This window comes from Pristiophorus japonicus, unplaced genomic scaffold (genome assembly GCF_044704955.1).
Source record: "Pristiophorus japonicus isolate sPriJap1 unplaced genomic scaffold, sPriJap1.hap1 HAP1_SCAFFOLD_62, whole genome shotgun sequence".
NCBI classification, from domain to species: domain Eukaryota; kingdom Metazoa; phylum Chordata; class Chondrichthyes; family Pristiophoridae; genus Pristiophorus; species Pristiophorus japonicus.
Window position 1 is genome coordinate 2582436 of NW_027254531.1, and position 72089 is coordinate 2654524.

At 48.1% G+C, this 72089-nt stretch overlaps 1 non-coding gene across 1 annotated transcript; it reads left to right on the plus strand.

Moving 5' to 3' along the window:
- Positions 1 to 43965: 43965 nt before the first annotated feature.
- On the plus strand, positions 43966 to 44038 carry trnaf-gaa (transfer RNA phenylalanine (anticodon GAA)). Its single transcript has one exon. It is a non-coding gene; the product is annotated as a tRNA-Phe (tRNA).
- Positions 44039 to 72089: the final 28051 nt, after the last annotated feature.

Sequence of the window (72089 nt, forward strand, 5' to 3'; positions counted from 1 at the left end):
ACACAGTATTCCAGGTGTGGCCTCACAATACCCGATATAACTGTAGCAAGACTTCACTGCTGTTATACTCCATCTCCTTTGCAATAAACGCCATGATTCCACTGGCCTTCCTGATCATTTGCTGTACCTGCAGACTAACCTTTTGTGTTTCATGCACAAGTACCCACAATTCCCGCTGTACTGCAACACGTTGGAATTTTTCTCCATTTAAATAATAGCTTGCTCTTTGCTGTCAAAGTTTTTTCTGTCAAAGTGCATGACCTCACACTTTCCAAAATTATACTCACACATTGGTGTTCATCCCACCTTTATATCGTCAGCAAACTTCGTTACGTTACACTCGGTCCTTTCTTCCCAGTCGTTAATGTAGATTTAAAACTGAGATGAGGAGAAACTTATTTTCTCAATCGTTGAAAATCGATGGAATTCTCTTCCTCAGAGAGCTGTATAGGCTGGGTCAATGAATAAATTTAAGTCGGAGATAGACATATTTTTCAGTGATAAGGGAGTAAAGGCTTATGGGGAGGCAGCAGGGAAGTGGAGCTGCGTCCTTGATTAGATCTTCCATGATTTATTCAATGGCGGAACAGGGTCAAGGGGACAAATACTCCCACCCAGAATTCTTATGTTCTTATGTACTTAAGAAAGTTCTGATCGCATCTGTAGCAACCAACTGTTCAGGCAATTCATTCAAAACCTTAATTAATTTGTGAATAAGTCAGTAATCTCCTCATCTCAACTCCGGTTCATTTGTCAGCTAAATTGGTAATTTAAATCTGAGATTGATAGATTTTTGCTAGATAATGGTAGGAATTGATTTGGTGTCAAAGCAGATGGATGAAGTTAAGATATTGGTCAAACATTATCTCACTAAATGGTGGAACCGGCTCGAGGGTTCGACAACCCCTGCTCTTATTTTCCGTCAATCAGCAGAGCATCTGTTGTAAATGTAGGTACGCTTCCTGGAATTGTAAAATATAAATACAAAACCTTCCTTTCCAATGATTATAACATTTTACCAAGTTATCATAACAGACAACATCTGCTAGTGCTGAAGCTCAAACCCAAGCCAACATTCGCACAGTTGATTTTCAGTCCAAAACCTTAATCACTCAGCCATCCTGACGATTGAAGCAAAAAGTGCAATTTTCGACAATTGAACAAATTCATTCCACACCAAATACCAATCCATTGATAATGCCAGTGATTTGAAAGCTGCTGTAAAAAAAAATAACATCAATTACTTTTCAGATTCCTGGCCCTCATTCTCCCTATCACGATGGTCGTCCAATACCTCTGATCATCCATTCTCCAACAGGACGGCTTGAGGCTCCTCCACTTCTTCATTGAACGGATGTTCAACCAGTTCCCATCTACCGTCAATTCATCCGCCTGGCGGAACTTGATTTAAACTGGCATTGGACAACTTCTCCTTTGACTCCACACGCTTACTGCAAATTAAATGTGTTGCTAGGGTATCCCGCAAGTGGCCTAGATATGCCTGTATTTCAATGGTATATGAGGAACATTGTTTGTTCTAGTCCTACTCATGTCCGATCCATCACCCCGTTTTCTGGTACATTGATGAGTTTATCTGTGCCATTTTCAGCTTTCGCAGCAAACTCGAAATTAAGTCAACTTTGCTTTAAATTTCCACCCTTCCCTGTCCTAAACATGGCCCATCTCCGACTCTTCCCTTCCTTTCCTCGATTTCGCTACCTCCATTGCTGAGAATAGTCGGCCGACCAATACCTACTATAACCCCACTGATTCCCACATCGACCTTAATTACACTTTTCCCCACTCGCTTTCTATAAGGACTTCATTCCATTCTCCCAGTTTCTCCATCTCCATCGTATCTGTCCTGACGATGGCAAAGTCAATACCAGTGCTACCGATATATAGCTAAATTCTTCTCCAGCAAGAAAAACCCACGACCCGAGTACACAAGACCCTCGACCTTCTCCTGCCCATTTCCCGCACTTCTGCTCTCATCCATTCTCCTTCCTTGCAGAACCATGATAGAGTTCCACTTGTGCTTAACATTCAACCCACTAACCGCCACATTCAACGGATCATCCTGCCCCATTTCTGACACATCCAACGTGGTCCCACCATCAAATACATCTTACCCTCCCCTCTCTCTTCAGCAGTGCAAAGGGACCAGTCTATCCGGCACGCCGTAGTCCACTATCCAATCACCACCAACAACGCTTTCCTTCCCACAGAGCCTTCCAGTGCAAGCGCAGGAGAAGCAACACGTGGCCATTTTCTCCTCCCGTCCCACAGTCCAGGCCAGTATAGGTGAAACAACCACTTACTTGCACTTCTTTCAACATAGTATTCTGTATCGACTGCAATCTCCTCTACATTGGGGGGACCAGGCACATATTATGTGAGCAATTTACCAAGCAGCTCATTTCAGTCCGCAACAAGAACCCCAAGCTTTCGGTCGTCTGTCTCGTCCTCCTACACTGTTCCCATGAAGCTCAACGTAAGTTCGAGGAACAGCAGCTCATCTTTCCATTAGGCACTTTACAGCCTTCCGGGCTCAAAGTTGAATTCAACATTTTCATAATTCTAACCACTGCTCCCATTTTCTCGGACAGTAGCTGTTGGTAATGATTTTGCTATTCTCTCTTACCCTTTCTCTAGACGCATATTATTTTTCTTGAAGTGTCACTTTATCATGCCCTTTCGGTTTTGTCATGAAATCATTTCTGCTTTCCACCATATGACAGGATTTCCTTTTCGCTCTTTCCTGCCCTCCACCTCTCCCTGCTTAAGTACCTGCTTAAAATCTGTTACACCTCCAAATTCTGACAGTTTTGATGAAATATCATCGATGTGAAACATTATCTCTGTTTCTCACTTCACTAATGCTGCGTGTCTTGTTGTATATGTTCAGCAATTTCTGTTTGCATTTCCTATTCCCAGCATCCCCAGTATGTTGCTTCAGAAAAAGTAACATCAGTGCTATGGATGAGAGGTTTTGTTATCAAGTGGTGATGAGGCGATCCTGTCAAACCGGAAAGAGCGGGTTCAACCTCTGTCTGCGCTTTCAAAGAAGTCCCCGTCGATCTCCTGTTGTGACGAGCAGTCCATAATTATCTCAAATAGTAATAGATCAACAGGTTCACTGACCCGGGAGTTTGAAAAACCATTGAATGTTTCTGAGTCCGTTAATGTTCCCAATCTTTTGGTAAATGTATTTATCTGAAGTCACGTGCAGAACATTATTATCCGTTTCCCACAGGACTAAAAGAACCACACCGAGGTAGAGGATGATTATCCGAGAATGAGAGAGTACTGAAGGAGACTTTTCGGCCCATCATGATTGAGCCGGCTTTGTGAAAATGCTATCCAATCGGACCCACTTTCCACATAGCCCTGCAATTGGTTCCCAGCAAAAGTTACCCAATTCACGTTTGATGGCAAGCATTTCAAGAAAATGTCATAATTCGCTACAATGTACATTAATTGAAGGAATAACAACACCAAACAAAAAATGTTCAAACCGTGGTTAACAAAAGAAATGAAAGATATAATTAGATTCAAGGAAAAGATTTATAATATTGCCAAAAATAGTAGTAAGCCTGAGCATAAGGGAGTTTTGAGAATTTAAAAAGCTGTGTGCTGTCAATCCCGGATCACGCTGTGTCTGTTTAAAAACGATCTATTGTCAGCCCTGAACCTTTCTTTGACTGTGATATGGGACGTGCTATCAGTCCTGGATCATTCTGCGTGTGTGTAAAAGGGACGTGCTCTCAGTCCGGGATCATTCTGTGCCTGTGTAAAAGGGATATTCTCTTAGTCCAGGATCATTCTGTGTGTGTGTAACAGGGATATATTCTTTGGACTGGGTCATGCTGTGTGTGTGTAAAAGGGATATTCTCTCAGTCCAGGTTCATTCTGTGTCTGTGTAAAAGGGACGTGCTCTCAGTCCTGGTTCATTCTGTGTTTGTGTAAAAGGGATGTGCACTTAGTCCCGGATCAATCTGTGTGTGTGTAAAAGGAATGTGCTATCTGACCTGGATCATTATGTGTTTTTGTCTGTTTCAAAGGAGCGTGATTCCAGTTCTGATTACCGAATAGTTAAGATTATGTGATCGAAAGCGCATTTGGATTACCTGCGTGTGTGCGGACCCACTTTGCAATTCTTCTGTTCTGTAATTCAATATATGTTTATCTTTACGTGAAAAACTTTTTGTCATAATAGTGGCCCTGAAAAAGTTCACAATTCTCTTCACACAAATGCATATAATTACGTCATTGCATTTCATAGTATGGAAGGAGGCCATTCCGGCCCATCGTGTCCACGTTTGCCGAACAGGAGCTATCCAGCCTCATCCCAATTTCCAGCTCTTGTTCCGTACTCTTGAAGGTAACGGCACTTTAAGTGCAAATCCAGGTACTTTTTGAAACCTGGGCAGGGTATCTGCCTCGACCATCCTTTCAGCGGTGTGTTACAGATCCCTCTGGGTGAAAGATTTTCTTAACAAATCACCTCTAAACCTCCGACCAATTACAATAAATCTTTGCCTCATATTTGTTGACCGCACTGCTAATGGAAATAGGTCCGACCTAACACCTCTGTCTAGGCCCCTAGTAATTATATTTCCATGATTACCGTCTCCTCTCAGCCTCCTCTGTTCCAAAGAAAACTAACTCACCCTGTCTAATCTTTCCTCATAGCTCAAATTCTCAGGTCCAGGCCACATTCTCGTAAATCTCCTCTGTATCCTCTCCAATGCAATTACATAATTCCTGTAATGTGCTGACACAGTACTCTACCTCTGGCCTAACTAGTGTTGTATAGAGATGAAGCATAAACCCCCTGCTCTTAAATAATGTGCAATGGCTGATAAAAGCAAGTATTCCATATGTCTTATCAACCACATTATCAACCTGGCCTGCAACGTTCCGTTACACTTCTTAGTGTCCTACAATTTATTTTGTATTCTCTTGCCATATTTTCTCTTTAAGTATATATTAATAATTTGAGACATGTCATGAGCTGAGTGTAGCAAGCTAGGTAAAAAAATGTGTATTAGAAATGAATTTTCAGGTGATTGACAAAGAGCCACATACATCAAATATTTAACAAAATACCGAAGGGGATGGGACTGGACCCACGCGTGCAGAACACAATGGATTCATTGTCCCTCGCGTTATCAAGTCGGCCGCCGAATGCCGCAACACGATCAGCCATCTCGTTTACTGATTTTTACATCCGAACAGAACTCCCTTGCGAAAACAAGCCTTCGCCGCTTGTCCTGCCCGTGCACCCAAATCGACAATATTCAAAAAATCTACAATCAGCTTCTGTAAGCAAAGGGCCTTCCGTTACGTCAGGTGAGGGAATGTCAGAAATGGTCGGTTTTGAGACAGATTCAGAACGGAGAAAGACATGTTTCGCCCGGTGAGTTAAATGACCATGACAGGACTTCGTTACTATTGAAGTAAATCACCTTATTCATTCTGCCTCGCGCCAGTGCCATCACCAGAAAAACTGTTGCGGGGAGAATTATGAGCAAAATAAAGGAGGGTTATTGATTATGGAAGGCAGAAAAGGTGGGAGAAGAGGTTGGTTTGAAGGAGTAAATAAGTTCAACTGCTATAAACGTAATATCTGTTTCATTTAGTAAGGATAAATGTTTCGCTGTGTTCTATCAGCAGGTGTAGGAGTGAACAAAAGATATAAAGCGAGATGTGTCGTGAATCGGATTCAAACCGAGGTTGCTGCGGCCACAACACAGCATACTAATCACTTTTCGATCACGGCGCCACACACCAGCTGCCACAGCTTTCTTCTGACTGCAGCAAAGTTACACACGGCGGTGGTCAGGAAATATGTAGTTTATGTGATTAAGCAAATTCAACCCCGCCAGAAATTATAGCAGCGTTGATATGCGACCAAGGCCCCGCACCATCTCGGGCCTTACTCCAGAATGGGAACTAGTGCAACCCCAGTTACGTTTAAAATGATTGCAGCTATATCACATGGCAAGAAACTCACCCTTTGTGAACCATGAAGACAGTAATTGCCAGCCCCGCTGTGAGGCAAACCGAGAATCTTTGTTTACTCGACAGGCGCTTTGACTAGTTAAGCCACGGAGTGAAACCACCCCTTTGAACTATCGCCTCCACTCACTCATATCTATCAGCTACCTGTCACTTCCATTTGGAGTTTGAGTCTCTTTTTTATTTAAGCTTCTGCCTTATCTATTCATGTGTGCCAATGCTGCCTGTATCTCTCGCTGCATTTATCTCGATGACAATCTGTGCATTGATTCTGAATGGATACCTATGTTTGCCTCTAACATGAAATAAATGAAGGACTCAGACAATTCCTCCTCTGATACTAGGGACCTAAAAAGCCAAAATTTATAACAAGATACTGTTTATTGTGATCCAGAAAATACAATATTCCATCTGGAACGATTTAGATTAAATTCTGTGCGAACGAGATTATGACACACCATTATAGCAACCATTTTAAACAAACAGAGAATGGACCCGGACAGACGGCTCATCCCCTTAAGAGGGGAAACAGAATGAATAAAACACAGATCATTACGTAAAACTCAGCAGATTGTGCAGATTCTGTGGATGAAAAACTCGGTTTCACGTTCTGTCGGATAACCATTCCGATATTTTAGGAAAAAGTTACAGATTACAGATTTACTCAACAAAATTAGCGCCTGTAAAAAACACGCAGCGAGAAAGGACAAAAGTGAACGTCTTTGATACAGTGGAATGCAGGATCGATTAAATAATGAATGGCATAATGGGGAATTGGCAAAGTGTGTGGGAATCGGCTAATAAGGTAACAAACGATGGTCTAGAGGAGGTGCTAGTGGGAACACCAGAACCATTACCAGACTATGATTATGATACAATATGTTGAACCTAATGTTAAGGCCAGAAGACTATAACATGCCAAAAATATTGGGTGTCAACGTCTTTTAATCAGATAACGCAACATGGTCAGCCCGGATTGATTTTCTGTCCGGTTTGTATTCAGCAATCAAGAGACTAATTCAAAAGACAGCTTCTCACATTTTTTCAGCTCGAGAGAAAGAGGATGCACTCATATTCAGAGCAGAGGTGGACATTGACGCTTAATGTATGCTTATTCCAATTGAGGTGAGTTCATGCGTCCAGACAGGAAGATATACTGATCAAGTATTGGCCGGAACCAAACACGGGTTTAGGTTATCCAACGAGACAAAGAGTCGAGTACCTTTGAGGTACTTTAACTTTACTCAGTTGGGTGAGTTTCACTTTGCTCTGGGATATGGACGCTTTGGGAATATGGGCGCAAAATCACACGTTTTAATATGAAATATTTCTGTTTTCTCACGTCGACCGGCTGTGAGAAGCGGAATATTGAGTTGAAAATGGCGGGGCTGGTCCGGGATTTGGCCCCAGGTCCTCTCACATTTCAAATGTGGCCAATCCAAAGCGAGAATCATAATCCTATACCAACGAGCCGCCGACAGAAAAAGGGGATCTCTCAGATTCTCACAGTAGTGAGAAATGTCATTCGGCCCATCGTGCTTGCGCTGTCGCTCAGAGACCTATCTAATTAGTCCCTCTCGCCACAGTTCGACAAGTATTATCCCTTTGACGAATATATTTTTAATTTGAGACATGACATGACATGAGCAAAGTGCAGCATTGTCAGTGAAAGGGGAATTTGGCAATGAGGTTAAATGTGATTGACAAAACGACCACGGTGGGCAAAGCTGTAACACAATAACGACGAGGCTGGGATTCGAACCCATGCGTGCAGAGCACAATGGATCAGCAGTCTATCAACTTAACGTCTCGGCTACATCGTCTCTTTTTCAGAGCACTGTCAATCATTCAATCTCCTGCGTTTTGTATGCAAAGAGAAATAATGTGCAAGAAAGTCCACTTTGCAGCTTGCTCTGCCCGTGCAACTAGATCGACAATGATGAAAACGTGCCATTAGATTCTTAAAGCAAACAGCCTTCCTTTACTTCAGGTGAGTGACTGGAAGAGATGGTTGGTTTTTCGGCAGAATCACAACAAAGAATATAATGTTTCGCGCAGCGAACGAATTGACCGCAGTAGGACTTGAACCTACAATCATTCTGATAACGTCGAGCTTGTAATCGAAGTCAGACGCCTCATCCATTAGAGCACACGGCCTCCACCATCAGCGCAAAATTTGGTATTGTGTAAATTTGGAGTGTTAAGTCCTGACTCATATGTACTGACTTCCACGAGACACATGCTGAAGTCAAGTTCACTCAGGACCTGCACCTTTAATTCACAGCTATCCAGTGCCGCACTTGCCTGAGACCTCCCTTTATGTACCTCAGTGGGACAGGTATGGAGATTCTCCTGCAAGTGCACCCCTGGTGGTAAGGTATGCTTATTGTTACAGGTCATATCCAGTTACAATCATGTTTCGCATGGTAAGATACAGTTATATACAGCAATGTGAGATACTTGACATCAACCGCCCCCAAGTTCTTATTGTCTTTATAGATTCAGTCTCGGAGGTTGTCTATGCTCTCGCATGGAGTGTCTCAGTTGTGGTTCCGTTGTTTGCTTGGTGCCTGTGTTTTATTCGATGTGATTGCTGTTATCTGGCCTAGGCTGTCTGTCTCGTTCGGTGTAATTGCTGGTATCTAGCCTGGGCTGTCTGTCTCGTTCGGTGTGATTGCTGGTATCTCACCTGGGCTGTCTGTTGAGACTGCCCTTTCCTCAGATTGTTCCACCTATCTGTCCACCAGGTGTGGTGTGAATTCCACATTGTAGTCTGCCTCTGGTATTTCAGTGAAATGAGTGAATCTACTTTTTACTTAGTCTACATGCCTCAGGTAGGTTTGGCCATTGTCCATTTGTAGAACGAGTAGCCTGTTTCCCTCTTTGTCTGTCACTGTCCCTGCAAGCCATTTGGGAACCCGGCCATAGTTTAGCACGAACACTTTGTCCCCTATCTAATTCCACCCCCCTCTCGAATTTCGGTCATGGTACTCAGTTAGCTGTCGAAGCTTAGCCTCAACACTTTCATGCATGACTGGGACGATTAACGAGAGCCTGGTCTTTAAGGTTCGTTTCATCAATAGTTGCGCGGGGGGAACCCCAGTCAACGAATGTGGACGAGATCTGCATGCCAGCAGCAGTTGCGACAGGCGCGTCTGCAGCATGGGACCTTGGATTCTGAGCATGCCTTCTTTAATGATTTGCATTGCTCGCTCCACCTGGCCTTTGGAGGCCGGCTTGAACGGTGTCGTCTTAACGTGATTTATACCGTGGTCAACTATAAATCGTGAAAATCAGCACTGGTGAAGCACGGACCATTATCACTGACCAATATGTAGGAATGCCGTGCATTGCAAACATGGTTCTAATGCTCTCCACAGTGGTGGAGGTGCTGCTCGTTTTTAAAATGGTGCATTCGATCCATATTGAAAATGCATCAACGACTACGAGGAACATTTTGCCCATGAGTGGGTCCGCATAGTCTACATGCATCCAGGACCACGGTTTGGTTGGCTAGGGACAGGGGCTTAGGGGGGGAATCCCTGGGGGCATTACTGAGTTGGGCACAAATGGTGCACCGATGGACGCAGAGCTCCAAGTCCGCGTCAATGTCAGGCCACCAGTCATGAGATCTGGCTGTGCTTTCATAAGGACAATCTCCGAGTGCTTGCAATGGAGCTCCTGGTAAAATGCCTCCCTACCTCGTAAGGGCATAACTAGTTGTCCGGCCCACATCAGGCAGTCTGGCTGTAGTGAGAGTTCATGCATGCACCTATGGAAGTGTTTGACCTCCTTGGGGCAGCCATCGCGAGCCTCTGCCCAGTCACCGGTTAAAATGCATCTTTTAATTAGAGATACCGTGGGGTCGCTCCTCGTCCAGGCTCTGATTTGGTGAGCCGTCATGGGTGAACCTGTGGATTCAAAGCCATTGATTGTCATGACCGTCTCAGAGTCCTGTTCGTCGGAACCGTCTGTGGTCGCCAGGTGTCGCCTGCTAAGCGCATCGGCACAGTTGTCTGTGCCTGGTCTGTGCCTTATCGTGTAGTCGTAAGCCATCCGCTGAATGCGCGCCGACGCATTGGCTGCCTTGCACTCGGATAGGAGGGACGTGAGAGATTTGTGGTCAGTTTCTAATGCAAACTTGGCCCCCGAATGATATTGCTGCATCTTTTTGACACCATACACGTACGTAAATGCCTCCTTCTCAACCATACCGTACCCGCGCTCTGCCCGCGAAAGTGACCTGGTGACATAAGCAACGGGCTGCATTTTACCCGCATCATTGACGTGCTGTAAAGCGCAACCGACCCCGTATGCTGACGGATCACACATAAGGATTAATTTTTACCTAGGTCAAAAAAGGCTAAAACGCTCTTGGAACATAGGAGGTTGCATGCCATATTGAAGGCACGTTCTTGGGCGTCCCCCCAAAACCAATCGCACCCCTTTCTGAGTAGCACGTGAAGAGGCTCCAGCAGCGTGCTCAGGTTCTGCATAAAGTTCCCAAAGTAATTGAGGTGCCTGGAGAAAGGCACGCAGTTCCGAGACATTCCAGGGTCTGGGTGCCAGGTGAATCGCTTCGGTTTTAGATTCCGTTGGGAGGATTCAATCAGCGGCAATCCTTCTGCCAAAACATTCAACCTCAGGCGCGAGAAACAGACAAGTGGATTTCTTAACTCTTAGGCTCACCCAATCCAATCGACCGAGTATTCCCTCAAGATTACGGAGATGAGAGTCGGTGTCCCTGCCCGTGATGAGTATGGTATCTTGAAACACAACCATCCCCGGGATAGACTTGAGCAGACTCTCCATGTAGCGCTGGAATATAGCAGCCGCCGACCTGATGCCAAATGGGCATCGATTGTAACTAAAAAGGCCTCGATGTGTGTTGATGGTGGTGAGTAGCTAAGACTCTTCAGTCAGTTCTTGCATCGTATATGCAGATGTGAGGTCAAGTTCGAGAAAGGTTTTCCTCCAGCCAATGTGGCAAACAGATCCTCTGCTCTGGGCAGCGGGTATTGATCCTGTAGAGAGACTCTGTTTATGGTAGACTTGCAATCCCCACCGATTTGCACGGATCCATCAGACTTCATGAAGGGGATGATGGGGCTTGCCCAGTACCTGAATTCCACGGGAGAAATTATGTCTTCCCGCAGAAGCCGGGCCAGTTCGGTTTCTCACTTTCCCTCATCACGTATAGGTCCTTAGTTTGGTGTTGATCTTTGTGAGTTTTGGTCTGTTGCTTTTGTGCGGCCACAGCTGTTTAAATTTTTGAACGCTCATGAGGGATTGACTGGCCCCCGTGTCCAGTTCCATGTTGACGGGTATCCCGTTGAGTAGAACCCTCATCATAATTGGAGGCGTCTTGGTGTAAGAACAGTGGACATTGATCGTGTTAACCCGCTATATCTCGGCGTCCCGTGCACTATTCCAACCATCTTCTGGTCCGCTTTTCAACCCTTCCGATTCGTATAGCAGCCGAACGGCTGTTCTTCTGCAAATGCGAGTCAGATGCCATGTGTAGTTGCAGTTTCTGCAAACGGCATGCTGAAATAGACACAACCTGGTTGAGTGCCTTCCCCCACATCTCCAACACAGACCGCTTCCATTAATTCCAAAGGATGTACTGCGTCTGGCTGATCTCCCTTGAGCTTCTCTCAATCTGCTGTTGATTGCTCGCATTGTGGGTTGATGAGGTGTGATCGGCCGTTCATGTGGCCCTTGATTTTGATGGCTTCTGGCGCCACTGCCTGCTGTTGAAGGCATGCTCTCCTGCCTTTGACTGTGTGTGGGGGTAGTGGGTTGTTTCACAATGTGAATCCCTTGTTCCGATGCCTAGTTGGTTGTCATACCCGAAGTATAGATCAGCCTCGTTTCTTCTTCGCCTGCCAAGAACATCCGTGCGATCAGTGCTGCTGCCTTTAGATTCCAGTTCTTAGTCTCTATAAGCTTTCAGAATATGCCTGCGTGGCCTATTCCTTCAATAAAAAAGTCTCTCAATACTTCTCTCCTTAGTTCATCGGGGAACTCACATGAACTAGCAGCCTCCGAAGTTCCACCACGAAGTAGGATATGCTTTGGCCCACACAGCGTCTGTAGTTGTAGAACCTGTGTCTGGGCATATGTAGGCTACTCGCTGGCTTCATGTGGTCTCTCACCAATGCGCTCAACTCCTCAAACGACTTGCTTGCTGGTTTCTTGGGTGCCAGCAGGTCTTTCATTAAAGCGTATGTTTTCGATCCACAGCTGGTCAGGAGATGGGCTCTTGTCTTGTCTGCCTTATCTTCGCCCAGCCAGTTGGTAATCGGGCAACAACGTAACAAAGGATGGTCCAGAGGAGATTTTCGTGGAACAGCAGAACCATTTCCAGAAAATGGGAACGATGCTTATGATCCGATCCGATACGTTGAACATAATGTTGAGGTCAGAAGACTATAACATGCCTGCAATAGATGGTTCAACGGCTTTTAGTCAGACTAGGCAGCTTGGCGACCCCGGATTGATTCCCTGTCCGCTTTGAATTCGGCAGCCAAGTGACTAATTCAAAACCCAGCTTCTCACATCTTTTCAGCTCTAGAAAAAAAGGACGCACTCATACTCAGGGCAGATTTGGAGATTGACGCTGAATGTATGCTTATCCCAGTTGAGGTGAGGTTATGCGTACTGACAGGTTATACACTTATCAAGTATGGGCCGGACCAAACACGGGTTCAGGGTATCCAACGAGACACAGAGCTGAGTACCTCTCAGATACGTTAACTTTACACAGTTGGGTGAGTTTCACTTTGCTCTAGAATTTGGACGCTGTGGGATCATCGGCACAAAATCACACGTTTTAATGTGAAATATTTTTATTTTCTCTCATGTCGACCGGCTGTGTGAAGCGGAATTTTGAGTAAAAACTAGCGGGGCTCGTACAGGATTTGTACCTGGGATCTCTCGCATTTCAAATGTGATCATCCCTCAGCGACAATCAGACACCAACTAGAACGAGCCGCCGACAGTGAAGGCAATAGCTCTCAGATTCTGACGGTATTGAGAAAAGATATTCGGCGCACCGTGCGCGTGCTGTCCCTCCACAACTATCTAATTAGTCCCCCTCTCCATAGTCCTACAAATGTCATACCTTTGACGAATATATTATTAATTTGAGATATGACATTAGCAAACTGCTGCATTCTTGTTAGCGAAAGAGGAATTTGGCGATGAGGTTAAATGTGTTTGACAAACGACCAGCGGGGGGTGGGTCAAAGTTGTAACACAACAACGACGAGGATGGGATTACGAACCCATGCGTGCAGAACACAACGGATTTGTAGTAGATCGCCTTAACCTCTCGGCAACCTCGTCTTTTACTTACCGAAGCGTCAGCCATTCAATTTCACGCTTTTTGTATGCAAACATAAATAAAGTGCAAGAAAATCCACTTCAAAGCTTCCTCTACCCGTGAAACCAGATGCACAATGATGAATACGTGCGATTAGATTCATAAAGCAATTGTCCGAGATGGTTGTTTTTTCGGCAGAATCCCAGCAAAGAATATCAAATTTCACAGAGCAGTCTAATTGACCACGGCAGGACTCAAACCTGCAATCTTCTGATAACTTGACGATTAAGCCACGCGGTCTCTGCTATTTGCGCCAAATGTGCTGTTGATTACATTGGGAGCAACTTCGGGCAAACTGCTATATTGAGGAGTGGATTTCGAAAAAGATCAGCATATTTCGAGTAAATGAACAGATGCACTGCGATTTGGGTGCGCACCGGCGCAGGCAACCCCATTTGGAATACAACAGTTTAACAATTCGGTCACTGCAGCTGAAATCACACTCCTTCTAAACGATACAACATGATCCAGGATTATGAGAAAATCTGTTTTAAAGGGACAGATTGATCTTGGACTGACAGCAAATCGGTTCTGACAGACACAAACTGATCCGTGACCTCTCGCATTTCCACTGTGAAAATCACAAAGAGAGAACCATATTCCTGGACCAACGAGACGCCGACAGTAAAGTGCGTAACCCATTCGATATCAAAAGAAATTAGGAGTTCCTCTAACAGAGGGGTAAGGAGCTCCTGAAACAGAGGGATAAGGAGCTCCTGAAACAGAGGGATAAGGAGCTCTTGAATCAAATGAATTAGGAGCTCCTGCAACAGAGGGATAAGGAGCTCCTGAAACAGAGGCATAAGGAGCTCTTGAAACAGAGGGATAATGAACTCCAGAAACAGAGTGATAGGGAGCTCCTGAAACAGAGGGATAAGGGACGCATGAAACAGAGGTATAAGGAGCTCCTCAAACAGAAGAATTAGGAGCTACTGTAACAGAGGGATAAGGAGCTCCTGAAACAGGGATAAGGAGCTCCTGAATCAGAGAAATTAGGCGCTCCTGCAACAGAGAGGTAAGGAGCTCCTGACACAAAGGAATTAGGACCTCCTGCAACAGAGGGATAAGGAGCTCCTGAAACAGTGGGATAAGTAGCTCCTGCAACAGAGGGACAATGAGCTCCTGAAACAGAGGAATTAGGAGCTCCTGAAACAGTGTGATAAGGAGCTCCTGAAACATTGGGATAAAGAGCTCCTGAAACAGTGGGATAAGGAGCTCCTGCAACAGTGGGATAAGTAGCTCCTGCAACAAAGGGACAACGAGCTCCAGAAACAGTGGGATAAGGAGCTCCTGAAACAGATGGATAAGGAGCTGCTGAAACAGAGGAATTAGGAGCTCCTGCAACAGTGGGAAAAGGAGCTCCTGAAACAGTGGGATAAAGAGCTCCTGAAACAGAGGGTTAAGGAGCTCCAGAAACAGAGCGATAAGGAGCTCCAGAAATAGAGGGATAAGGAGCTACAGAAACAGAGGGATAAGGAGCTCCAGAAACAGAGGGATAAGGAGCTCCAGAAACAGAGCGATAAGGAGCTCCAGAAACAGAGGGATAAGGAGCTCCAGAAACAGAGGGATAAGGAGCTCCAGAAACAGAGGGATAAGGAGCTCCAGAAACAGAGCGATAAGGAGCTCCAGAAACAGAGGGATAAGGAGCTCCAGAAACAGAGGGATAAGGAGCTCCAGAAAGAGAGGGAAAAGGAGCTCCAGAAACAGAGGGATAAGGAACTCATGAAAAAGAGGGATAAGGAGCTCCAGAAACAGAGCGATAATGAGCTCCAGAAACAGAGGGATAAGGAGCTCCAAAAACAGCGGGATAAGGAGCTCCAGAAACAGAGGGATAAGGAACTCATGAAACAGAGGGATAAGGAGCTCCAGAAACAGAGTGATAGGGAGCTCCTGAAAAAGAGGGATAAGGAACTCATGAAACAGAGGGATAAGGATCTCCAGAAACAGAGTGATAGGGAGCTCCTGAAACAGAGGGATAAGGAGCTCCAGAAACAGAGCGATAAGAAGCTCCAGAAACAGAGGGATAAGGAACTCATGAAACATAGGGTTAAGGATCTCCAGAAACAGAGTGACAGGGAGCTCCTGAAACAGAGGGATAAGGAGCTCCAGAAACAGAGCGATAAGGAGCTCCAGAAACAGAGGGATAAGGAACTCATGAAACATAGAGATAAGGATCTCCAGAAACAGAGTGATAGGGAGCTCCTGAAACAGAGGGATAAGGAGCTCCTGAAACAGAGTGATAGGGAGCTCCTGAACCAGAGGGATAATGAGCTCCTGAAACAGAGGGATAAGGAGCTCCTGAAACAGAGGGATAAGGAGCTCCAGAAACAGAGCGATAAGAAGCTCCAGAAACAGAGTGATAAGGAACTCATGAAACATAGAGATAAGGATCTCCAGAAACAGAGTGATAGGGAGCTCCTGAAACAGAGGTATATGAAGCTCCTGAAACAGAGTGATAGGGAGCTCCAGGAACAGAGGGATATGGAGCTCCAGAAACAGAGAGATAAGGAACTCATGAAACATAGGGATAAGAATCTCCAGAAACAGAGTGATAGGGAGCTCCTGAAACAGAGGGATAAGGAGCTCCTGAAACAGAGTGATAGGGAGCTCCTGAAACAGAGGGATAAGGAGCTCCTGAAACAGATGGATAAGGAGCTCCTGAAACAGAGGGATAAGGAGCTCCTGAAACAGAGGGATAAGGAGCTCCTGAAACAGTGGAATTTGGAGCTCCTGAAAGAGAGGAATAAGGAGCTCCTGAAACAGAGGGATAAGGAGCTCCTGAAACAGAGGGATAAGGAGCTCCAGAAACAGAAGGATAAGGAGCTCCTGAAACAGAGGGATTAGGCGCTCCTGAAACATGGGGATTTCAGAGCGTCGGCGAAGGGATTTTATGAGTTTCACAAACAGGAGCATTTGGTGTTCAAAAGACAGGTGAATTATGACCACCAAAAACAGGGTGATTAGGAAAGATTTCTGTACTTGCACCCGTAAATATCATTGTCAGGTACAGTTTCTAACTATAATGTCCTCTGATCCATCTTTCTTAGGGTCAATGTGGAAGAACTTACATTTCTCCACAGGGACCTATATCTACACAGTTATTTTCGCAAACACTTAATTAATGTCTCATTGCAACTTTATGTTCCACGACACTATTTGCAGTGCCAGTTACATTGTTATTCACTAAAATTGGACGAGAGAGCGGGACTAGAAACAGTCTCCCCGTTTTTTTACTTTCTCTGTCTTCTCACGTCTGTCTTTCTTTCTGTCTCCCCATCTGTTTCCAAAACTCTCTCGCCCAACATTTCACTCCACCGTCTTTCTCGCCACTTGTGTAACCGCCGTCTGTCTTTCTCTGTGCACCTCCAGCCTGTCTCTCCATCTGACTTACCACTGTCTTTTTCTTTCGTCTGCTGTTATCTCTATTTCTGTCTCCCCTTCTGTGCCCATCAGTCTCTCGCCCTCCATCCCTCTCCCGTCTGTTTCTCGAGTCTGTCCCTTGCAGTTCTCCGTCCGTCTGGCCGCGCAGTCTGTCCACCTATTTCTCTCTCTGTCTGTCTCTGTCGTTACCTCCCTGTCTCCCACCTGTTTAACTTCGTCGTTTGCACCCTCTCTGTCTCCCCATTCTGGCTCTCCCTTTCCCTATCTTTCCTGCTTGCCTGTGTCTGTCTGATCATTCTGTTCTATTTCTGTCTTCCCCGTTTCCCTCTGCTGTATCTCTCTCCCCTTCTACATCCTCCCGTCTGTCTACCAACATCAGTCTCGCCCACTCTATCTCCTTCTTTTACATTTCCAGTAGGACTATCTCCACCACAAGGTCTGTCGCTCTCTCTCTATCACCTCCTGTGTGTGTGTCACTCTCTGTACCTCCCTCTGTATCTCCTTCCTCTATATCGCCCGTCTTTCTCTCACCCTCTGTTGTCCGCTCTGGCTCACCAGTTTGCCTGCTCCCGTCTGGCACCGTCTCTGCCTTTGCCTTTGTAACATATCATCTATCTACCACAGTCTGTCGCAATCCACCATTCTTCCAGTCAATCTCTATCCCAACACACCCAATTTGTTGCTCTCTCTTCTCTGTCTCTCGCTCCCCCAGCTCTTTTTCTTTGTCTATCACGTCGTTTTCTCCCTGTCTCTCCGTGTCTGATTTCTGCCGATTTCTATCCCACGTCTGTCCCATTCTAACCCGCCTCACGTGTACTCACTTCTGCATCAAACCCGTCTGTCCCTGTCTATCCACAGCGGTCTCCCCATCTCGCACTCGCTCTGTCACCCCCAAATGTTTATCTCTCTTTGCTCCGCCGATCTGTCTGTCCGTCTCACTCTATGTCTCGGCCTTCTCGTTCTCTCCCTCTTTCTCCCCACGTCTGTCTCCCTATCTTTCTCACTCCGTTTGAGCCATCCATTATCCCACCGTCTGCCTCTGTCTAGATATCTCTCTCTTTCCCTGTCTCCAACGTGTTTTTTTGAATTAATTCAGAATTTTGGGCATCGCTACTAAGGCCTTCCTTCCTTATTTGTCCTTCTGAAACTGCCCCGGAGAAGGTGGTGGTGAGCCGACTATTTGAACCGCTGCAGTCTGTGTGGTTAAGTTACTCCCACAATGCTGACATTGTCGCAGCGGTTTGATTCAACTGAGTGTCTCGCTGGGCCATTGTAGAGGGCATTGAAGTGTCAACCACATTGCTGTGCATTTGGAGTCACGTCTCGCCCAGAGCAGGAAAAGACAGTATATTTCATCCTTTAAAGGACATTAGTGAACCAGCTGGATTGGTGCGACGATCCAGTAGTATCATGGTCAGTTTTGATACTAGCTTTTTAAATCCAGATTGATGTAATTAACTGAACCTAAATTCCTCAGCTGTGGTGGCAGGATTTGAACTTACATCTCGGGATCTTTAGTCCAGGCCACTGGATTAGTTCAGTAACATTCCCACTCTGCTACCGGAAGATTTCTCTCGTTCTCTCTCTCGGTCTGTCTCCGCCTTCCTTCTCCCCCACCTGCCTCTCTCTGTCTTGCCATCTGCCTTTTTCCACCGCCTGTCTCCATCCCTCTATCTCCCTCCCCACGCCCCTACCCTTATCTGTCTCTCTATCTGATCCCCCGTATGTCTCTCTCATTCTCCCTCCTTTTCTGTCTTTCTGGTCTTGTCTCTTCTGTATGCCTCTCTCTCTGTCTCTGTCTCCTCATCTGTCTGCCGTTGCTGTCTGCCCCATCTGTATCTCTCGCCGACTCGCCCTGTTGGCCCCGATTGTTTCAACCAATTCTCTATTTCTCTGTCCCTTACACTTCTGTCTCACCCCCTCTCTCTCTCACTCACTGCGTCACCCCACCGGCTCTCTCTCTCTCTCTCTCACTCTCTATCACAGCCCAATCTGTTATCTTTCTGGCTAACACACTTCTGCCTCCCCTGTCTGCCAATTACTGTCCCCTTCCAGCATTCACCCCTGTCTGCCCCTGTCTATCGCTCTCTGTCTGCCTTCCGTCAGTCTTCCCTTTCTGCCTCCCCTGTCTGTCAAGCAATTCCCACTTCCACCATTCACCCCCGTCTGCCCCTCTCTGTCGCTCTCTGTCTGCGTTCCGTCAATTTTTCCTGTCTGCCTCCCCTGTCTGTCACGCACTGCCCCCTTCCATTATTCTCCCACTGCTGACTACACCCTTCTGTCTTCCACGTCTATCGCTCTCTTTGTCTCCCACCATATCTCCCAGCCCCTCAGTTTGTCTCCAACCTTTTCTCACCCTGTCGGTCTATCAAGCCGCCCCCTCCCCTCAGTATTGTCTCTCTCTATAACCCCCACCATAATTAACTCACTCTTTCACCCCTCCCCCTCTTCTGTCGCACTGTCTCTTTCAAAATCCGTCTGTCTCGCATTCTGTCTCTCCGGACTGTCTCCTCTCCATCACAACCCCCTGTCTGTCTCTACCTTTCTCTGACATGCACATAACTGTCTCCCCCTGCCTGTTCATCTCTCTGTCACCTTTAGCAGGCGTAAGATTTTGAAGGAGATCTTCGAGGCAAGAGTTGGGCAAATAGCGTAAATCTCCGACCGCAAAGACCCTTCTCACGGGGATGCGTTGGATCTGTCAAAAGCCATTTTGATTGTCCCAGTGCCGATTTTCGGCACATGCACATCGCGCTCTGAGAAGCACACTTGAGGGGCCTCGACGGGTGCGTGCTGACAAGTTATCAATGGCGATTGCAATAATTATTCATCTTTCGCAGAGAGTTATGAAATTAATTTAAGAAGCTTCATTTTAATTTAATAAATCCCGGAATGGGCATCGAACCTGTGCCGACCAGGAGAGAGCGCAGCTTCCTAACCACTAGGTGGCGCCACAGGGGTGAGTAAACGTTGAGGCCGAGAACTCGTGAGCCAGTCAGACGGCCTCTGTGAGAATCTTCAAAGGGAGAATGTTCAAAGTAAACTAGTCGCAACTGCATTGAACTGCAATTTTAAAAAAAACAGCCAAAGCCTGTGTTTTGCCCTGGCACACATGCCGGAAATTTAACGGCGCAATTTAACTGTTTTGAAGATTGAATGTCTTTTGGAACTGGCTCGTTTTGTTAACTGTGAAACATATGATTTATCTTAAAGACTTGGATATTTTATTGCAGTCCTCTGCTGTTGCGACTTTACAAGAACAACAACATCAATTTAGCTCCCAGATTGATGTGCGGTATCCAGATTGGTTTCAATACCCGCAAACTGGCGCACTGGGATTACATCGGGCAGTATCTGGATTGTATTGTTGACGCTTCACGTCAATGACATTTAAACACAACCTCGTCATCAGAATTTTTTCCAGAGATGCTGCCTGAATATATCCAACATTTTCTGATGTCATTTCAGATTTACAGGCTTCGCAGTACTTTGCTTTTGAAACTAAAACGTTATGTAATTTGACATCATTGAGGATTCGAATGTCAGGGCATTTATTCAACGGCAAACGTGAGATGTGCGTGGAGTGTATCCTCCCTGCTGTCAGGTACAGAACATCACTGAGTGGTGAGGAACATTTCGAGGTGTGAAGAAGATCAGCATAACCCTGATCTATGTGCTAACCAAGACATAAGGAGATAAGGGGATGAGTTCCTTCAGGCAGAGTTTCAGGTGTAATTGAGGAAATTAATGAGCAGTACCACAAAGGTATTCCATGGATTAATCCCAGTGCCCCGCGCTATTGAGTTTAGAAGAAACGGTGCACGAGTTTGGGCTGCAGAAACCTGGGACATTGGGACCAGTTCTGGCGCAGGACGGACCTGTTACAGTAGGTCGGGTTGGACATCAACAGAGCTTGGACCAAAGTACTCGCGGGAAGATTAACTACTGGGTCCGGAGAGAGATTGAACTAATTTGGCAGTGGATTTGTGTATCAGGATGAAACATCTGTAGATGGTGTAATTTTGCACTGTATACCCAAGTCCAGATGATTAGTATATATCAAATATAGCAATGAACGTGGCCTCAGACAGCGCATTGCAGCCCATCCATGGGAAACGATTTCCCACTGCCCGAACAAACCTTCCCTGACACCGAGCACAACAGGCAAAACAGGTACAGCAGAATTTGCTGAGGACCGCAGAGAGCAAAATGTTCTTTGATCAGCGATAGTTCTAAATATATTTTAATGTCTCTATGTTAAGTAGCAATTTGTTCTGTGGGATATACATATATTTTGTACATCTGTGTTCGTTTACGTATTTGAAAGCAACAACGTTATTTATAATTGAATTGTGGAGCACCTGTGTGTGTTATATATGTATATTCTGTGTCTATCTTTGTATCTATGTTACTTGTAAACACCTCGCAAATAAACGTAAATACAATTGCAGCACAGAGATTCTTGGAGATAAATTCAGAAAGAAAACAGAGATAACAACAAATACATTTATAAAAACGCAATGATATACGCAAATAAATTGATTATCAAGGTTCCACACAATTGTATTTACATGTCACAGATAGATGCACAAATATATTTTAAATTTCCCGCAAGGACATCCAAATTCATTAGAAATAACAAAACATTACACACAAAAATAAAACACATCTATGGCGAAAATCTATGGAGTCTCAATAATTGAAGGCTTCTTGCAGAGATCCGGCACAGACACGATGAGATGAATAGTTTCCTTCTGTGCTGAATGATTCGATGATTCTTTGTTTTTTTTCTTGCAAGACAGGTGGAACAGGCAGATGCATGATGGGAGCACTGAAACAGCAAGACCTGCAGCTCTAGTGGCGCAATTGGTTTGTGCGAAGTACTTATATGACAATATCAAACACGAGAAATGCCGAGGTTGTGAGTTCGAGACTCACCGAGAGCAGCCGATGCTTTTGCATGTGACGTTTGTACTTTTCAGAGTGTGAGGCCGTTTTGTATTTATCCATCTCTCTTGTCTCTTCTCCATGTTCTCTGGTGCTGTCTGTGTCTCTTGCTGCGGTCATCATAGTGTCAATCTGTGGGTTATTTCTGAATGAATACCCGTGCCTGTTCCCTACATGAAATAAATGAGGGGATCAAACAATTCCTCATCTGACACGAGGGAATTAATGAGCCAACATTTATAACAAGATATAGTTTATTGTAAATTTAACACCGATATAGGTTCAATTGTGTAAAAAACCAAACTATGATCAGAACGTGTTTCCAATAAGCTGCCTTTTAATGTATTGTCGCAAGCGCTACCATTGCAGCTCAAAGAGTTTCATAATTAATCAACATAAAAATCAAGCAATGAAACGGTAGAGAGGGTTCTAAGACTGTCGAATGCCCCTGCCCAGAGCAACATTTAAAACAAGGTTTAAAAACTGGCAGCGTGTAGGAGGAAGGGAAGAGAGGAAAGAGAGCCACAGAAAAGCCACGGGAGTTTCCGAAGCTTAGGGAGTTTTTTTCTGACCACAGCATAGTTGGGCATGGCACAGATATTGTTGCTGTTAAATATGAATAAAATGCAATGTTTGTTTGCAGGTCTTTCTATTTCTTACCTGCTACATTCATAGGAAAATAGAAACAGGAGGTGGATATTCAGCCATTCAATCATGCTCCGCCTTTTAACTAACTATGTCATAACTCCATTTGCCTGCGATGATTCCAGGGAACATTATGACGGATTTCAAAAGTTTCTATAGATAAGAAAAGAGAAAAAGGTTAGTAAAGACAAACGTAGGTCACCTGCAGTCAGAATCAGGGGAATTCATAACGGGGAACAAAGAAATGGCGGGCCAATTGAACAAGTACTTTGGTTCAGTATTCACTAAGGAGGACACAAACAACCTTCCCGATATAAAAGTGGTCAGAGTGTCTAATATGGAGGAGGAACTGAGGGAAATCATTATTAGTCGGGATATTGTGTTGGGGAAATCGATGGGATTGAAGGCCGATAAATTCCCAGGGCCTGATGGACTGCATCCCAGAGTACTTAAGGAAATGGCCTTCGAAATAGCCAATGCATTGACAGTCATTTTCCAACATTCCATTGATTCTGGATCAGTTCCGATGGAGGGGAGGGTAGCCAATGTAACCCCACTTTTAAAAAAGGAGGGAGAGAGAAAACAGGGAATTATAGAAGGTCAGCCTGACATCGGTAGTGGGTAAAATGATGGAATCAATTATTAAGCATGTAATAGCAGCGCATTTGGAAAGAGGTGACATGATAGGTCCAAGTCAGCATGGATTTGTGAAAGGAAAATCATGCTTGACAAATCTTCTGGAATTTTTTGAGGATGTTTCCAGTGGAGTGGACAAGGGAGAACCAGTTGATGTGGTATATTTGGTCTTTCAGAAGGGTTTCGACAAGGTCCCACACAAGAGATTAATGTGCAAAGTTAAAGCACAAGGGATTGGGGGTAGTGTGCTGACATGGATTGAGAACTGGTTGTCAGACAGGAAGCAAAGAGTAGGAGTAAATAGTTACTTTTCAGAATGGCAGGCCGTGACTAGTGGGGTACCTCAAGGTTCTGTGCTGGGGCCCCAGCTGTTTACACTGTACATAAATGATTTAGATGAGGGAATTAAATGTAGTATCTCTAAATTTGCGGATGACACTAAGTTGGTTGGCAGTGCGAGCTGCGAGGAGGATGCTATGAGGCTGCAGAGCGACATGGATAGGTTAGGTGAGTGGGCAAATGCATTGCAGATGAAGTATAATACGGATAAATGTGAGGATATCGACTTTGGTGGTAAAAGAAGAGAGACAGACTGTTATCTGAATGGTGACAGATTCGGAAAGGTGGAGGTGCAACGAGACCTGGGTGTCATGAAGGTTGGAATGCAGGTGCAGCAGGCGGTTCAGAAAGCAAATGGCAAGTTGGCCTTCATAGCGAGGGGATTTGAGTACAGGGGCAGGGAGGTGTTGCTACAGTTTAACAGGGCCTTGGTTAGGCCACACCTGGAGTATTGTGTGCAGTTTTGGTATCCTAACCTGAGGAAGGACATTGTTGCTATTGAGGGAGTGCAGCGAAGGTTCACCAGACTGATTCCCATTAAGGTGGGACTGACCTATCAAGAAAGACTGGGTCAACTGGGCTTGTATTCACTGGAGTTCAGAAGAATGAGAGGGGACCTCTTAGGAAACTTTAAAATTCTGATGGGTTTGGACAGGTTAGATGCAGGAAGAATGTTACCTATGTTGGCGAAGTCCAGAACCAGGGGACACAGTCTAAGGATAAGGGCTAAGCCATTTAAGACCGAGATGAGGAGAAACATCTTCACCCAGAGAGTGGTGAACCTGTGGAATTCTCTACCACAGAAAGTTGTTGAGGCCAATTCACTAAATATATTCAAAAAGGAGTTTGATAAAGTCCTTACTACTAGGGGATCAAGGGGTATGGCGAGAAAGCAGGAATGGGGTACTGAAGTTGCATGTTCAGCCATGAACTCATTTAATGGCGGTGCAGGCCAGATGGGCCGAATGGCCTACTCCTGCACCTATTTTCTATGTTTCTATGTTTCTATAAGTCTTCGTATCATTGCCTAACAAAAATCTATCATTGTGAAACTTGAAAATGTCAATTACCCCCAGCCACGATAAATTTTTAGGGGAGGAATTTTCAGACAGGTGGAATAGGCAGCTGTATGATGGAAGCATTAATACCACACAGCATCCGCACACATGCAGAGCTGGACTTGGATAGCACGCAGTACTTATATGATCGTATCAGCCCCGGAATAGTCGATGTTGTGAGTTCGAGCCTCACCTAAAACAACTGATAATTTTGCTTGTAACATTTCCACAGGAATCGAAGGTACAATTGCTGTATCCCCAAACGTTGTCTACATATTCACTGTTTTATTCCAGGACTTATTTTCCTCATGCTAACAATATTGCAACGGAGGATGAGAATTGTAATAATTTATGGGATGGAGTGGAGGCGTTTTGACATTTAATGAAGAACTCTGATGTAAAGAATAATGTGCCGGAAACACACTCGATTTCACAGAGATGATATGAAAACGCATTGGTTATCTCCACATAATTCCTGCACCATATTCAACAGAAACAAGGATTTCGTTAATAATGTTGTGCTCAATGTTGCAATGGCTCGTGCATTGGACTTCTCGCTGATTCTGTTCGATAGAAACATTCAAACTTGTCGATTCGAGTCCTATCAAAGTCCAATCGTAAATTAATTGAATGGTTACCGCAAAGCAGGAGGCCATTCGTCCCATCGAGAGCGTGCCAGCTCTCAGCTAGTCCCAATCCCCCGTCCTTTCCCCATAGCCCTGCAACAGGGTTGGCTGATTCCGAGGCTGGAAAGTGAAAGTCTGCAGCAAACCGAAACTGTCTGTGATAGCCGGAAGGTTCAATGTTTTGGGCCTGATATACACTCAAGTTTACCTGCTCGCCACTACACTGTTTAAAGCTCCATTCATTGCTCGAATAAATAAGAGCTCCAGCTGCGGGCTACATTTCCCTCTCTCAGAGCCTGAGAGATCGCCAGGGAGCGAAGCACGTTTATACTGTCACCCAATTATCTTTTACGCTTTTACAACATTTCAAGAGAGCAAGAGGATTTCCGCTCAAGATGCAATGACCTTTTCTGTTATTGCCTTCGCATTCATCTTTCTATCTCTCCCTATCTCTGCCTCTTGTATTTCTCTGCTTTTCGCTGATTAAGTTCTCAGGCTTCAATGGACGGCCTGGGCTGATCTAACCTGCAAAAAGGGCAGGAATGGGTAAAGAAAGACGTGGACTATAGGACAGAATGGTGTAAATTCGGGGCAAATATCTTCACAGATATGTCCCTTCACGCTCACAGTGAAATAAAGCAGCACCGATTATAGATGTCTTAAGGTAGAGTGTACATTATGAGGATAGCGAGACAGACGACAATATAAAGCTATTAATTCTGCAAAATTTATTTCATAATACAGGTCACATATTCAAAATTAGTTTTGTAAACACATTCCAATATTGTTGACTAGGAATAGTCAGCAATGCTCGCACGGCAGTTGGATGCCTGTGTCCAATTGGAAAGCTGTCAGAAAGAACATGCAGAACATTGACTTTCTGCTGAGCAGACCACGAGCCTCCTTCTTGAAAATTGTTCTCCAGTCCCGCTAAGAGGTGATTAAGCATCATGAGAGTTGGATGGGACTGTGCCCACTTTATAGCAGGACCTGTAGGGGGCATTTTCCGTTCCTTGAAGAACAGCAATGACTCAGTTTCAGATTTTACTGCAGAATTTGCTCGCACCAATCGCAATTCGGCCCAAGGATGAGCCGAGCCGTTCACGTGGAGTTAATACAATTCCTCCAGTCAGTAAATTCAGTTGGCATATCAAGAAAATATAAGAAATCACCGTGACTTTGTCAGTGAGTGCGCAACTTAATGGATAAGGTATTTTTTCAGGAAATGACAGTTTTTTTGGAGATTTAGATTCAAAGCTTAATTTATGTAATATTCAATCAAATGCTTGGAAGGTTTATCAGCAACAAACGCTCAACATAGTAAATGCGCACAATCGATGAGCAATCCATCGCCTTAACCTCTCGGCTGCCATCTAGCACAACTTAGCTATTCCATTTCAGGCTTTTTGCATCCATACAGAAATACGCTGCAAAACCTCCCCTTCACGACCTGTCCTGCCCATATCGAAAATGTTGAAAATGTACAATCAGCTTCTGTAAGCAAACGGCCTTCAGTTACGACAGGATGGTAGTGAAATGTCTCCTCAAAAGATGAGGTGCGGGCCCCTTTTAATGAGACCAGGCAGCTGGACACGCCGTTTTAAAACCGACCAATGCAGAACTCTCTACAGTTTGACCACATTCGGCGTACTGTGTGCAATTCTGGTCGCCATATTATGAAAGAAGAAAAGCAAGGCACTGGATAGGGTGCGGAGAAGATGGTATACTATCAGGAAAGAATCGACAGGCTCAATTTATTTTGTCGTGAAACAAGAAGTCTGAGTGGTGAACTAATAGAGCTCATTAATATCTTGAAAGGTTTTGATAGACTAATTACACAGTGTTTTTACTTGTGGGGAAGAGTATTACTAGAGACCATCAATATAAGAAAAATCAGCAACAAATCAAATTGGGCATTAAGAAGAATCTTCTTTCGCCAGAGAGTAGTAAGAATTTAAAACTCGCTACCACCAGAGTGGTTGAATGAAATGTTATAGATGCATGTAAGGAGCGGTCGAATAAACATATGAAGGAGAGCTGAATGTAGGGCTATGCTGATAGTGCTGGATGCGGAAAGAGGGGTGAATGCTCCAGTGGACCACAAAGGTCGATATTGACAGGTTGGGCCTAATAGCCTGTTTTGCATTGAATATCCTATGTAATCGTATGATTTCGACACCCATGAGTCCAATTCAAAAGCCAACTTCTCACAACTTTTAGACCTGGAGGAAATAACACTGATTAATATTCCTGGCTAAGGGTATTTCAAGATTGATGCTCCTTAAAATCGATCTCATTGACGAAGCTTTAGGGCATCTGCCGTAATTTCTCTTTTATGTGGCTCGTTTTCAGCGGTATTTGATTTGTCTTAAGCTTTCGTGGAGCGCCCTGTGACGTCTTAAAGGCGCTACATAAATGCAAGTTGTTATTGTTTTAATATTTACATCATTGCCTTCCTGTTTATGGTTTCAAAGAAAACGTGCTAGTTCAGAAGGCATGCGGCATACTTACCTTTATTAGCCGAGGTATATTGTACAAGAGCAGTGAAGTTATGCTAGAGTTATATAAAAAATTATTTGGGCAATAACTAGAATACTGCATACACATTATTACAGGAACGATGCAATTGCGCTGGAGAGGGTGCAAAAGAGATTTACGAGGATGTTGACTGGACTGGAAAATTTTAGCTATGAGTAATGATTCGATAGGCTGGGTTTTATTCCATTGGAATAAAGGCAGCTGAAGGGAATCATTATTGATGTGTTCATAATTATGAGGGGCCGAGAGAGAGTGGATAGGAAGGACCTATTTTTCTGAGCAGAATGGTCAACAACGAGGGAACATCGATTTAAAATCATTGGTAGTAAGTTTAGAGGGGATTTGACTTGAAATGTCTTCAACCAGAGCAAGTTGGGAGTCTGGAACTCACTGCCTGAAAGTGTGGTAGAGGCGGAAACCCAAACCACATTTAAAACGCGCTTGGATTTGCATTGAAGTGCAATAACCTACAGGGCTACAGCCCAAAAGCTGGAACACGGGATTCCGCTGGAAAGCTCTTTGTTGGCCGACGTTGAACGGATGGGTCGAAATATCCATCTTCCGTGCTGTAAATAACTATGATTCTATGATTCAGTTCCAAGCGAGGATCTAACTACAGGTAAGCCAGACGTGGAGACTTTATGGGTAGAATTGAGAGAAAGGAAAGGATTTAAGACAATAGTAGGAGTTGTGTATAGGCCCTCTAGTCGCAGCTGTGAAGTACTAGAATATATAAATGTTGAGATTAGACAAGCGTGTAGTCAAGACAGTGTGGTTTTAATAGAGGACTTACACTTTCATATGTATTGGGATAATCTGACTAGCACCTGTTAGAAAAATTGTCAATTTATTGAGTGTATTCCGGGCTAGTTCTTCAACAATATGTTCCATCACAAACAAGGGGCATTACAATTTACATTTAGTAATGAGTAACGAGCAGGATTTATTCAACAGCCTAAGGGTAAGTGAAAATGTATTTAATTGCGATCAAAACATGATCGACTTCAACGTAACATTTGACAGGGAGAAACGAGAAAAAATCAGTACCATTCCAGATTTCGGTAAGACCGACTTCAAGGGGCTGAGACAGGGATTGTCCTCAATAAACTGGGAAAATCTGTTAATGCGTAGAATGATATGAGGTGTTAAAATAATTAAAAGTGATACAGAATCAGTGTATACCACTGGGGGCCAAAAAAAATAAGCATGGACGATAAGGGGCCACATTACACTAAAGTAAAAGCATACACAAATATAAAAAATAGCACAGATCCTGGTGAATGGGAAAGCTACAAAGAAAATCAAAGGGGCAGAAAGCAGATAGTAAGTTCTACAAAGAGGGAGTAAGAACATAACCGACTGGTGAAATGAACAGACACATAGCAGATGTAAGTTAACACAGAGAAGTGTGAAGTGATACACTTTGATGTGATGATGAGAGGCAACATGAAATAATGTTACAATTTTAACGGGCCCAGATTTATACATGAACATTTAAATCCCCTATTAAGCATCTGCCTCTGGAGATCAATGATCCCAAAACCGGTCAGAATGCTCTCCCTGTTTTGTATGAACCAGCTCTAAATCGTACACTTCTAAAGAGGGGGCAGGATCTGGAAGACATGGGAACTTTTCCTTTTTTAATAGCCGAATAGAGTATAAAAACAAGGAAGTTATGCCAAGCAATTATAAAACACTTATGAGGTCTTTGCTGGAATATTGCGTTCAGTTGTGGGCAACACGCTGTAGGGAAGAAGTCAAGCCCTTGGAGAGGGTGCAGAATAGATTTACTAGAATACTGCCAGAGTTGGGGACTTCATTTATACGAAGAAAGTGGAGAAGCTGGGATTTCTGGTCCTTAGGATAGAAAACGTTAATTGGCGATTTATGACATTAGTTCAAAATTATGAAGTGTTTTGATAGTTAAAATGGAAAAAGCTTTAGAATGTCACATTTAATGTGATACAATCTCAATAGCCGCCGAACCTATGATCTTCAATTTATGAAACCGAAGACTAACCACTTGGCCACCGCACTCTCATCAACTGTATGACTTGCGTCACATTGCTAGCGAATTGCACATCATTTCAATTAGGTTGTTCAAGCACAGATGCATATACAAATAAATGAAGTGGGATTGCTGAACGGGCAAATGATTAGCGTCATTTAGATGAAACTATCATAAAACATTTCATAACATCATGCATTACCGATGGAGCGTACTTGGACCATCGTACTCTTGAACGAGCTATCCAATTAGTCCCAGATCTTTCCACAACGCCCTGCAAAATGTGCCTCTTCAAGCATTTATCCAATTCCATTTTGTTGGTTACTATTGAATCTGCAGAGCTACGGGGAAGTGACAGGGAGTTGAGACTAACTGAGAGTCAGCATGAGCTCGACCGGCCGAATTGCCTTCGTCCATGCTGTAACAATTTTATGAATCGATGACTCTATGACTCACCACCCTGTCAGGCAGTGCATTACAGATCACCACACTCACAGCTTTAAAACAAACAATTCTCCTCCACTTCCATGTGTTTCCTCTGTTCTCCTCTGGCTTTTTCCCGGACTGCATAGATTTGGTTGTGGGGAAAGATTGGGGTTGTTTTCGTCGGAACAGATGAGGAGAATTGGTGACATAATTGAGCTGTATAATGTTATGAGGGGCCGGGATAAGAAACACATATGCCCCTGAGCAGAGACGTCAATAATCAGGGGGCATAGATTTAAAATAATTGGTAAACGAATTACACGGGAGTCGAGGAGAAATTTTTTCGCCCAGAATGAATTTGGGTCTGGAACTCACTGACTGAAAAGTTGGTCGAGACACAATCCCTCATCACATTTCAGCAGTACTTGCAGATGGATTGAATGACCTAATCTGCAACAGATCAAGAGCTGGGACGAGGGATTAGGCTGGATTGCTCTTTCGATTGGCGGAGACAGGATGGGCCGAATGCCCTCCTTCTCTGCGGCAAATTTCTATAATTCTATGATTCTAAGAGGTGGGGGAATGCTCTTTCGTGTCCTGCACATATCTGTATCACACCATCGATGGGATCTTGCCCATCCCTAATTGCGTTCGAGAAGTTAGTGATGAACAAACTTCGTGGACCACTGCAGTACTTGGATATGAACTTGATGGCTACGGTCCAAGAGCTAGAAATTGAATTTGGCAGGGTAGTGCTTTGTCCACCAGCAAGGATGAGATGAGCTAAATGGTTTTCTTCTGTGCTGTAAATTGCTATGGTTCTATGATTATGTCACTGAGGTGATGGTACTACGAATGTGCTGCTTAGTAGAAGGTGTTCCAAGATTTTGATCCAGCCACAATAGTGGAGAGGCGATATATTTTATGGTTCATTTTCTGAGGATTTGATACTCGAGCTGTAAAATACAATCTTCAGCAATCATGCCCACTTCTGACCTTATGATGGTGGGCAGGTCATTAATGAAGCAGGTAATGATGAACTCCTGCAGCGATATCCTGGGCTGAGATGATTGGCGTCGAACAACCACAACCATCTTCTTTTAGGCTAGTTATGTCTCCAGTAGTGGAGATTAACCCCGCAATAACTTCACCGTTAGAAACTTCCTTGATGCAGCATTCGGTTAAATGCTGCTTTGATGTCAACGACAATCACTCTCGCTTCATTTTAGAATTAATCACTTTTGGCCATATTTGGACCAAGTCTGTAATGATGTCTGGAGGCTGGCGGTCCTGCTGGAATTCAAACTGAGCAACGGCGAGCAACTGGGTCATTCTATGTTCCTGAAAGATGCTACGGAATGCAAGCCCGTGCTTTTACTGTTTGAAAACAGCGTACAGTTGCATGATGTATATTTGAAGGATCACATGGGTCATCGACCTGAAATCTTACTCTTCCCACAGACCCTACCAGGGCTTCAAAACATGGCACGTTTTAAACTGTCAGTGTTAAAAAAATGTTTCATTCGATATTTCTTAAAGATTAAGAAGGCACAACAGGCAGCCATATATCCCCGTTTGCAGATGATGCAAATATTTATGATGTATTAAGTTACTTAGGCGTTACTTGTAAAGATATATTGATAGATTAAGTGAATGGATGATTCAGTGGCAGATAGTTTCCAAACAGGTAATTGTGTGGTCGTCCATTTTAGATCACATAGTTTAGATCCGAGTACGAATTAAATGGAGCACAGCTCGGAGGGATGGAGTTCCAAAGTGGTTTGGAGTCCTAGTGCCCATCCCGCTAACGTGCAGTAGCAAGTTACAAATATATTGGAAACAACTAATGGCATGTTCGGCTTTATAACAAGGGTTTGGACTATAAAGCAGTGCAAGTTTTTCTTCAACTGTACAGAGAAGTAGTTAGACTATATCTGGAGTACTCTAAGTTATAGAATATAATAGGTCATAGAAGTTTACAGCATGGAAGGAGGCTATTCCGGCCCATCCTGTCCGTGCCACGGTTATCCAGCCTAATCCCACTTCCCAGCTCTAGGTCCATAACCCTGCATGTTATGGCACTTCAGTTGCATATCCAAATATTTTTAAAGGTGCTAAAGCTTTCTGCCTCTACCACCTTTTCAGGTATTGCGTTTTAGACAACTACAACTCTCTGCCTGTGAAAATTTCCCATCTAATCTCCTGTAAACCTTCTACAATTATTATAAATGTATGCCCCCTGGTTGTTGAGCCCTCTGCTAAGGGAAATAATCCGTTTCTCTCCATTATATCTAGTCCCTTTATGGGCACGGCCCCTTAGAAATTATAGATTGGACGTGGAAGGTGCACAGTTCATATTCACGAGAATGTTACCAGGGTGCCACAAGTTAAATTATGAGGTGAGGATACATAAACTAGGTCTATACCCCCTGGAATATAGAAGGTTAAGTGTTGATTTCATTGAGGTTTTTAAGGTTTTGAAAAGAATTGATAAGATAGATAGAGATAAAGCTTTTTTCACCGTTCGTGGGGCAGTTTACGACAAGGGGACATAATTTTAAAATCAGAGACATGCCAGTCTGTAGAGAAGTTAAGAAAATCTTCTTCACGCAAAGGGTGGTGGATTTATCTTCTACAAAAAGCAGGATATGCAATCTCAATTAAAACTGGTAATTTTAGATCGATAGTTTTACCTAGACACTGGTTTTCATGATGTGGAGCCAATGCAGATGGATCGAGTTAAGATAGAGCTCAGCCAAGAATTAATGGAATGGCCAATAGGTACAAGGGGCGGAATGGCGTAATCCTGTTCCTATGTTTAGTCAATTGGCAGAACACCTATTATAATGAGAGAAACGTTGTCGTGAAGGGTGAATTATAAATATATGATGTGCAGAGATTATGGACCGCTTCCACGCTTTCAAAACAAACAAGCATTAAGTCTAATTGGCAAACCAGTTGGTTGAACATTTACTTGGAGTGGGTTGGAACACACGCAGACACACATCAGTTGGATTTTAATTCCAACACCTTAACAACTCAGCCATCCTGGTGATGAACACGCTGCTGTGCAGTGCTTGAAAATTCGTCACATCACTTGCAGACTCAAAATTTAGTTTTCAGCGCTGAGCAAACTACACATCTGCATACTCTGCAAACGTGGGAGGATATATACCTGGTGTTTAACTGTGGATGGTGAAAATCTGAATCTCAAAAGCACAGCACTTAGGCAAATAACGCATTGAACTGATCGTCCATAACTCGACAACAAACCCCCTTGCGTTAACCCACAGAACATGTAATCTTCCCGTCAACACTGAACATTTTTGAATGAATAATGTTAAAATCCACGTCAACCACCCAGTATCAGCAAGCTCAGATTGAAGCAGCGCTTAAAGGGATAACTCATAAGCTGCGGAGTAAATTGATGTGGGGAGTGATGGAAAGTGTAACAGAGGGAAAGTTATATTAGGACGGATAAACAAATCCCCAATGAGAAAAGCTTACAGAAATTCACTGCAACTGAGTTAGACATAAAGCGAGACTGATAGATGAAAAAAAAGTCATACTCAGAGAGAAATATAATGAATCATAGAGAGAGAAAAAGTGAAAAAGTACATTAAATGTCGGAAAATCCCTGCGGGCACGGCCGAGAATTAAAACAGTGAACTGAGGTTTTCAGAAGCATAAAATTACACACTTTCCCCAGAGCCCTGCAAACTGTTCGCCATCAATTATTTACCCAATTCTCTTCTAGAGGTGGTCACCCTGCAGCTTAGGAGTGTGCAGGTAGAGCGGGAGTGGTTGACCAGAAGACATAGAAACATAGAAACATAGAATAAGGTGCAGGAGTAGGTCATTCGGCCCTTCGAGCGTGCACCGCCGTTCAATGGCTGATCATTACAACAGTACCTCTTTCCTGCTTAATATCCATACGCTTTGAACCCCTGAGCCATAAGGGTCACATCTAACTCCCCCTTGAATATATCCACTGAACTGGCATCAACAAATCTCTGCGGCAGGAAATTCCATAGATTAACAACTCGCTGAGTGAAGAAGTTTCTCCTCATCTCAGTCCTATAAGGCCTTCCCCTTATCCTAAGACTATGTCCCCTGGTTCTAGACTTCCCCAATATCGGGAACATTCTCGCCGCATCTAACCTGTCCAGTCCCGTCAGAATCTTTCATGTTTCTATGAGAACCCCTCTCATCCTTCTAAACTCCAGTGAATGAAGTTCACGTTGATCCAGTTCCTCTACATATGGCAGTCCAGCCATCCCTGGAATTAATCTGGTGAACCTTCGCTGCACTGGCTCAATAGCAAGAACGTCCTTCCTCAGATTAGGAGACCAAAACTGAACAGAATATTCCCGGTGAGGACCCATTAAGACCTGCAAAACTGCAATAAGACCTCCCAGCTCCTATACTCAAATCCCCGAGCTATGAAGTCCAACATTCCATTTGCCTTCTTCACAGCCTGTTGTACCAGCATGCCAACCTTCCATGACTGATGAGCCATGACACCCAGGGCTCATTGCACCTCCCCTTTTCCTATTGTGCCACAATTCAGATAATATTCTGCCTTCGTGTTTTTGCCCCCAAAAATGGATAACATCAAATTTATCCACATTATACTGCATCTGCCATGCATTTTACCACTGACCTAACCTGTCCAAGTCACCCTGCAGCCTCTTTTCATCCCCCTCACAATTCACACCGCCATCCTGTTCAGTGTCACCTGCAAACTTGGAGATATTACACTCAATTCCTTCATCCAAATCGTTAATGTATATTTTAAAGAGCCGGGGTCCCAACACTGAGCCCTGTGGCACTCAACCAGTCACTGCCTGCTATTCTGAAAAGGGCCCGTTCATCTCGACTCTCTGCTTCCTGTCTGCCGACCAGTTCTCTGTCCACGTCAGTGCATTTCCCCGAATACCATGTGCTTTGATTTTGCACACCAATCTCCTGCGCGGGACCTTGTCAAAACCTTTTCTAAGTCGAAATACACCACGTCCACTGTTTCTCCTTTGTCTACTCAGCTATTTACATCCTCCAAAAATTCCAGAAGATTCGTCAAGCATAATTTCGCTTTCATAAATCCATGCTGACTTGGACCGATCCTGTCACTGCTTTCCAAATGTGCTGCTATTTCTTCCTTAATGATTGATTCCAACATTTTCCCCACTACTGAAGTCAGGCTAACCAGTGTCTAATTACCCGTTTACTCTCTCCATCCTTTTTTTAATAAGTGTTGTTACATTTGCTACCCTCCAGTCCATAGGAACTGATCCAGATTCTATAGATTGTTGGAAAATGATCACCAATGCATCCACTATTTCTTGGACTACTTCCTTAAGTACCCTGGAATGCAGACTATCAGGCCCCGGGGATTTATCAGCATTCGATTCCATCAATTTCCCGAACACAGTTTCCTGCCTGAGAAGGATATCTTTCAGTTCCTCCTTCTCACGAGACCGACTGTCCCCTAGTACATTCGCGAGGTTATTTGTCTCTTCCTTCGTGAATACAGAACCGAAGTATTTGTTCAATTGGTCTGCCATTTCTTTGTTCTCCTTTTATAAACTCACCTGAATCCTACTGCAAGGTACCTACTTTTGTCTTCACTAATCTTTTTCTCTTCACATATTTGTAGAAGCTTTTGCAGTCAGTATTTTGTTCCCTGCAATCTTCCTCTCGTACTCTATTTTCCCCCTCTTAATTAAACCCTTAGTCCTCCTATATTGAATTCCAAATTTCTCCCATTCCTCAGGTTTGTTACATATTTTATCTAATGTATTTGCGTCTTCCTTGCTTTTAACACTTTCGTTAATTTCCCTTTTTAGCCACGGTCGAGCCACCTTCCCCGTTTTATTCTTACTCCAGTCAGAGATGTACTGAATAGGAGCACGAGGCAGTTAGTGATCGAGCCCCCGCGTCCATCTCGCTAGTCAACAGGTATTACCTTAAGAGTACTTATCAGGCCGGTGCTGTTTTGGCTTGTTTTTCCTACCAGTGCTGACATTAGAGCAGCTGATAAGGAGGGCGAGAGTTGGAGACGGAGGACCAGACACCAGGCCAACCAGTTGCAGACAAAGATAGAGGGGTGCGAAAACAAGAAGTGACGTCACAGCCAAGTGGATAAGTGGTTGGATGTTCGACTGGTAAGTATAACTCTCTTTTAGACTGAAGTTTAGATTGGTTTATTTGGCAGCGAACTACTAAGTAGCTGTTTGGTGGTTAAGTAAATTTTAGTAAGTAAATTAATTTAAGGGTTAAGTTATGGCAGTAGAGCTCGGACCCGTGTCATGCTCCTCCTGTGCTAGGTAGGAAGTCAGGCCTGGCTACTATGTGTGCGGGAAGTGTGTCCAGCTGCAGCTCCTGACAGACCACATGACGGCACTGGAGCGGCGGATGGACTCACTCTGGAGAATGCGCGATGCTGAGAATTTTGTGGATAGCACATTTCGTGAGTTGGTCACATCGCAGGTAAGGTTTGGACAGATAGTGATTTGGTGATCAAGAGACAAGGCAATAGCAGGAAGGTAGTGCAGGAGTCCCCTGTGGTCATCTCCCACCAAAACAGATATACCGTTTTGGATATTGTCGGGGGAGATGTCTTGCAAGGGAAAGGCACCCTGGTGCAAGGGTCAAGGATATCTCGGAGCGGCTGCAGAGCATTCCGGAGAGGGAGGGTGAACAGCCAGTTGTCGCGGCACATGTAGGTACCAAGATATAGGTAAGAAGTGGGAAGAGGTCCTACAAGCTGAATTTAGGGAGCTAAGGGTTAAATTAAAATGTAGGACCTGAAAGCTAGTAATCTCTGGATTGCTACCAGTGCCACGTTCTAATCAGAGTAGAGGGAGCAGGATAGTTAGAATAAATACGTGGCTTGAGCAGTGGTGCAAGAGGGAGGGATTCAAATTCCTGGGACGGCATCACGTGAATGACATTTAATCACGACCCCGTCATCAGAAATCTTTGCAGAGATGCTGCCTGACTGGCTGAGTATATCCAACATTTTCTGATTTAATTTCAGATTGACAGGATTCGCATTCCTTTGCTTTTGAAACTAAAAAGTGACATAAGTTAACGTCATTGGGGATTCGAAATTTAGTACCTTACTGCAACGGCAAACGTGAGTCATACGTGGTGTGTATCCTCCCTGCTGCCAGCTAAAGAACATCACTGAGTGGGTGCAAAACATTTTTCGGGGTGAAGGGGAGCAGCATAAGCCGTTATCTATGTGCTAACCAATGACATAAGGAAACAAGGGGATGAGTTCCTCCAGTCAGAGTTTCAGGTGCAATTGAGGAAATTAATGAGCAGGACCACAAAGGTATTCTATGGATTATTCCCAGTGCCCCGCGCTATTGAGTTTAGAAGTAGCAACGTGCGTCTGGATAAACGGTGCACAAAGTTGGACTACTGAATGCTGGGGCATTGGGACCAGTTCTGGCGGAGGAGGGACCTGTTGCAGTCGGTCCGGTTGTACATCCACAGAGATTGGACCAAATTCGTCGTGGAAAGTTAAACAACTGGGGCTGGTGAGTGGTTGAACTAATTTGGCAGTGGATTTGTGTACCAGGCTGAAACATCTGTAGATGTTGTAATTATGCCTTTATACATAAGTCCAGATGATTACTAGATATCAAATATAGCAGTGAACGTGGCCTCAGACAGCGCATTTCAGCCCATCCTTGTGAAACGATATACCACGGCACAGCCAAACTTTCTCTTACACCGAGCATATGCACAGGAAACACAGGCACAGCAGAATTTGCTGAACACTGCAGGTAGTAAAATGTTCTTTGATCAGTGATAGCTCTAAATATATTTTGGTGTCTCTGTGTTAATTTATAATTTGTTCTGTAGGATATAAATATATTTTGTATATCTGTGTCAGTGTTTATGTATATGAATACTACAACGTTATTTATAATAGTATTATGGATAAACTGTGCTTGTTATGAATGTATTTACTGTGTATATATTTGTATCTATGTTACTTGTAAACACCTCGCAAATAAACATAAATATAATTATAGCATCGAGATACTTGGAGATAAATTCATAAAGAAAACAGACATAAAAACAAATACATTTATAATAACAGAGAGATGAACACAAATAATTTGATTATCAAGGTTCCACACAATTTTATTTACATCTCACAGATAGATGCACAAATATATTTATACATTTCCTGCATGGACATCCAAATTCATGAGAAATAACAAAACATTACACCCAAAAATAAAACACGTCTATGGCGAAAATTTATGGAGTCTCAATAACTGAAGGCTTCATGCAGAGAACCGGCACAGACACGATGGGATGAAAAGCTTCCTTCTGTGCTGAATGATTCGATGAATCGTGTTCTTCTTGCTTGTGTGATGGGAACACCGAGACCACAACTTGTGCAGATACCGTGGCGCAATTGGTTAGCGTGCCGTACTTCTATGAAATTACGGGCCCGGGAAATGCAGAGGTTGTGAGTTCGAGCCTCACCTACAGCAGCCAATGCTCTTATTTGTGATGTTTGTACTTTTCAGAGTCTGTGGCTGTTTTGTATTTATCCATCTCTCTTGTCGATTCCGCCATATGCCCCGCTGCTGTCTGTCACTCTCACTGCGGTCACCTCAGTATCAATCTGTGGGTTATTTCTGAATGAATACCCGTGTCTATTCCCGACATGAAATAAATGAGGGCATCAAACAGTTCGTCATCTGACACTACGGAACGAATGAGCCAACATTTATAACAAGATATAGTTTATTGTCAAAATAACAGTCCATCGAACAGATAGGTTAAATTCTGTACAAAACCAAACTATGATCACAACGTGTTTCCAAAAAGCCGCTTTTTATTACGTTGTCGCAAGCACTACCATTGTAGCTCAAGGAGTTTCTTAATTAATAAACATAGAAATTAAACAATGAAACGGTAGAGATGGTTCTGAGACTGTAGAATGCCCTTCCCAGAGCAACGTTTAAAAGAAGGTTTAAAAACTGGCAGCGTGTAGGAGGAAGGGAAGAGCGGAAAGAGAGCCACAGAAAAGCCACGGAAGTTTAGGGAGTTTTTCTATGACCACAGCATAATTGCGCACAGCACGGATATTGTTGCTGTTAAATATGAATAAAATGCAACGTTTGTTTGCAGCTCTTTCTGTTTCTGTCACTTTTAACTGACTAATTCTTAATTCCATTTGCCTGCGATGATTCCATAAATGTTTGTATCCTTGCCCAACAAAAATCGATCAATGTGAATCTTCAAAATATCAATTGACCCTCAGCCTCTAAAGATTTTTCGGGGAGGAATGATAAGACAGGTGGAACAGGCAGCTGCATAATGGGAGCATTAATACCACACAGCATCCACACGCACTTCTAGCGATGGAATCGGATGGGGCGCAGTACTTATATGGTAGTGCAAGCCCCGGAGAAAAGCCGAGGTTGTGAGTTCGGGCCTCACCAAGAACAGTTGATGGCTTTGCTTATGACATTTCCACAGGAATCGAAGGTACAATTGACATATCCCCAAACGTTATCTACATATTCGCGGTTTTATTCCAGCACTTAGTTTCCTCTTGCTAACAATATTGCAACGGAGGATTAGAGTTATACTTATTTTTGGGATGGAGTGGAGGCGTTTTGACATTTAATCAGTAACTCTGATGTAAAGAATAATGTGCCGGAAACACACTCGATTTCAAATAGAAGATATATAAACGCATTGGTTATCTCTACTTAATTACTGCATCACATTCAACAGAAACAAGGATTTTCCTGAACATTTCGCTAAAAATATTGTGCTCAGTGTTGCAATGACTCGTGCATTAGAATTCTCTCTGATTCTGTTCTATAGAAACATTTAAACTTGTCGATTCAAGTCCTATCAAAGTCCAAATAAGAATTAATAGAATGGTTACCGCACAGCAGGAGGCCATTCGCCCCATCGAGAGCGTGCCAGCTCTCAGTTAGTCACACTCCCCTTTCCTTTCCCCATCGGACAGTGTTGGCTGGTTCCGAGGCTGGAAAGTAAAATGTTGCAGCAAACTGCAACTTTCTGCGATAGCCGGAAGATTTATTGTTTTGGGCCTGAAATCCACTCAGCCTGAAAAACTGCTCGCCGCTACACTGGTTAAAGCTCCATTCAGTGTTCGAATAAATAATAACTCTAGCTGCCGGACTGCAATTCCCTCTCTTAGAACCTGAGAGATCCGCCAGGGAGGAAGGCACGTTTAAGCTGTCACCCAATTTTCTTTTATGCTTTTCAACATTTCAAGGGAGCAAAAGGTTTTCCCCTCAATCTGCAATGATCTTTTCTGTTATTTTCGTCGCATGCATCTTTCTATCTCTCCCTATCTCTGTCTCTTGTATTTCTCTAGTTTTCGCTGACTGACTTCTCAGGCTTCAATGGACGGCCTGGGCTGATCTAACCTGCAACGAGGGCAGAATTGGATAATGAAAGACCTGGACTATAGGACAGGAATGGTGTAAATCCGGTGCAAATATCTTCACAGATAAGTTCCTTCGCGCTCGCAGTGAAATAAAGCAGCACCAATTACAGTTTTCTTCAGGTAGAGTGTAACTTTAAGGATGCAGAGACAGACGATAATATTGAGCTTTTAATGCTGCAAAATCTTATTTGATAATACAGGTCGCTTATTCAAAACTAGCTTTGTGGAGACATTCGAATATTGTTGACTTGGAATAGGCAGCAGTGCTCGCACGGCAGTTGGATGCCTGTGTCCAGTTGAAAAGCTGTCTGAAAGAACATGCAGAACATTGACTTTCTGCTGAGCAGACCATGAGCCTCCTTTTCGAACGTGATTCTCCAGTCCCGCTGAGAGGGGATTAAGCATCATGAGAGCGGGATGGGACTGTGTCCAAATGTAAAATAGGAATGTAGGGGTCATTCACCCTTCCTTAAAGAAAATAATGTTTCAGTTCTAATTTTTGTTGCAGAATTTTCTCACCCCACTCTCAATTCGGCCCAGGGATGAGCCGAGACGGTCACGTGGAGTTAATACAATTCCTCCAGTCAGTTAATTCAGTTGGCATATCAAGAAAAAATAAGAAATCACCGTGACTTAGTCAGTGAGCGCGCAGCACAATGGATAAGGTGTTTATTTATGGTATGTACCATAATGTTATCACGAAATTGCAGTTTTGAGGAGATTTGGATTCAAAGCCTAATTTATGTAATATTCAGTCAAATGCTTGGAAGGTTTATCAGCAACAAACGCTTAACACAGTAAATGAGCACAATCCATTAGCAGTCCATCGCCTTTAATCTCATCTGCCATCTGGGACAACTCAGCTATTCCATTTCAGGCGTTTTGCATCCATACAGAAATACGTGGCAACAAGTGCCCATCACGACGTGTCCTGCCCGTGCACCCAGATCGACAATGTTTAAAATGTACAATCAGCTTCTGTAAGCAAATGGCCTTCAGTTACTACAGGATGCCCGTGAAATGTCTCCTCAAAAGATGAAGTGCGGGCCCCTTTTATTGTGACCGGACAGCCTGACCACGCCATTTTAAAACCGACCAATGCAGAACACTCTACAGTTCGACCACATTAAGCGTACTGTGTGCAATTCTGGTCGCCATATTAAAAAGAAGATAGCAAGGCACTGGATAGGTGCAGAGCAGATGGTATACTATCAGGAAAGAATCCACAGGCTCAATTTATTTTGTCGTGAAACGAGAAATCTAAGGGATGACCTAATAGAGCTCTTTAATATCTTGAAAGGTTTTGTTAGAATAGATACAGAGTGTTTCCACTTGCAGGGAAGAGTATTACTAGAGATCATCAGTGTAAGAAACATCAGCAACAAATTAAATTGGGAATTAAGAAGAAACTTCTTTTCGCAGAGAGTAGTCAGAATGTAAAAGTCGCTATCACCAGAGTTGTTGAATCTAATATTATAGATGCATGTAAGGAGCGGTTAGATAAATATATGAGGGAGAACTGAATGGAGGGATATGCTGATAGTGCTGGATGCGGAAAGAGGGGAGGATGCTCCAGTGGTTCACAAACGTCGATATTGACAGGTTGGGCTGACTAGCCTATTTTTGCACTGACTATCCTATCTAATCATATGAATTCGACACCCATGAGTCCAATCAAAAGCCAACTTCTCACAACTTTCAGACCTAGAGGAAATGACACTGATTAATACTCCTGATTTAGGGTGTTTCAAAAAGATGTCAAGATTGATGCTCCTTAAAACCTACCTCATTGACCAAGCTTTTGAGCATCTGCCGTAATTTATCTTTTATGTGGTTCAGTGTCAGCATAATTTGATTTGTCTTAAGATTTCGCGGAGCGCCCTGTAACGTCTTACTATGTTAAAGGCGCTATATAAATGCAAGTTGTTGTTGTGTTAATATTTACATCATTGTCTCCCTGTTTCAGGTTTCAAAGAAAACGTGCTAGTTGAGAAGCATGTACGGCCTAGTTCCCCGAGTTCAAGATACTCCAGATAGAGAAAAAAAATCTCAGCATTTAAACTGCCAGTCCCCTTGAGAATCGTTTATGTTTTACTAAGAGCACCTCTCATTCTTCTGAACTCCAGAGTTTATGGACCCATGCTACACAATCTTTCAACATAAGACAGCTCTCTCATCACAGGAATCAATACAGTGACTTCAAGGCAAATATATCCTTCCTTAGATAAGGAGATCAAAATGCCCAGTTGTTGCTAGACTTCCATACACTTACACTCCAACACGCTTACAATATTGCCCTCCTTATTACCTGCATGCTAGCATTCTGTGTTTCTTGCATGAGGCCACCCACATCTTTCTGAACACCACCATAAAAGTTTCCCACAGTTTCAAAAATATTCTGTATTTTATTATTTCTACCATAACCTCTCATTTTCCTACACCATACTCCATATTCTACCTTACTACCCACTCAAGAAGTCTATCTATCTTCTCCTCACAGCTCACTATCCCACCTATCATTGTATCGGCAGCAAAAGTGGATACATTACATTCGGTCCCTTCATTCAGTCATTAATATAGATTGTAAATAGCTGAGGCTGCAGCACTGTTCTTTGCGGCACTCCACCATTTAGAGCCTGCCAACCAGAAAAAGTCCCGTTTATCCCTGCACTCTGTTTGCTATCCGTTAACTAGTCCTCTATCCATGCAAATACATCATCTCCAAACCAATCATTCCTTAACTTGTGTAACAACGTTTTATGTGGCACCTTATTAAACGCCTTTTAGAAATCCAACTGTACTACATCCAGTGGTTCTCCTTTATCTACCCTTCCAGTTACATCCTTAAAAACTCTAATAAATATGTCAAACATGGTTTCCCTTTCATAAAACTATGTTGAATGCCGAATCATGTTATGATATGATGTTCTTATTGGTACTGCAAAAATGGCCAGCAGACTCTACCCTTTGTCTATGATTGGTCCGCTTGTCGGATACACCAAATCCTGAAGTTCCGGAATGTGTAACTTGAACCGCACATCCCAAGGTACCACTGACTTTGCAAATTATAACTCGAAGTACTTTGACTTCCGTAAGCGAAAGAGGACAGAGCACCCAAGAAGTCAGGAAGGGCCAGCCAAAGTTCCTTACCCCAGTCCAAGCACATCCCTCCTTAGCCGAAGTGCCTTACCACAGTCCAAGTGCAAGCCAACCCAGCTGACGTGCCTTGCACCAGGCCAAGTGCATCCCTCCACCAGCCGAAGTGCGTTATCCCATTCCACGTGCATGCCTACCCCAGCCGTTGCAGATTGGAAAACTGCAAATGTAATGCCCCTATTCAAAAAAGGAGGCAGACAAAAAGCAGGAAACTTTAGACCAGTTAGCTTAACATCTGTGGGTGGGAAAACATTGGAGTCCATTATTAAAGGAGACATTTGGAAAAGCAAAATTCGGTCTGGCAGAGTCAAAATTCGGTCTGTCAGAATCCGGCCGAAAAAGCTCAGTTGGGAGAGCGTTAGATTGAAGATCTAAAGGTCCCTGATTCAATCCCGGGTTTTGGCAATATCTGGTGATTTTGCGTTTCCGATATTTTAATGGGAGAAGCTAGTTTTCTATCGAGACAGTGCTTGAGGGATGGGCTGTTCAGCGGTTGCGTGATACTAATTTCTATTTTTCTATAGATGGATTCCTTACTACTAGGGGAATCAAGGGGTATGGTGAGAAAGCAGGAATGGGGTACTGAAGTTGCATGTTCAGCCATGAACTCATTGAATGGCGGTGCAGGCTAGAAGGGCCGAATGGCCTACTCCTGCACCTATTTTCTATGTTTCTATGTTTCTAACATGGATTTAAGAAGGGGATGTCATGTTTGAGAACTTTGCTGGAGTTCTTTGAGGATGTAACGAACAGGGTGGATAAAGGGGAACAAATGGATGTGGACTTCCAGAAGGCATTTGACAAGGTGCCACAGAAAAGGTTATTGCACAAGATAAAAGTTCACAGGGTTGGGGGTAATATGTTTGCATGGATAGCGGATTGGCTAACTAACAGAGAACAGAGAGTCGGGATAAATTGTTCATTTTCTGGTTGGCAACCAGTAATCAGTGGGGTGCTGCAGGGATCATTGCTGGGATCCCAACTATTTATCATCTATATTAACGACTTGGAACAATGACTGTGTGTAACGCAGCCAATTTTGCTGATGATACAAAGTTGGGAGGAAAAGCAATGTGTGAGGACGACACAAAAAATCTGCAAGAGGACATAGATAGGCTAAGTGAGTGGGCAAAAAATTGGCAGATGGAGTATAATTTTGGAAAGCGTGAGGTCATGCACTTTGGCAGAAAAAAATCAAAGTGCAAGTTATTACTTAAATGAAGAAAGATTGTAAAGAGCCGCAGTACAGCGGGGCCTGGGGGTACTTGTGCCTGAAATAAAAAATGATAGCATGCAGGTAAAACAGTGATCAGGAAGGTCAATGGTATCTTTATTGCAAAAGGAATGGATTATAAAAGCAAGGAAGTCTTACGACAGTTATATAAGGTATTGGTGAGGCCACACGTGGAAAACAGAGATGAGGAGGAATTTCTTCTCTCAGAGGTTTGCAAGTCTGCGGGATTTGCTGCCTCAGAGAGCTGCGGAAGCTGGGACATTGAATACATTTATCAGAAATAGAGAATTTCTTAAACGATAGAGCATAAGCGGTTATGGGGAGCGGACGGGGAAGTGGAGCTGAGTCCATGATCAGGTCAGCGATGATCTTATTGAATGGTGGAGAAAGCTCGAGGGGCCGTATGACCTACTCCTGCTCATATTTCTTATGTTCTAGGTGCCGTGCCCAGTCCACGTGCATGCCTCCCTCAGCCGAAGTGCCTTATCCCAGTCCAAGTGCATGCCTCTCTGAGCAAAAATGCCTTATCCCAGGCCGTGCATGCATTACCCAGCTGAAGTATCTGACCCCATTCCAAGTACATCCCTCTCGCAGCTGAAGTGCCTTACACAAACGCAAGTGCGTCCTTGACACCCGCCCCCCTCCCCAGGTTTATTGCGTATCCTGTAAATATTGACAGTCGTGATTTCTGGATATCAACCGCTCCAACGATGTTCCTTGTAGGGACTTGGAATAACGTGATCCGTCTTCCCCCAAACCCATGTCTCTGTATCTCAGCGTCAGCCACTCTCACTCTCCTTCCAGCCTCTCTCACTCTCCCCCCAGCCTCTCACGCTCCCCCAAGCCTCTCTCACTCTCCCACAGCCTATCTCACTCGCCGCCTCTTCTCTCACCCTCCCCCAGCGCCTTTCACCCTTCCCCCAGACTCTCTCACTCTCCCCGGCCTCCCCCACTTCCCAAGCCTCTCTCACTATCCCCCAGCAATTCCCACTTCCCCCAGCCTCTCTCATGCTCCCCCAGCATCTCGCACTCCTCCCAGGCTCTCTCACTCTTCCCCTGCCTCTCTCACTCTTCCCCAACCTCTCTCACTCTCCTCCTGACTCTCTCACTCTCCTCCCAGCGTCTCTCTCTCTTCCCCGAGTCTCTCACTCTCCCTCAGCTACTCTAAGTCCCACATATCTCACTCTCCTCTCATCCTCTCCCCGCCACCCCAGTCTCTCACCGTCTCCGAGCCGCTCGCAGTCTACCCCAGCTTCTCTCACTCCCCCAGCATCTCACTCTCCCAGGCAATCGCACTCTCCACAGCTTCTCTCACTCCCCCATCCTCACTCAGACTCATCGCAGCGTTTCTCACGACCACCAGCCTCTCTCACTCCCCCACAGCCCCTCTCAATTCCTCAGTCTCTCACAACCCCCAGCCTCTCCCTCTCCATCCCAGCCTCTCTCACTTCCCAAGTCTCTCTCTCTCTCCCCCAGCCTCTCCCACTCCCCCCAGCCTCACTTACTCTTCGCCCAGCCTCACACTCTCCCCCAACCTCTCTCACTCCTTTCAGCCTCTCTCACTCAACACAGACTCTCTCATTCCCCCAGCTTCTACTCTCCCAAAGCCTCTGTCACACCCACCAGCCTCTCCCTCTCACCCCAATCTCTCTCATTCTCCCCCCAGCCTCACTGACTCTCCCTCAACTTCTTTCACACTTTACTGACCTATCTCTCTCTTCTCCCAGCATCACTCACTCTCCCCCAACCTCTCTCACTCCCTCCAGCCTCTCTCATTCCCCCCGGCCTCTAACGCTCCTCGAGCCTCTCTCATTCTCTCCCAGCCTCTCTCTCCCTTAGCCTCTCCAACTCTTCACACATCCTCTCTCATCATCTTCCAGCCTCTCTCACTCTTTCCCCAGACTCAATCAATGACCCCGAGCCTCTCTCACTCCCTCCAGTCTCTCCAAACCCCCTCAGCCTCTCCCTCTCCCCCAGCCTCTCTCGTTCTCCCCTCGGCCTCTCATTTCTCCCCCAGCCTCTCTCACTCCCGCCAGCCTATCACTCTCACCCCCCAGCCGCTCTCCCTCTCCACCGACGTCGCTCACTCTCCCCCAGCCTTTCTCACTCGCCCCAGCCTTTCTGTCTCTCTCCGCAATCTATCTCACTCTCCTCCAGCATCTCTCACTCTTCCGCCAGACTCAATCAATGTCCCTGAGCCTCTCTCACTCCCTCTACCCTTTCTAACTCCCCTCAGCGTCACCCTCTCCCCCAGCCTTTCTCACTCTCCCCCCGCCTCTCTCACTCGCCCCAGCCTTTCACTCTCCCCCAGCATTTCTCACTCGTCCCCCAGCCGCTCTCACTGTACCTAAAGCTTTTCTCATTCCCCCAGCCTCTATCACTTCCCCCAGCCTCTCTCACTCTTCCCCAGTGTCTCTCACTCTCCTCCAGCCTCTCTCACTCTCATCCCAGCCTCTGTCTCTCCCCCAGCCTCTCTCACTCTCCCTCAGGCTCTCTCTCCGCCTGCAATCTCTCACTCTCCTCCCATCCTCTCTCTCTCCTCCCAGTTTGTCAGTCCCCCAGCCTCTCTCACTCCCCAGCTTCATTCACTCTCCCGCCAAACTCCCTCACGCCCCCAGCCTCTCTCACCCTCGAACAGCCCCTCACACTCGTTCCCCAGCCTTACCTACTCACCCACAGCCCCTCTCACTCTCCCAGTCTCGCACACTCCCCCAGCCTCACCCTCTCCCCCTCCCAGCTTCACCCTGTCTCCCCCCAAAGCCTCACTTACTCTTCCACAGCATCACAATCATCCCCAGCCTCTCTCACTCCTTTCAGCCTCTCACATTCGCAACAGCCTCTGTCACTACCACTAGACTCTCACTCTGCATTTAGCTTCTCTCACTCCCTCCAGTCTCTCTCACTCTAACCCAGCGTCTCTCTCCCCTCAGGATCTCTCTCTCTCTCCCAGTCTCTCTGTCAATTCCCCCAGCCTCTCACCCTCACTCCCAGATTCTCACACTCTTCCCCCCAGCCTCTCGCCCTCTACCCCAGCACTCTCACTCTCGCCAGCCTCTCTCATTCTCCCCCAGCCTCTCTCACTCTCCACAGCTTCACTCACTCTTTCCTCAGCCTCACTCACTCTCCCGCAGCCTTTTTAACTCCCTCCAGCCTCTCACTCCCCCCAGCCTCTCCTTCTACCCCCAGCCTCTCCCACACGTCCCCCTGCCTCACTCACGCTCCCCCAGCCTCTCCCGCTCCCTCCAGCCTCTCTCACTCTCCCCCAGCCTCGCTCTCTCATCAGCCTCTCTCACTCTCCCACAACCTTATCTCACTCTCCCCAACCTCTCTCTCCCCTCAGCGTCTCTCACTCTACCGCAGCCTCTCATACTTTCCTCCAGCGTCTCTCACTGCCACAACCCATTCTCACTCTCTCCTCAGCCTCTCCCTCTGTCCCCCAGTCTCTCACTCTCCTCCCAACCTCTCTCTCTCCCCCTCAAGTCTCTCACTAACCCCCCAGCCTCTCTCGCTCCTCCCAGACTCTCTCATTCTCCCCAGCCTCTCTCTCTGTCCCCCAGTCTCTCACACTCCTCTCAACCTCTCTCTCTCCTCCCCAGTCTCTCACTCTCCCTGCAGCCTCTCACGCTCCCCCAGACTCTCTCACTCTCTACAGACTCTCTCTCTCTGTCCCCCAGTCTCTCACACTCCTCCCAATCTCTCTCTCCCCCCGCCCCCCTACCCCGCATTCTCTCACTTTCCCTGTCAGCCTCTCTCGCTCCGCCCTGTCTCTCTCACTCGCCCCAGACTCTCTTACTCCCCCCAGACTCTCTCACTCTTTACCAGTCTCTCTCCCTCTCCTCCAGCCTCTCTCTCTCCCCAGCCTATTTCACTGTCCCTCAGCCTCTCTCTCTCCCCCACCCCACAATCTCTCACTCTCCTCCCATCCTCTCGCTGTCCCTTGCCTCTCTTTCAATCCCCCCAGTAACTCTCATTCCCCCAGCTTCTGAGTCTCTCCCTGCCTCTGTCACTCTCCGCGGTCTCTCTCTCGCCTCCCAATCTCGTGCAATATCCACCCAGTCTCTCTCACTCTCCCGCAGCCTGTCACACTCTTCCCTCAGCCTCTCTCTGCCCCACCAATCTCTCACTCTCTTCCCATCCTCTATCTCTCCCACCCAGCATATTTCACTCCCCCAGCCGCTCTCTACTCCCCGAGCCACTCTCACTCTACCCCAGCCTCTATCTCGCCGCCAGCCTCTCTCACTCTCCACAGTTTCTCTTACTCACCCGAGCCAATCTAACTATCCACCAGCCCCTCTTACACTCCACCAGCATCGCCCAATCCCCCCAGCCTCTCCCACTCCCCACAGCCTATCACTGCCCCCCTAACCTCTCTCTCACTCCACTGGCCTCTCTCACACTCACTATTTCTCACTCGACACAGTCTCCCTGTCTCCCCCAATTGCTCTCACTCTCCCCCAGCCTCTCTCACTCTCCCCAAGCCACTAAACTTCCCACAGCCTTTCTCAGACTACCCAAACTCTCTGAATCTCCTGCAGCCTCTCTCACACTCACCCATCCTCTCTGATTCTCCTCCCTCCTGTCTCAGTCTTCGCCCAGACTCAATCAACCCCCCCAGCCTCTCTCATTCGATCCAGCCTCTCTCACTCCACTCAGCCTCTCCCTCTCCCCCAGCCTCTCTCACTCTCGCCTTGCCTCTCTCACTCACATCCAGCCTCTCACTCTCCACCAGCTTTTATCACTCTTCCCACAGCCTCATTCACTGTCTCCCCAGCCTCTCTCTCTCTCCCCCTAGTCGCTCTCACACTCACCCAGCCTCTCTCAATCTCCCCTGCCTCTCCCTCCCACCAATCTCTCCCACTCTCCCCACAAGCTCTCTCACACTCCCCCCAGCCTCTCACACTCTCCCAGACTCTCGCGCTTCCCCAGCCTCTCTCACTTCCCTCCTCAGCCTCTCTCCCCGCCCTCTAATCTCTCACACTTCTCCAGCCTCTCTCACTCTCCTCCCAGCTTCTCTCTCTACACAAGCCGCTTTCAATCTCCCTCAGCCTCTCTCCCCGCCCCCCAATCTCTCACTCTATTTCCATCCTCTCTCTCTCCACAAGTCTTTAACTGTCTCCCAGACACTCTCATTCTTCCCAGCCTCTCTTACTCCCCCAACCTTTCTCACTCCCTCCTGTCTCTCTCACTCTCACCCAGCCTCTCTCTGCCCTCAGCCTATTTCATCAGCACAGCTTTCTCAGTCTCCCCCAGCCTCTCTATCAATTCCCCCAATCTCTCTAATTCCCCAAACCTCTCTCTCTTCCCCCAGTATCTCTCCTTCGGCCCCCACCCTCTCTCACTCCCCAGCCTCTCTTACTCCCCCCAGCCTCTCGCTCTGGCCCTCAGCCTCACTTACTCTGCCCCCAGCCTCACACTCTCCCCAGCCTCTCTCACTTCCTCCATCCTCTCTCCCTCGCCCGAGACTCTCTCATCACCCCTGCTTCTCTCAGTCTCTCCCAGCCTCTCTATCAACCCCCCCCAGTCACTTTCATTCCCCCCAACATCTCACTCTCCCCCAGTCTCTCTGACCCTCCCCCAGGCGCTCACACTCTTCTCCAGCCTCTCTCACGCTCCCTCAGCCTCTCTCACTCTCTCCACCTCACTCACTCTCTCACCAGCCTCTCTTTCTGTCCCCCAGTCTCTCACGCTCCTCCCAACCTCTCTCTCTCTCCCCCCCTCAAGTCTCTCAATTTCCCCCGAGCCTCTTTGGCTCCACCCAGACTCTCTGCCTCGCCTCAGACTCCCTTACTCCCCCCAGCCTCTCTCACTCTTTACCAGTCTCTCTCCCTCTCCTCCAGCCTCTCTCACTCTCTTCCCAGACTCTCTCTCTCCATAGCCTCTTTCACTCTCCCTGAGCCTCTCTCTCTCCCACACCCAATCTCTCACTCTCCTCCCATCCTCTCGCTCCACCTCAGTCTCTTACTTTCCCCAGCCTCTCTCTCCCCTCAGCCTCTCTCAGTCTCCCCAGCCTCTCTCACTCTCCCTCAGCCTCGCTATAAATCCCCCCAGTATATCCTTCCCCCATCCTCTGACTCTCCCCCTACCTCTGTCACTCTCCACTGTCTCTCTCTCGCCCTCCAATATCGGTCAATCTCCACCCAATCTCTCTTAATCTCCCGCAGCCATTCTCACTCTTCCCCAAAACTCTCTCAATCTCCCCCAGCCTCACTCACACTCCCTAGCCTCTCTCACACTCCCCCAGCCTCTCACACTCCAATCCCCAGACTCCCTCCCTCCCCGCAGTCTCTCATTCTCCCCCAGCCTCTCTCACTCTTCACCAGTCTCTCTCACTCTCCTCCAGCCTCTTTCACTTTCCTCCCAGCCTCTCGCTCTCCCTGCAGCGTCTCCTACTCTCCCTCAACCTCTCGTTCTCCCACCAATCTCTCACTCTCGTCCCATCCTCTCTCTCTCACCCAGTCTCTCACTGTTCCCCAGCCTCTCTCTCCGTCTCCCCAGCCTCTCTCACTACCCCAGCCCCTCTCACTCCGCCAGCCTCTCTCATTCTCCCCCAATCTCTCCCATGCCCCCAGCCACTCTCCGTATCCCCCAGCCCGTCCCGCTCGTTCCCCATGCACCTCTCACTCTCACCCAGCCCGTTTCACTCCCCGCAGTCTCTCTCACTTGCCCCAGCATCTCCCTTTCCCCTCCTGCCTCTCTCACTCCCCACAGTCTCTCCATCTCCCGCCCAGCCTCACTTACCCTTCCCCCAGCCGTACACTCTTTTCCAGCCTCTGTCACTCCCACCAGTCTCTCTCACACTCCTCCACCAGCCTTTTTCACAATCCAGCAGCCACTACCACGCTCCACCAGCGTCTCGCAATCACAGCAGCCACTCTCACTCCCTCCAGCCTATCACTCTACCCCCTGCCAGCCTCTCTCACACTCCACCGGCATCTCTCACACATCCTTTTTCACTCATACCAGCCTCTCTCTCTCCCCCAATTTATCTCACTCTCCCCCCAGCATCGCTCACAGTCCCCCAGACTCTCTCACTTCACTCCCCAGTCTCTCACTCTCCCCCGTCGTCTCTCACTCTTCCCCAGTCTCTCTCACTCTCCTCCAGCCTCTCTCACTCTCTCCCAGCTTCTCTCACCCCCCAGCCTCTATCACTGTCCCACAGCCTCTCCCCCGTCTCACAATCTCTCACTCTCCTCCCATCCTCTCTCTCTCTCCCCCAGTCTCTTACTGTCCCCCAGCCACTCTCACACTCCCCCACCCGCTCTCACACACCCCAGTCTCTCTCATTCACCTCCAGCTTCTCTCACTCCCCAGCCTCTCAAACTCCCCCAGCCGCTCTCACATTCTCCCAGACTCTCTCTCACCCCACAGCCTCGCTCACTCTCCACCAACCGCTTTCACGCCCCCCAGTCTCTCTCAACCACCCCCTCCAGCCTCTCCCTCTACCCTGCAGCCTCTCTCACTCTCGCAGTCTCTCTCTCTCCCCGCAGCCTCTCACTCTCTCCCAAGCCTCACTTACCCTTGCCACATACTCACACTCTCCCCAAGACTCTCTCACTCCCTTCAGCCTCTCTCTGTCGCCCCAGACTCTCTCAGTCCCCCTAGCATCTCTCTCTGCCCACAACATCTCTGACTCCCTCCAGTCTCTCTCACTCTCCCACAGCTTCTCTCCCCTCTGCTTCTCTCTGTGTCCACAGCCTCCCGTACTCTCCCCCAGCCTCTCACATTCTTCCCCATCTACTCTCACTCTTTCACTAACCTCTCTCACTCTCCCCTTCCTTTCGCACTCTTCCTCAGCATCTCCCACTTCCCCCCCCCCGCAGCCTCTCTCACTATGCCTGCATCCTCTCACACTCTCCCAGCATCTACCACTTCCCCCAGCCTGTCTCACTCCCCTCCCCAGCCTCTCTCTCTCCCCCAAATCTCTCACTCCCCGACCGGCCTCTCTCACTCTTCCCCAGTCTCTCTCACCCTCCTGCAACCTCTCTCGCTCTCCTCCCATCCTCTCTGTCTCCCCACAGCCTCTCTCACTCTCCCTCTGCCACTCTCTGCCCCACCAAGCTCTCACTCTCCTCCCATCCTCTATCTCTCCCACCCAGCATTTTCCACTCCCCCAGTCTCTCTCTACTCCCCGAGCCACTCTCACTCTCCCCCCAGCCTCTCTCTCGCCCCCAGCCTCTCTCACTCTCCACAGTCTCTCTTACTCCTCCGAGCCACTCTCACTATCCACCAGCCCCTCTTACACTCCACCAGCGTCACTCAATCCCCCCAGCCTCTCCCACTCCCCCCAGCCTATCATTGTCCCCCCAACCTCTCTCCCACTCCACCGGCCTCTCTCACACTCACTCTTTCTCACTCGACGCAGCCTCCATGTCTCCCCCAATTGCTCTCACTCTCCCCCGGCCTCGAACCTTCCCACAGCCTTTCTCACACTCCCCGAACTCTCTGACTCTCCTCCAGCCTCTCTCACACTCCCCCATCCTCTCTGACTCTCCTCCCGCCTCTCATAGTCTTCACCCAGACTCAGTCAACGCCCCCAGCCGCTCTCAGTCCCTCAAGCATCTCTCACTCCACTCAGCTCTCCCTCTCCCCCAGCCTCTCTCACTTTCGCCTCGCCTCTCTCACTCACCTTCAGCCTCTCACTCTCCACCAGCTTTTCTCACTCTTCCCGCAGCCTCACTCACTCTCTCCCCAAGCTTCTCTCTCTCCCCCCAGTCGCTCTCACACTCACCCAGCCTCTCTCAATCTCCCTTGCCTCTCCCTCCCACCAATCTCTCCCAATCTCCCCGCAAGCTCTCTCACACTCCGAGGAGCCTCTCACCCTCTCCCAGAGTCTCGCACTTCCCCCAGCCTCTCTCACTTCCATCACAAGCCTCTCTCCTCGCCCTCTAATCTCTCACTCTCTTCCCGTCCTCTTTCTCTCTCCACCAGTCTTTCACTTTCTCCCAGCCATTCTCATTCTTCCCCAGCCTCTCACTCCCCCAACCTTTCTCACTCCCTCCTGTCTCCCTCACTCTCATCAAGACTGTCTCTCCACTCAGCCTTTCTCATCAGCAAAGCTTTTCTCAGTCTCCCCCTGCCTCTTTATCAATACCCCCAATCTCTCTCATTCCCCCAACCTCTCTCTCTTCCCCCAGCATCTCTCCCTCGGCCCCCAGCCTCTCTCACCCGCCCATCCTCTCTCACTCCTCCCAGCCTCACCCTCTGCCCCCAGCCTCAATTACTCTGCCCCCAGCCTCGCACTCTCCCCCAGCCTCTCTCACTCTCCCCCAAACTCTGTCACTCCCACCAGTCTCTCTCACTCTCCTCCCAGTCTCCCTTCATCCCTCCAATCTCTGTCACTATCCACCAACCCCTCTCACGCTTCGCCAGCCTCACTCAATCCCCCTAGACTCTCCCACTCCACTCAGCCTATCATTCTCCCCCCCACCCTCTCTCCCACTCCAACGGCTCCTCTCACTCTCCCCCATCCTTTTATCACGCCCCAGCCCCGCTCTCTCCCCAATTTCTCTCACTCTCTCCCAGCCTCATGACACTCACACAAACCTGTCACATTCTCACAGCATTTCCCACTCTCACCAAAATCTCTCACACTCCCCCATCCACACTCACTCTCCTCCAGCTTTTCTCACTCTTCCCGCAGACTCACTTAATCTCCCCCAGCTTCTCTCACTCCCTCGAGCACCTCGCACTCCACTCAGCCTCTACTTCGCCACCAGCCTCTCACTCTCGCTCCGCCCCTCTCACTCGCCCCTGCCTCCCATTCACCCCCAGCATTTCTCACTCTTCCCGCAACCTCACTCACTCTCCCCCCAGCCTCTCTCCCTCCCCCAGCCACTCTCACTCTCACCTTGTCTCTCTCAATCGCCCAGCCTCTCTCTCCCAACAATCTCTCCCACTCTCCTCCGAGCCTTTCTCACACTCCCCCAACCTCTCACACTCCCCCAGATTCTTTCACTTGCTCCAGCCTCTCTCACTTCCCTCCCCAGTCTCTCACTCTCCCCCCGTCCTCTCTCCCTCTTCCCCAGTCTCTCTCTCTCCCCCCCAGCCTCTCTCAATCTCCTCCCAGCATCTCTGTCTTCCCCAGCCTCTTTCACTCTCCCTCAGCCTCTCTCCCCGTCTCCCAATCTCTCACTCTCTTCCCCCAGCCTCACACATCTCCCCCAGACTCTCTCACTCCCTCCAGCCTCTCTCCCTCGCCCCAGCCTCTCTCACTCCCCCTAGCGTTTCCCTCTGCCCCCAGCCACTCTGACACCCTCTCGTCTCTCTCAACCTTCCACAGCCTCTCTCACCCCTCAGCCTCTCTCTGTCTCCCCAGCCTCTCTCAGTCTCCCACAGCCTCTCCGGCGATCCCCCCGTCTCTCTCATCCCCCCAGTCTCATGCTCTCGCCCGGCCTCTGTCACTCTCCCCAGCCTCTCACTCTCGCCCCAATCTCCTTCATTCTCCACCCAGGCTCTCTCACTCTCCCCCAGCCTCTAACACTCTTCCCCCAGCCACTCTCACTCTCCCCTAGCCTCTTTCACTCTCCCCATCCTCTCTCAATCTCCCCCAACATCTTCCACTCTCCACCCAGCATCTCTCACTCTGCCTGCAGCGTCTCGCACTCTCCCAGCCTCTCTTACTTTCCCCAGCTTCTCTCTCACCCCCAGTCTCTCACTCTCGCCCCGGTCTCTCTCACTCTTACCCAGTCTCTCTCACTCTATTCAAGCCTCTCTCAGTCTCCCCCAGCCTCTCTCAATTCCCCAGTCTCGGTCACTCTCCCGCAGCCCCTTTCACTCACCCCAGCCACTCTCACTCCATTTAGCCTCTCCCTCTCCCTCCAGCCTCTCTCACTCCCTCCAGTCTCTCTCACGCTCCCCCAGCCTCTCTCGCCCCTCAGCCTCTCTCAGGCTCACCAGACTCTCGCACTGTCCCCAGCCTCTCTGTCAATCCCCAGTCTCCTTCATTCTCCCAGCCTCTCACTGTCCCCCAGCCTCTGTCATTCTCCCCAGCCGATGTCTCTCGCCCCTATCTCTCTAATTCTCCGCACAGCCACACTCACTCTCCCCCGCCTCTCACACTCTTACCCTCAGCCTCTCTCACTCACCCCCAGCCTCTCTCTCGCCCCAGCCTCACTCACACTACCGCCAGCCTCTCTCCCACCCCCAGCATTTCTCGCTCTTCCCCCAGCCTCTCTTACCCTCCCCCATCCTGTCACACTCACCCAGCCTCTCTCACTTCCGCCAGCCTCTCTAAACCTCCTTCCCAGCCGCTCTCTCCCCGCCCAATCTCTCAGTCTCTCCCCAACCTCTCTCGCTCTTCCCCGGACTCTCTCACTCTCCTCCAGCCTCTCTCACTCTCCTTCCAGCCTCTCACTCGCCCCAGCCTCTCTCACTCCCTCTCGCCTCTCACTCTCCCCCAGCCTCTGTCACTCCCACCAGTTTATCTCACCCTCCTTCCAGTCTCTCTCACTCTCCCCCCTGCCTCTTTCACTATCCACCAACCGTGCTCACGCTACACCAGTTTCTCTCCACCCCCTCCAGCCACTTTCACTCCCCCCAGCCTATCACTCTCCCCCCGCCCCGCACAGCCTCTCTCCCACTCCACCAGCCTCTCTCATTCTACCCCATCCTTTCTCACTCTCCCCCCAGCCTCTCTGACTCACCCCAAGCCTCTCACATTCCCATAGCCTTTCTCACTGTCCGTAAAATCTGTCACTTTCCTCCAGCCTCTCTCGCACTCCCCCATCCTCTCTCACTCTCCTTCAGCATGTATCACTCTTCCCCAAGACTCACTGAATCTCCTCAGCCTCTCTCACTCCCTCCAGCCTCTCTCACTATCCTCGGCCTCTCCCTCTCTCCCAGTCTCTCTCTCTCTCGCCCCGCCTCTCTCACTCGTACCAGCCTCTCACTCTCCACCAGCATTTCTCAATCATCCCCCAGCCTAACTCACTCTTCCACCAACCTTTCTCACAGCCCCCAGCCACTCTCACCTTCACCCTCCCTCTCTCAATCTCCCTCGTCTTTCTCTCCCACCAAATTCTCCCACTCTCCTCCCAGCCTCTCTCACACTCCCCCCAGCCTCTCATACTCCCCCTCTCCATTACTCCAGCCCCTCTTACTCACCTCCAGAACCTTTCTCTCTCCCGCCAGTCTCTCATTCTCCCCCCGGCCTCTTTCGCTCTTCACCAGTCTCTCTCACTCTCCTCCAGCCTCTCTTACGCTCCTCCAAGCTTTTCTCTCTCCACCCGGCCTCTTTCATTCTGCTTCAGACTCTCTCCCCCGCAATCTTTCACTCTCCTCCCATCCTCTTTCTCTCCACCCTGCCCAGTCTCTCACTGTCACCCAGCCTTTCTCTCCCCTCCAACTTCTCTGACTCCCCCAGCCTCTCGCACTTGCTCAGCCTCTCTCACTCTCCCCCCAGCCACTCTCTCGCCCTCCAGCCTGTCTCACCCCCCACCCCAGCCTCTAACAATCCCCACACTCTCTCGCTTACTCCAGCCTCTCTCACTCACCTCCCCAACATATCTCTCTCCCCCCAGTCTCTCACTACCCCTCGGCCACTCTCACTCATCCCCAGTCTCTCTCATTCGCCTCCAGCCTCTCTTACTCTCCTCCCAGCTTCTCTCTCTCACACCAGCCTATTTCACTCTCGCTCAGCCTCTCTCCCCGCAATCTATCACTCTTCTCCCATCCTCTCGCTCTCTGCCCCCAGTCTCTCACTGTCCCCAAGCCTGTCTATCCCTCTCCCCAAGCCGCTACACTCGTCCCCCATGCCTCTCTCAATCTCCTCCAGCCCCTTTCACTCCCTCCACTCTCTCTCACTCACCCCAGCATCTCCCTTTCCCCTCCTGCCTCTCTCACTCCCCACAGTTTTTCTCTCACCCCACAGCCTCTCCCTCTCCCCCATAGACTCAAATACTCTTCCACCAGCCGCAAACTCTCCAAAGACTCTCTCACGCCCTCCAGCCTCTCAACCTCTCCCTAGCCTCTCTCACTCCCCCGAGCCTCTCCCTCTCCCCCAGCTTCTGTCACTCACACCAGTATGTCTTACTCTCCTTCCAGTCTCTCTCACACCCCCCAGTCTCGATCACTATCCCCCAGCATCTCCCCGACTCCACCAGCCTCTCTTACTCATCCCATCCTTTCGAACTCGCCCCAGCCTCTCTCTCCCCCCAATTTCTCTCACTCTCCCCCCAGCTTCTCTGAATCTCCCCCAAGCCTTTCACATTCCTATAGTCTTTCTCACTCTTCCTAAAATCTCTCACTCACTCCAGCCTCTCTCACTCTCCTCAGCCTCTCCCTCTCTCCCAGCCCCTCTCTCTTTCGCCCCGCCTCTCTCACACGCCCCAGCCTCTTACTCTCCCCAAGCATTTCTCACTCTTCCCCCAGCCTAACTCACTCTTCCCCAACCTCTCTCACAGCCTTCAGCCGCTCTCACACTCACCCTGTCACTCTCAATGTCCCCAGTCTCTCTCTCCCACCAAATTCTCCCATTCTCCTCCCAGCCTCTCACAATCACCCAGACTCTCTCACTTCCCCCAGCCTCTCTCACTTACCTCCCCAACCTTTCTCTCACCACCCAGTCTCTCACTCTCCTCCAGCCTCTCTTACTCTCCTCCCAGCTTCTCTCTCTCCCCCCAGTCTGTTTCTCTCCCCCGCAATCTCTCTCTCTCCTCCCATCCTCTCTCTCGCCCTCCTCCGCAGTTTCTCACTGTCCCCCAGTCTCTCTCTCCCCTCCAACTTCTTTGACTCCCCCAGCCTCTCTCACACGCCCAGCCTCTATCACTCTCCCCCCAGCCTTTCTCTCGTCCCCGCCTCTCTATCTCTCCCCCAACCCCTCTCTCTCGTCCCCATGCCTCTCTCAATCTCCCCCAGCCCCTTTCACTCCCACAGTCTCTCTCACTCCGCACAGATTCTCCCTCTCCTCCCAGCTTCTCGCATTCCCCCCAGTCTCTCTCTCTTTCCCCAGCCTCTCTCTCAGCCCCAAGCCTCACTTACCCTTCCCCCAGATTCACACTCTCACCCAGTCTCCCTCGCTTCCTCCAGCCTCTCTCCCTCGTCCTAGCCTCTCTCACTCACCCTAGCCTCTCCCTCACTCACAGCCTCTCTATTTCTCCCCCACCCAATCTCATTTCCCAGCCAATCTCACTTCCCCCAGGCTCTCTCACACCCCTTCCCAGCCGGTCCCTCATCCCCAAGTCTCTCACTCGCCCCCTGCCCTATTTCACTCTTCCCCAGTCTATCTCACTCTCCTCCAGACGCTCTCACTCTCGTCGCATCCTCAATCTCCCCCCAGCCTATTTTACTCTCCCCCAGCCTTTCTGTCTCATCCAGCCTCTCACTCCTCCACCCCCTCTCACGCCCCAGCCTCTTTCACTCTCCCCACAGTTTCTCTTATGCCCCCCAGTCTCTCTCACTCACCCCAGCCCCTCTCACTCATTCCCCAGACTCTCACATTCTCCTCAGCCCCTTTCACTCCCGCAAGTCTCTCTCACTCCTCCTGCCTCTCTCCCTCGCCCCATCCTCTCTCACTCCTCCTAGCTTCTCCCTCTCCCCAGCCTCTGTCACTGCCACCAGTCTCTCTCACTTACTCCCAGCCTCTCTCTCCCCTCAGTCTCTCTCAGTCTTCCCAACCTCTCTCACTCTCCCGCAATCTCTCTGTCAATCCCCCAGTCTCTATCATTTCCCTTAGCCTCTCACTCTCCCGCAGCCACTGTCACTCTCCACAGCCACTCTCCCTTCCCAGCCTCTCACAATCTTTTGCCCAGCTTCTCTCATTCTCCCCAGGCCTCGGCCACTCTCCGGAGCATCGGCCACTCTCCCCAGCCTCTCTCACTCTCCCCCAGCCTCCCTCCCTCTCCCCTAGCCTCTCTCACGCCCTTTAGTCTCTTTCACTCTCCACCAGCTCCTCTGTTACCTCAGCCTCTCTCACTCTCCCTCAACCTCTCTCATTCTCCCCAGCCTCTCTCCCCCCTCAGCCTCACTTACCATGCCCCTGTCTGTCTTACTCTCCTCGAGCCCCTCTCACTGCCGCAACCTCTCTCACTCTCCTCCCAGCCTCTCGCTTTCCACCAGCCTCTCTCTCTCTCTCCCCCAGTCTCTTAATCTCCTTCCAACCTCTCCTCTCTGTCTCCCACCCAGTGTCTCACTCTCGAGCCCAGCCTCTTTCTTCGACCCAGGCTCTCTCTGTTCTCCAATCTCTCTCACTCTCCCCACCCCCCCCAGCCTCTGTCACACTCCCCCAAGCCTCTCACATTCCCCCAGCCTTTCTCACTCTCACCAGCCTCAATCACTCTCCCCCAGCCTCTCTCATACTTCCACTTCCTCTCTCACATTCCCCCAGCCTTTCTCACTCTCACCAGCCTCAATCACATTCCCCCAGCCTTTCTCATACTTCCTCTTCATCTCTCACTTTCCTCCAGCCTCTCTCACACATCCCCCATACTCTTTCACTCTCCTCCAGCCTCTCGCACTATTTCCCCAGCCTCACTCAATCTCCCCCAGCATCTCACTCCCTCCAGCCTCGCACACGCCCCGCAGCTTCTCTCTCGCCTTCAGCCCCTCTCACTCGTTGCCCAACCTCACTCACTCACCCCAGCCCCTCTCTCTCCCCCCAGTCTCACTCACTCCCCCTAGCCTCTCACTCTCCCCCAGACTCTCACACTCCCCCAGTCTCTCTCTCTCACCCAGCATCTCTCACTGCCCCCTAGCCTTACTTACTCTTCCCCATCATCAAACTCTTCCCAGCCTCTCTCACTCACTCCAGCCTCTCTCACTCTCCCCAAGCCTCTCTCTTCCCTCAGTCTCTCTCAGTCTCACCTGCCTTGCTGAGCCTTCCCCAGCCTCTCTGTCAATCCGAAATCTTCCTCCTTCCCCCAGAATCTCACTCTCCCCCAGCTCTGTCACTCTCCCCAGCCTCACTTTCTCGCCCCAATCTCTCTCATTCTCAGCGAGCCTCTCTCACTTCCCCACTGCCACTCACACTCTTCGCCCCAGCATCTCTCACTCACCTCCAGCTTCTCACTCTCCCCCAGCATTTCTCACTGTTCCCCCAGCCTCATTCACTCTCCCCCAACCTCTCTCTACGCCCCGCAGCCGCGTTCACTCTACCCCAGCCTCTCTCATTCTCCACAGCCCTCTCTCCTACCAATCTCTCCCACTCTACCCCAAGCCACTCGCACTTCCCCCAGCCTCTCTCACTCCCCTCCCGAGCCTCTCTCTCTCCCCCAGTCTCTCCTTCATCCCCACCACACTCGCTCTCCCCAGTCACTCTTACTCTCCTCCGTCCTCTCTCTCCCTCCCAGTCTTTCACTTTCCCCTGCCTCTCTCACTCTCCTCCCATCCACTCTCTCTCCCACTCGACCAGTCTTGCACTGTCGCCCAGCCTCTCTTACTCTCCCCCAGCTTCTTTCACTCACTCAGACTCTCTCCCTCTTCCCCCAGCCTAACTCATGCCCCCAGCCTCTCTCAATCTCCCCAGCCCCTCTTACTCGTTCCCCAGCCTCTCTCAGTCCCTCCAGCCTCTCTCACATACCCCAGCCTCTCTCACTCCCTCCATCCTTTCACTCTCCCCAGTCTCTATCATTCCCCCCAGCCTCTCACACTCCCGCAGCGTCTGTCACCCTCCTCAGCCTCTCTCTGTCCCGCAATATCTCCTATTCTCCGCCCAGTCTATTTCACTTTACCCCGGCGTCTCACAGTCTCCCTCAACCTCACTCCCTCTTTCCCAGTCTCACTCTCTCTCCCGCAGACTCTCTCACTCCCCCAGCCACTCTCACTCCCCCAAGCCTCTCCCTAACCCCCAGCCTCTCTCACTCAGCCAACTACTCTCACTCTCCCCCAACCTCACTCTCCCTTCAGCCTCTCTCAATCTCCCCAAAGCTCTCACAAACTCCCACAGCCTCTCTGTCAATTCCTCAGTCTCTCTCATTCCACCAGATTCGCAATCTCCCCCATGCTCTGTCACTCTCTCTAGCCTCGTTCTCTCACCACAATCTCTCTTTCTCCACCCAGTACCTCTCACTCTCCCCCGCGTTTCGCACTCTTCCCCCAGCATCTCCCATTCACCACCAGCCTTTCACTCTCCCCCAGCCTCTCTCACTTTCTACAGCCCCTCTCACCTACCATTCTCGCTCATTCTCTCCGCCCCCCACGTCTATCAACACCCACGGACTCTCACACCTCCCCAGACTCACTCTCTCACTTTCCCCAGCCCCTCTCACACCACTCACCAGCCTCTCTCTCTCCCCCAGTCGCTCACTCTCCCTCGGCCTCTCTCCCTCTTCACCAGTCTTTCTCACTCTCCTCCAGCCCCTCTCACGCTTTTCCCAGCATCTCTCTATCCCCCAAGCAACTCTCACTCTCCCTCAGCCTCTTTCCTGCCCCCAATCTCTCACTCTCCTCCCATCCTCTCTCTCTGCCTCCCAATCTCACACTTTCCCCTGCCTCTCGCACTCTCCTCCCATCCTCTCATTTTCACCCAGTTTTGTACTGTCCCCAGTATCTCTTACTCTTCCCCATCTTCTATCACTCCCCCAGTCTCACTCACGCCCCTAGTCTCTTTCACTCTCCCCTGCCCCTCTCATTCGTTCCCCAGCCTCTCTCACTCCCCCAATCTCTCTCAATTTCCCCCACCCTCTCTCACTTTCCCTCAGCCTCTTGTCCTCTTTCCCCAGCCTCAAACTCTCTCTCCCAGACTCTCTCACACCCTGCAGCCACTCTAACCCCTCCAGCCTCTCGCTATCCCACCAGCCTCTGTCACTCTACCTCCAGACTCATTCACTCTCCCCAGCTCCTCTCACTCGCTCCAGCCTCCCTTACACCTCCAGCCTCTCCCTCTCCCCTAGCCTCTCTAATTACCTTCAGTCTCTCTCACTCTCCCCCAGCCTCTCTCTACCCTCAGCATCTCTCACTCTCCCCCAACCTCTCTCACTTTCTTCCAGCCTCACTGACTGCTCCAATCTCGCTCACTCTCGTCCAAGCCTCTCTCTCTCTTCCCAGCCTCTCCTTATGTTGCCCAGTCGCTCACTCTCCTCCCAAAATCTCCCTCTCCTCCACAGTCTCTATCTCTCCCCAGCCTCTCTCACTCCCCCAGCCTCTCTCACTCTCCCCCCAGCCTTTCAAATTCAACCATTCTCTCTCACTCTCCTCCAGGCTCACTCATTCTTCCCCATCCTCATTCAATCTCTCCCAGCCCCTCTCACTCCCTCCAGCCTCTCTGAACATTCAGCCTCTCCCTCTCCCCAAAACTCTCTCACTCTTCCCCCAGCTTCTCTCAATCGCCCCAGCCTCTCATTCTCCCATCAATCTTTCACTCTCCCTCGGTCTCCCTCTCTCCGCCGCAGTCTCTGAATTTCCTCCCATTTTCTCTCTCTCCCTACCGGTCTCTCACTGTCCCCCAGTCTCTCACTCTCACCCTATCCTCTCACACTCCCCAGCCTCTCTCACTCGTTCCCCACCCTCTCTCACGCTCCCCCAACATGTCTCACACACCCAGTCTCTCTCACTCCCCCCAGCTTCTCACTTACCCTAGCCTCTACCTCTCCCCCAGACTCTCACACTTCCTCCAGTCTTCCCCCCTTTCTCCCCAGTCTCTCTCTCCCTTCAGCCTCTCTAATTCTCCTGATTCTCTCACACTCTCCCCCAGCGTCTCTGTCAATCTCAGTCTCTCTCATTCCACCAGACTCTCAATCTCCCCGAACCTCTGTCACTCTCCCCAGCTACTCGATCTCGCCCCAATCTCTCTCAATCTTCCATAGCCTTTCTCACTCTCCCCCTGCCTCACTCCCTCTTCGCCAGCCACACGCAATTTCCCCTTGCCTCTCGCACACCCTACAGCCTTACACACTCCCCCAGCCTCTCCCTCTCTCCTCAGCCTCTCTCACTCTTCCCCCAGCCTCACTCATTCTCCACCAGCCTCTCTCACTCCCTTAAACCTCTCTCACTTCCCCCCAGCCTCTCCCTGTTCCCTAGCCTCTCTCTATTTCCAGTCTCTCTCACTCTCCCCCAGCCTCTCTCTCCATCTAGCCTCTCTCACTCTCCCCAGCCTCTCGCTCACCCCTAGACCCTCTCACTGCCTCCAGTCTCTCTCAATCTCCCCAGCCTCACTTTCCACTCAGCCTCTCTCACTCTCCGCAGCCTCTCCCTCTCCCCTTGCCTATCCCACTGCCCCCAGTCTCTCCCACTCTCCCCCAGCCTCTCCCTCTCCCCGAGACTCTCTCACTGCCTCCAGTCTCTCTCAATCTCCCCAGCCTCACTTTCCACTCAGCGTCTCTCACTCTCCGCAGCCTCTCCCTCTCCCCTTGCCTATCCCACTGCCCCCAGTCTCTCCCACTCTCCCCCAGCCTCTCCCTCTCCCCTAGCCTCTCTCACTGCGCAACCTCTCTCATTCTCCTCCCAGCCTTTATCTTCCCCCAGCCTCCCTCACTCTCATCATAGCATCTCTCTGTCCCCGCAGTCTCTCGCTGCGCCCCACCCCCCGCCCCCAGGCTCTCTCTCTCTCCCGCCAGACTCTCTCACTCTACCCAGCCTCTTCCTCTCCCCAGTCTGTCACATTCCCCCAGCTTCTTTCAATTTCCCCCAACCTCTCTCACTCCCCCAGTCTCTCACTCTCCATCCAGCCTCTCACTCGCCCCCAGACTCCCTCACACTCCCCAGCCTCTCTCTCTCCACAGCCTCTCTCACTCTCCCCAGCATCTCTCAATCCCCCAGCCTCTCTCACAACCCAGCCAATCACTCATTCCCCCCCCAGTCTCTCTTCCACTCCACCGGCCTTTCTCACTGTCCCCGGCTTCTCTCACTCGCCCCCAGCCTCTCTCATACTCCACCAGTCTCTATTTCGCTCTCCCCAGCTTCTCTTTCGCACTCGGCCGCGAGCTAAACACTCGGCCCCAGGCCCGTCCGCTCTCGGCCGCAGGACCACCGGCAGCCAGGGGGCAGGGGGTGAGAGAATCGGAACCTCAGGTCCTGCTTCTTGGCTACACGTGGATGAAATTATTCTGGCCGGGAATGGGGGCGGAATATCAGAAGGCAGGGTGCTTGTCGCACCACTTTCAAAAAGATACGGTATGGGCAATGGTGGGTGCGACTGGACACATGCCCTTGCTTCAAAAAAAGTACAGTCCAAATAGATACATCCGTTATGTATTTTAAGTGCACTGATAACACTTCCTTAACAATGATTTCCACAATTTTCCCGATGAGTGATATCAGGGTAACTGGCCTGTCGTTCCCTGTGTTCTCTCTCCCTCCATTAGTGATTTGAGGTATTACATTTGTTACTTTCAAATCGGCTTGGACCGTTCTAGAATCTATAGAATTTTGGAAGATAAAAACCAATGCATCCACAATCTCTTTCAGAACTTTGTATTTGGACTTTCAGAAGACTTTTGACAAGGTCCCACACAAGAGATTAACGTGCAAAGTTAAAGCACATGGGATTGGGGGTAGTGTGTTGACATGGATTGATAACTGGTTGTCAGACAGGAAGCAACGAGTAGGAGTAAATGGGTACCTTTCAGAATGGCAGGCAGCGACTAGTGGAGTACCGCAAGGTTCAGTGCTGTGGCCGCAGCTGTTTACACTGTACATTAATGATTTAGACGAGGGGATTAAATGTATTATCTCCAAATTTGCGGATGACACTAAGATGGGTGGCAGTGTGAGCTGCTAGGAGGATGCCATGAGGCTGCAGAGTGAATTGGATAGGTTAGGTGAGTGGGCAAATGCATGGCAGATGAAGTATAATGTGGACAAATGTGAGGTTATCCACTTTGGTGGTAAAAATAGAGAGACAGACTATTAGCTCAATGGTGACAGATTACGAAAAGGGGAGGTGCAACGAAACTTGGGTGTCATGGTACATCAGTCATTGAAGATTGGCATGCAGGTACAGCAGGCGGTTAAGAAAGCAAATGGCATGTTGGCCTTCATAGCGAGGGGATTTGAGTACAGGGGCAAGGAGGTGTTGCTATTGTTGTACAGGGCATTGGTGAGGCCACACCCGGAGTATTGTGTAGTTTTGGTCTCCTAACTTGAGGAAGGACATTCTTGCTATTGAGGGACTGCAGCAAAGGTTCACCAGACTGATTCCCGGGATGGTGGGACTGACATATCAAGAAAGACTGGATCAACTGGGCTTGTATTCACTGGAGTTCAGAAAAATGAGAGGGGATCTCATAGAAACGTTTAAAATTCTGATGGGTTGAGACAGGTTAGATGCAGGAAGAATGTTCCCAATGTTCGGGAAGTCCAGAACCAGGGGTCACAGTCTAAGGATAAGGGGTAAGCCATTTAGGACCGAGATGAGGAGGAACTTCTTCACCCAGAGAGTGGTGAACCTGTAGAATTCTCTACTACAGAAAGTTGTTGAGGCCAATTCACGAAATATATTCAAAAAAGATTCAGATGAAGTCCTTACTACCAGGGGGATCAAGGGCTATGGTGAGAAAGCAGGAATGGGGTACTGAGGTTGCTTCTTCAGCCATGAACTCATTGAATTGCGGTGCCGGCTAGAAGGGCCGAATGACCTACTCCTGCACCTATTTTCTATGTTGCTGTGTTTCTAACTCTAGAATGGAGGCCATCATGCCCAGGGAATTTTCCCATCTTTCAGTCGCGTAGTTCTCCGCTCTATGATGCTTGTAATAATCCTTTTTACTCTGGAGCTCCAATTCCACAGTTTCAGGAGTCTCTAATCACCTGATTCTTGAGTTCTCTCTTTTTCCACTGTTTCGGGTGACCGCCCCATAGTGACAGTTTCTGAGGCTCCGAATTCCTTTCTTTCTGGAGCTCCAAATTCCCAGTTTCTGGAGCTCCTAATTTCCCTGATTAGAGATCCTTATTCCACTGTTTGAGCCCTCTCCTTATTCCGCCATTTGCTGAAAATTGAAATTCCACAATTTCAGGAGCTTGTGATTGTTCTGTCTCTTATTTCACTAGTTATGGTGCTCCTGGTCCCTCCGTCTATGATGCTCGTAATCCCCCTGTTGCAGGAGCTCCTAATTACCTCCTAATTCCGCTATTTCTGGTGCTCCTAATTGGCCTATCGATCGTACCGTATCATAATTCCCCTTATGCTGCAACACATAATACCCCAGTTTTAGGAGCTCTCTCCTAATTATCCTGTGCATGGAGCCTTCTGCCAATTACCACGTTGAACTTGTCCTCTCGTAATTTCTCTGCATTCGGATTCCTAATTGCCCTTCTTTCTGGAGCTCTCTCTAAATAATCGTTTCAGGAGCTCATAATTCCCCTGCTTCTAGATTTCCCATTTCCCATGCTTTTGGAGCTCTGTCCCAAATCCTATTATGGGTGACCTCTCTAATTCCTGTTTCTGGAACTTCTGTTCACCTTGTTTTCGGAGATCATAATTCCCCTGTTTATGGATATCTCTCATAATTCTGCCCATTCTGGAGATCTGGAGGCAGCGGTAAGTCTCTGCGGTCAGGCGTCAGGACGTGGGGTTAGTCAGTGGCGTCAGAGATTGGTGTCAGGACTCAGTAAGTGGGGTCAGTGGTCACTGAGTGGGGTCTTTTAGTGGGGTCATTGAGTGTGGTCAGGCAGCGGAGACAGGTGTCTCTGAGTGGGGTCAGGAGTCAGTAATATGATTCGGCAGTCAACGAGTGGGGTCAGGGGTTCAGTCAGTGCGGGCAAGTGCACTGAGTGGAGTCAGTGAGTGTCGTCAGTGTGTGGTGTCTGGGGTCAGTGAGTGGGTTCAGTGAGTGGGCTCAGTGAGTGGGATCAGTGAGTGGGCTCAGTGAGTTGTGTCAGTGAGTGTTGTCAGTGATTGGGGTAAGAGGTTCAGTGAGTAGAGTCAGGGGCTGTGAGTGGCGTCAAAGAGTGGGGTCAGGGCTCAGAAAGTGCAGCCAGATTTCAAAGTGAAATCATTAGTCAGAGAGCGGGGTCAGCGAGTGGGATCAGAGGTCAGTGAGTGGTGTCAACGTTCAGGTAGTGTGGTCAAGGGACAGTTAGTGGGGTCAGGCATTAGTGAATGCGGTCTGGGTTCACTGAGTGCCGTCAATTAGTTTGGTCGTTGACAGGGCTCAGGCAGTGGAAACAGGAATCAGCATGCAATAGACAAGGCTAAGCAATTCCACAACTAACGGATCAGATTAATGCTCTGCTGTCTTGCCAAATCGGGCCCATTAAACAATTAACGGGAGGAGGAGACTCCATGAATATCTCCATCTTCATTGAATGCAGAGCCCAGCACGTGATTGCAAAAGAAAATGCTGAAGTGTTTACACGCATCAGCCTTAAGTGCCGAGTGGATGATGCATTTCGGCGTCCTCCTAAGGTACCATCCATCGCAAAAGCCTGTCTTCAGCCAGTTTGATTAACTCCACGTGACATCATGAACCGGCTGAATGCACTGGTTATAGCAAAGGCTATGGGCCACCATAACATGTGCTGAAGACTTGTGCTCCAGAACTAGCCGTTCCTAGAGCCAGGCTGTTGCAGTGCAGCTAAACCATTTGCATCTATTCGACATTGTGGAAAACTGCCCTGTTATGTCCAGTCCACAAAAAGCAGGACAAATCAAATCCGGCCAATTACCGCCCATCAGTCTACTCGCAATCAACAGAAAAGTGATGGAAGGTTTCGTCAACAGTGTTGTCAAGGAGCACTGACTCACCAAAAACCTGCTCACTGATGCCAAGTTGGGGTTCCACCAGGACGACTCGGCTCCGGACAAAAGAGCTGAATTCCAGAGGTGAGGTGAGAGTGACTGCTCTTGATATCAAGGCCGCATTTTAGCCGAGTGTGGTTTCAAGGAGCCCGAGTAAAACTGAAGTCAACGGGAATCAGGGAGCAAACTCTCCACTGGCTGGAGTCATACCCAGCACAAAAGAAGATGGTTTTGGTTGTTGGAGGTCAATCAGCTCATCCCCAGGATATCGCTGCAGGAGTGTTCCTCAGGGCAATGTCCTCGGCCCCACCATCTTCAGTTCCTTCATCAATGACCTTCCTTCCATCATTAGGTCAGAAGTGGGAATTTTCGTTGATGACTGCACGGTGTTCAGTTGCACTTGCAAGCCTTCAGATAATGGAACAGTTCATGTCCGCATACTGCAAGACCTGCACGACATTCCGGCTTTGGCTAATAAGTGGCAAATAACATTCACGCCACACGAGTGCCAGGCAATGACTGTCGCCAACAATTGAGAGGCTACATACCACTCCTGAACATTCAATGGCAGTACAATCACCGAATCTCGCACTATCATTATCCTGCGGGACACTATTAATCAGAAACTTAACTGGACCGGCTACTAATTTTTATGGCAACAAGAGCCGGTAAGAGATTGGGTATTCTGAGGCAAATGTCTCACCTCCTGACTCTCCACAGCCTTTCCACCATCTACAAGGCACAAGTCAGGAGTCTGATGGCATACTCTCCAGTTGCATCGATGAGTGCAGCTCCAGCAACACTAAATATCCAGGACAAAGCAGACCGCATGATTTACAGCCATCCGCCACCTGCAACATTCAGCCCTACCACCACCAGCGCACCGTGGCTGCAGTGTGTACTACTTACAAGATGCAATGCAGCAACGTGCCATGGCTTCTTCTACAGCAAATCACAACACCTCGACCTCTACCACCTAGAAGGACAAGGGCAGCAAGCACATGGGAGCACCACCACCTCCAAGTACCCCGTCAAGCCAGCATCCTGATTTGCAAGCTTGCCGCTGTTCCTTCATCGTCGCTGGGATAAAGTCATGAAACTCCCTTCCTAACAGCACTGTAGGAATACGATCACCAAACCGGCTGCAGCGGTTCAACAAGGTGGCTCACCCTCATCATCTCAAGAGCAATTAGGGACCGGCAATAAATGCTGGACTTGCCAGCGATACCCACATCGCGTGAATGAAAAAAAAACAAAAGAGACTGGGATCAGGTGTCAAATTGCAGTCAGAAAGTAGATTCCAAGAATGGATTGTGGGCTCAGTGAGTGGGGCATGAGTCAGTGAGTCGGGTCATGGTTCATGGAGTGGGATAAGTGAGTGAGGTCAGTGTTTAGTGAGTGGAATCAGGTGTCCCTGAGTGGGGCAGAGGTCACTGATTGAGCCATGTTGATGTTGCCATCTCGGAAAATCCCTTGTACTTCCTAATTTTGCTGGTTGTGGCGCTCCTAATTCCACAGTTTCTGGAGTTCCTAATTGCCCTGTTTCTGCAGTTACTAATTCCATTGTTTCTGGAGCTCCTAATTCACCTCTTAACGGAGCACCTAATTCTGCTGATTTTGATGCAATATTTCCCCTATGTATGGGGCTGCGAGTTGCCCCCTCTATGGCATTTTCCATTCTCCCGTTTGTGGAGCTCCTAACTATCCTGTTTCTATGTCTATGTCTATGTCTATGGAGCTCGGAATTCCGCTCATTCGGGAGCCCTCTTCTAGTTCCTGCTTATTTTGCCGATCCAAATTCTATTCTTCTATGGGATCCTAATTCTGCTACTCTTATTACCTTAATCTCGAGCTGCTTCTTCCACCTTCTATTGTGGTTACAATTCCCCTGTTTCTGGAGCTTCAATTACTCTGCTTCAGGAACTCCAATTCCCTGCTTCCAGAGATCCTAATTCCTCTGCCTCTGGAGCTCTATCCTAACTGTACTATTTCTGGTGATATCTCCTGCTTCCGGAGGTATTAATTACCATCATTTTGAGGATACCTATTCCCCCGTTTCTGGACCTCGTAATTCCCTGGTTTCTGGAGCTCACTCAAAAATTCACCGATTCTTGAGATCTGGGGTCAGAGTTAAATGCGTAGAGTCAGGAGTCAGGGAGTGAGTTCAATAAATGATGAAAGTGCATAGGTCAGGTGTCAGAGACTGGGGATTGATGTCAGTGAGTGTGGTCAGGAGTCAGTGAATGGAATCATGATTCAGTGAGTGGGGACAGTGAGTTGGGTCAGCGGGTGCTGTCATTGAGTGGGGTCAGGGGTCAGTGATTACTGTCAGAGGTCAGAGAATGGAGTCAGAGTGTGGGGCCAGGAAGTGGCGTCAGGCGTCAGAGCGTGGGGTCAGGAATCAGAAAGTGGGGTCAGAAATTGGGGTCAGGGAACAGAGTGGTGCCAGAGGGTGGGGTCAGAGAGTGTGTTCAGAGTTCAGAGAGAGGGGTCAGGGTTCAGAGATTGTCGTCAGATAGTGGCGTCACGGGTCAGAGAATTATGTCAGGGTTCACAGAAGAGTAACAGGTTTCATAGAATGGGGTCAGGTGACAGAAAATAGGACTATGTTTGAGAGAGTGGAGTCAGCGACTGGGGTTAGGGGTCAGAGATTTGGCTCAGGGGTCAGAAATTGGGGTCAAGGTTGAAAGAGGGGCGAGAGATTGGGTCTGGAGTCAGAGTCCCATGCTTCTGGAGCTCATACTTATTCTCTTTTTGGAGATCCCAATTTTCCTGTTCATGGTGTTTGTAATTCGCTCTTTTGGAGCTCATAATCCTTCTGTTTCTTGTGGTCTTAGTTCTCTGTTTATGGAGCCGCAAGTTCGCTCTTTTATATTGCTCTTATTTACCCTGTTTATAGATCTCCTAATATCTCTCTTTTTGAAGCAGCTATTTCCCGTGTTGTTGGTGCTACCATTAGTATTTCTGTTGCAGCTAATTACTTTGTTGCTGAATCTCCTAATTTCACTGTTTCTAGAACTCCAATTGCCACTGATTCTGGAACACCTAATTCTAATGTTTCTGGAACTCATAATTCCCCTGTTTCTGGTGCCTTCTCCTAATTACTCCTTATTCTGAAAATCTTAATCCCATTGTTTCATTAGGTCCTAATTCATCTATTTCTGTTTCTCTTATTTCCCCGTTTATAATGTTTCTAGTACCCCTCTATGGTGATTGAAATTCCCTTGTTTCTGGAGCTCCTAATTCCCTAGCTCAGGAGCCTTCTCCTGAAACCACTGTTTCGGGTGAGCTCTCCTAATCCCTATTTCTGGAGCTCCTAATTCCCTTGCATTTGGAGATAGATATTCCCTGCTTCAAGCGATCATAATTCCGCAGTTTCTGGAGCTCGAATTCCCAATTTCTGGAGTTCCTAATATCCCTGATTCTGGAGCTCCTTGTTCTACTGTTTGTGATCTCTCCTAATTCTGAAGATCCTAATTCTTCAATTTCAGGTGATTTTATTTCCTTGTTTATGGTGCTGGTCCCCCCGTTTATGGTGCTCGTAACCTTCATGAGCAACTAATTGCCCTTTGTCTGTTGCGGCTAATTCCAGTATCTCTGGTGCTGCGAATTGC